This window comes from Peromyscus californicus, unplaced genomic scaffold (genome assembly GCF_007827085.1).
Source record: "Peromyscus californicus insignis strain IS unplaced genomic scaffold, ASM782708v3 Scaffold_10__1_contigs__length_136768540, whole genome shotgun sequence".
Classification (NCBI taxonomy): domain Eukaryota; kingdom Metazoa; phylum Chordata; class Mammalia; order Rodentia; family Cricetidae; genus Peromyscus; species Peromyscus californicus.
In genome coordinates, this window is record NW_026294391.1 from 115332676 (window position 1) to 115393623 (window position 60948).

At 42.1% G+C, this 60948-nt stretch overlaps 1 protein-coding gene across 4 annotated transcripts; it reads right to left on the reverse strand.

Annotated features, from left to right (window-relative positions):
• Window positions 1-33247: 33247 nt before the first annotated feature.
• Window positions 33248-58436, reverse strand: Pabir2 (PABIR family member 2). 4 transcript variants are annotated; one of them, XM_052739642.1, is made up of 9 exons: window positions 57467-58436; window positions 54684-54762; window positions 49499-49542; window positions 49367-49421; window positions 49022-49123; window positions 48650-48732; window positions 47521-47582; window positions 43707-43803; window positions 33248-35173 (listed from the first exon to the last, which is right to left on the reverse strand). In XM_052739642.1, exons 1-9 carry the CDS (start codon window positions 57562-57564, stop codon window positions 35104-35106), a joined length of 690 nt encoding a protein of 229 aa, XP_052595602.1. In that variant the 5' UTR covers window positions 57565-58436; the 3' UTR covers window positions 33248-35103. The 4 variants fall into 4 exon arrangements, with proteins under 4 accessions (XP_052595602.1, XP_052595585.1, XP_052595593.1 ...); XM_052739625.1 differs by having other exon boundaries at window positions 33248-36089; XM_052739633.1 differs by having other exon boundaries at window positions 48650-48735.
• Between the last annotated feature and the right edge of the window lie 2512 nt (window positions 58437-60948).

Sequence of the window (60948 nt, forward strand, 5' to 3'; positions counted from 1 at the left end):
TTGCTTGTTACATGTCCAGCACAAGGTCTGATCGGTAGCCTCACTTTTGTAGAATAAGTCTCTCGTCTTCCAAGACCTGTGTGGGTCCTAGGAAACCTGTTGGAGGTTCTTGCCCAGATGAACTAGAGTAAGCCAGGACAGCTGTGCCTGGTGTTTCCTGAGGAAAACAAGGAAGCCTGTGCCTGCCTCTGCCCTGTCTGCGAGAGCAACTTTCTGGTGGGAGCCCCCATTCCCAGGCCCTGCTCAGCCTCTCTGCTCCCACCCCACTTCCTCAGCCCTAGCTGGGACCCCATTCACATCAATTGAGTTGAAGGTTGAGAATAAATTGTGGAGGTGAGGTGGATTTTTTTTTTCTGTCCTTTGTTTTATTTTGTTCTTTGTTTTGCCCAGACTCCATCCTGGTGGCCTTTTCACACTTAGCCTATTGTCCACTGCCCATTGCCAACAGCCTGGGCCTGATCCCCAAAGCAAAGCCGGCTAACTTCTACATAACTGTGAGAGAGTGCTGGGAAAGCGTGGGACTCTGGGTGTCCCCAGAGCTCGGCAAGCCAGCTCGCTTTCTCTGTTCTTGGGGGCTGGCAGGAGTTAAAATGCAGGCCGAATCCCTCCACTCCACACCTGCAGAGGGGACAGTAAGCCTAATCTGCCCCCAGCGGCTGGCATACAGGGGCCTCATTCACAATTCACTGCCTTCTAAGGGGCACTGCCTCTCATGAACCGTTCTTTCAGGAGCCTTTCATCTAAGGAGCTGCTACTGCTAAGAGCTGAGCTGCCCTAATCTGGTGGCTAGGCCTCAGCTTCTCTCCCTCAGCACATTTTTAAGGAATGGTGTTTTTCCCCCCTCTTGCGTTTTTTTTTTTTTATCATCATCAAAATATATTCACAAAACACCCACATCTCTGTCCACACTATAAATCAGGGTGGGGAGCCTCTGGCCCACAGCCCAGATCTGGCCCTCAGCTTGATTCATCTGGCATGTGGGGGATACTGTATTGGCTGCCACAGCTGCAAGCTGGAGAATAATACCTCCCTCCCCACAGTTCCCCCCACCCCCGGCCCTGCTGGGGCCTTCCCACTCCAAATGGAGCCTCGAAAATAGCCAGGCTCCAGTGTGTGTGTGTGTGTGTGTGTGTGTGTGTGTGTGTGTGTGTGTGTGTGTGTGTGTGTGTAGGGGGACATCTCCTGCAACTCCTTCAGTTGCTATTAAACAGGAAATGGGATGACAAAGCCAATGAGGTGATTTTTGGGATGAGCAAAGACAATATTTTGTGACCACTTTGCTAGTTTTCAGGACTTGGCTAACATTTTCTCCTTTAACTCTTTTGCACTGAGACCTCATGATTCCCTTTGCAAGGGGAAGGGACTCCATGGCTAATGAGCAACATGGCTGGGAAGCAAGTTCCCACACAGCTTACAGCCCCATGAGCCAGCCTTGAAGGAGCTTGCCCTCGGGCTTTTTTTCTGTTATTTCTTTTGTTCCTTACTAATTTATTATCTAATCTATCTACTTATTTATTTCAGACAGAGTCTCATTATGTAGTGCCCTGCCTTGACTGGTACTTATGATGTTGTCTAAGCTAACCTCGAACTCCCAGCAATCCTCCTTCCTCAGCCTTCCATGTGTTGAGATGACAATCGTGGAACCACCACATCTGGCCTCTCATGGTTCTTGAGTCATAACCATGTGGTAATCCCGTAGTACCTAGAAGTCTGGCTTCAGTTAATTGATTCTGACAACCTGCTCTCTAAAGATTTGTTTCAAAAGAGAAGCACATGGCTAAAGGATGGAAATTGTTCATCAATTACTTAGAATTGGACTGAGACAAGGTCTTACCCTATTGCTCAGGCCAGCCTGAGACTCACCAGAAGACCAGACTGGCCTTGAACTTGCAGTGATCTTTCTGATTCTGCTTCCCAAGTACTGGGATTCCAGGCATATACCACTGTGCCTGGCAACAGACAAGTTCAAAGTTTAAAGAACAGTGAAAACTCTTCTGAAGTTCAAGTGCAGAGATCCCTCTTTCTTCTTTGTCTAGCTAGGTCCTTACTAATTGAGGGGAATGAGAAAGACAGAAAGAGAGACACACACAGAAACAGAGACATCATGGAAGCCCTCTGGTCCCACACACCAAGTGACCTCTTCCACTTTTTCCAGAGCACTTCATTGCCTCAGCTCCTGGGAAGATCAGGTTGGGATGGTGGCTCTGAGCAGGTCAGCTGAAACCCAGAAACTATATCCCAATAAAATAGAAATGTATCTGTTCAACCAAAAACGGTATGTGTCCAAGAGCACACAGAAACGGGATGATTAAAAACCAACAGGGGATGATAGTCATTTCGAATGCCAGATCATCTGTCTGCCTTTTAAAAAATAAAGGGGCTGTAATCTGAAGGCTACAAATCCTATCGGGTTCACAAATGCCCTTTGCTGATACTGCAACAGCCGACTGCTTGGGTTTAGGAAAAGTCAGGGGGAATTTTAGACTGATCCAGGAAAGAAAGGCAGCTGCTTGGCGACAGAGCCTAGGGGGCCCCCACATTCCTATTTCTGAAGGCCCAAGTGACTAGAAGTATAGAATAAAAGGAAGGTTTGCTTGGGCCCCTGACCCCACCACCAGGGGTGGTCTCTGAGTCCACCAGCTGGTACTAACAGTCCTGGCAGCAGGATACTCCAAATGAGAACATTGTGTCCTCCCAAGATCCTTGGAAACCGAGGATTTGCTATGCTCATTATGGGAAGGCTCTGGCACCCTTCAACCCATTTGTACCTCTTCATCTTCTCACTAAACATTTGTCGTCTGGCGGGCACAGCTGTGGGTACCTAAGAACTCATGGCCCTGGACCTGGGGAAGACCCCACTGAAAGGGACCAAGTGAAGGAGTGCCTTGGAGAGCCATCATTCCTAGAAGCCACTGGACTCTCCAAGGCCGGCCACAGAAACCCATGCCTCTGTCTTCACCACCTGCTCGCATCTTCCCCTGCATGGCACTCCAGAAGCCAGTATCTCAAAGGAGTTTGAGTCTCCCCAGAGGAAAGTGTGTAACGACTACAGGAGTGTAAGGAAGTAAATCAAAATAGCAGCGCATCTCGCAGCCTGGTGACCTATTTCCTGAATTGGATGCTGGAATCTCCTTCTCACAGAACAGCCAATCGTGATGTGTTAGTATTTTCATGCTGTGCAGCCCTCTGGCATAGAGGCGCTGCCCCATTCCTTCCCAAGGAAATTCCACGGCAGGCAATGTTATGATTAGTGGACTAATAACACTTGTCGTTGGAATACTCCAGACAAAGCTGCAGTGTGGACTGGCCTCCAAGTTCCTTAATCACCTATTTCATCATCTCGACACTGGAGCCCTGGCAGTGGGGATGGGCTTGTGGATCCCAATAATTAACCAAAGGGACAGCTGCTCCTTTGCATGGGGATCTCCCTTCCTTCCATTCATAATTTCAACCCAATCTGGGGTGTTAACTAGTGTGGTTACATTGGCCAATACTGGATGGCTGCTTGGGGGCTGGGGGGTGCTGCAGCCTAATTCTGAGGCAAGTCACCTGCTGGTTCACTCATGACATTCATGCACACACAATTTCCTTGTGATTAGCTTGCTAGCCTTCTGGACCAGGGCCAGCGGAGGAGCCAGGAAATGCATGAATGTGCCTGCGAACTGATTGGGAGCACTACTGATTCCCAACTACAATGGTGTGTTTCTTTATACTTCCCCTTGACGTTGCAAGGGGGATGTGGAGGAAGAGGTGCAGAAACTCCACACATACCAAAGTATTGAAGGAAGCAAGTTGGGTGTATGGGAAATCAAGGGGAGTAGGGAAAAGGAAAGACCAAGTTTTCCTTTTGGTCCCTTTAGATCGAGCTTCCCACCAAACGGGAGCTAATTAGTTGAAGGCACATGCTTACAGGCTCTGAAGGAACTACCTTACAAATGAGCACGGGTGAAAGGAGAAGGTGAGACCAGAGATGAGAAGAGGGGGGGAGCTGACATCCTCAATGGGGAAAGCAAGTGCCTTTGGGGACTTACTGTTTTTTCACAACTGCTGGTTATGGGCAGACCAAAGGATCTGACCTCGTCTGTAAGCCCGAGAGCCATCAGAGCTCTCTCTGGCCACATCTTTGAGGGAAGAAACAAACGTATAAAGAGAACACTGAAATGAAGAGAAAAGCACAGAGTGAGAACAAGACAGGATGTGAGAAAAGGAGAAAAACTGATAAAAAAAATGGAGAAAGGTCAATTATTGTTGGAAATGGGTTTCCTAATGGCCATGCCTGAGAGCCCTCAGCAGAAGCAGTGGAGCTTGGGAGCTGACTTCAGAGAGCAGCACTTCTCCATGCACAGAACTGGACTGTGTGAACCTCTTCGGCAGTCCTCTCGAAACCAACACACAAGGCACACAAGTCTCTGTGCTTCCCACAGATGTTCTGCTCCACCCCCAAGGTTCCTGACGGAAGTATACTGTTCAAGGGGTTCAAACAAGCTCTTTCCCAGGAAGAGATGGCTCCCCCCCTGGGGTCAACTGGGAAAGTCTTAGGTTTCCAGCCCCACTGGGCCCAGGTACCAAGAGAGAAGAGTTGCATCTGCTCCCTTCCCCACCCTCTCTGGGAAGGACAAATTGTGCGGCGACCAGACAGCTCCTGGAGCAAAGGCTCAAATATTCTCTGGGAAAGTCCCACCCCAATCCCGTTCCCACTGACCTTTCCAAAATTCATTTGGCTTTGTTTTAGGCTCCACAAGTTATGAAAGTTAGCTTCCAAGGGAGCCTGAAAGAGGCATTCCCAATGTGGGATTTAGAATTTTTCATTTCCACCCAAGTGCCAGAGTAGAGTTTAGGGCTGTTTCTCCCTCATATTTAGACAATGACACAAAACCTGTTGATTTGTTTAGATACAATTGTCCCTCAGCAGGACTGATGGTATCTGACAGAACGAACTAATTAGGAAATTTAAAGGAAATAATTATGTGAAAAATACGGTTGGAGTCAAGAAAGCCTAATAGTCTATATGAAGAATTCAGGTTAAAACTGTGCATAAAAATTTGTCATTATGGATTTATTGTCTTGTTATCCTAAAGCAAGATAACTCTATCAAGAAGACATGTTTTAGATTGTACTATTAAAGACAAACTTTAAAAAAAGATTTGTGGGAACAGTAACACAAAGTGTTCAATTTTTGTATTTCTTCCCAGGGAAAAAATTCTGTAAAGCAATGACTTCGTTACACCAAATCGTTTTTTAAGAAATAACACAGTAGGGTGTGGGCAAGCTATTTTATTAAATTACTTTATTGTTGTTGTTGTTATTTTTCAACTTTGAGTTGCTTTTGGCTCTTCCTAGCTCAGGGTCCAAAAGATTTTTTTTTCTTTTTCTTTTTTCTAAACAGACATTTCTTTAAATGAAGGCATTCAGAGTCTGGAGGTGTAGCCCAGTGATGGAAGCCTTGTCTACTATGTGTGAGGTCCCGGGTACCATTCCCAGAACCACATAAATAAAGAAACAAATAAATAAATGCTTCATGCATAATGCTCCTTTGCCCTCACAAGTGAGGGTGAGAGCTTGCCCGGGCCAATTGACTCCTCCGGCAAACAAGAGGCCTAACTGTAGGGAAGAAGTGATGAAGCCTGTCTTATACACTTGCTGACACAGCATGCTTCTTGCCCCACCCATGACCCATCACTGAGCTCTCTTTCAATTGCATGATCTGATAATGGCAATGCAGCCTGAGTTTGGCCCAGCACGTTGATGGAATACTTGGACCAGAATGACGATCTGTAATTCTTTGACATTATCTATCTAAGCTGAGTATACACACATCCTAGGAACCATGAAATTTCATTCCTAGGTAAACCCAATGGAAAAGCATGCTTGGGTTTCCAAGAAACAAATTCAGAAGTGTCCCTAACAGCATTAGTCATAAGAGCCAAGACTGAAAAAACACAAAAGTTGTATCAAGAACAGAAAGGGCAATAGTGATAAAAACAAACAAACAACAAACAAACCACAAAACATCCCGTGGAATACTATGCAGCAACAAGAAGAATGTCGATAGCTACAGATAATCTCATATTTTAACGTTACAAGCATGATGCTGATCAGGAAAAGCCATCCAACAAAAGAAAATATCTTACTATGATTCTGTGTGAACAAAGCTCAAGTTCAGAAAATCTCATCTGTTAGGAGCGAGGCCAATGGTGACATTTGAAGGGGGAATGGCTAGGAGGACAGATAAGGGATGTAGTAGATCGAATGGTGTCTCCAAGAAAGATATGTTCACATCTCAAATGTGAAGTTGACCTTGTTTGGGGAAGAATATTTTAAAGACAGAGTCCTAGGATTCTCTTAAACTCTATGTAGACCAGGCTGGTTTCTAACTCAGAGAGATCCACCTGCCTCTACTTCCTGAGTGCAATTAAAGATGAGAGCTACCATACCTGAGGAAAGGGTCTTGCAGATGTAACTAAGTTATGGATCTTAAGATGAGATCATCCTGGATAATCTAAGTAGGCCCTTGGCTCAAATGTTCAGTGTCCTTATGGGAGACAGAAGAAGGAAAGGCAGAACAGAGGGAGAAGACAGAGACAGATTTTTTAGAGTGATGTAGCCACAAGCCAAGGCATACTGAGAACCGTGAGAGCTGTGGAAAGTGTTTTCTCTAAAGTCCCAGGAGAAAGCAAAGTAAGTCTTGCTGTAAAGTTGATTTCAGATTTCTGGCCTCTAGAACTGTGGTAGGATAAGTTTCTTTCTTTCTTCCTTCCTTTCTTTCTTTTTTTCTTTTTTTCTTTCTTTCTTTCTTTCTTTCTTTCTTTCTTTCTTTCTTTCTTTCTTTCTTTCTTTCTTTCTTTCTTTCTTTCATTCTATCTGTCTCTCTTAGTGCGTGTGTGTGTGTGTGTGTGTGTGTGTGTGTGTGTGTGTGTGTGTGTGTGCGCGCGCGCGGCGCGCACTGGCATGCATGTGGAGGTCAGAGAACAACTTTCAAGGGTGAGTTCTTGCCAGATGGTGGTGGTGCACGCCTTTAATCCCAGCACTTAGGAGGCAGAGGCAGGCGGATCTCTGTGAGTTCGAGGCCAGCCTGGTCTACAGAGTTCCAGAACAGCCAGGAGTATTACACAGAGAAACTCCTGTCTCAAAAAACAAACAAACAAAAAAAGGGTCAGTTCTCCCTTTGTACTGTATGTTCCAAGGCTGGAACTCCTCAGGCTTTTCACCTCTGCATTGTCTACCCACCCCTTCTTTTTGCTTTGTTGCTATTTATTTATTTATTTATTTATTTTAAAGGGGTCACATATCGTTTAGACTAGCCTCAAACTCTAGATAGCTCAGCAGGCCTTGAACTCCTGATACCCTACCTTTGCCTCTCAAGTGCTGGAATTATAGGTGTGCACCACACACCCAACTTAATTTCTGTTGTTTCCAGCCACCAATTGATAGTCATTTTTGACAAAGCCACAGATGATTAATACAGGGAAGTTAATCCTGTGTCTTGTTCTGGTTACATGGGTACATTTATTTTCAAAATTCAGCATGTTAGGCAAAATCACATTAAGCAAAATAAGCCAGACTGAAAGAGACAAATGTTGCGTGTTTCCTCTAATATGTAGAATCTAGGTTAAAATATAAACATAAATAGGACATGAAGGTAGATGAGACTGCAAGAAGAGGAGGGAGAAATTGCAGGGAGGGAGAGTAAGCGTCATGGGAGAAAGAAAGACACAGTGGCATGTCTTCTCTCACAGGCAGAATCTAGACTTAGCTCTACAGACACGTGTTTGTGATGTGAAAGCAGGTGGGGACTGGTGGAGGGGAAGGTTGGGGCCATCAAGGGAGGCCGGCTCAGGCAGCATGGGCATGAATAAAAGCAACTTCCCATGATTATGCACGAAAATGCCATCATGAAACCCATTATTTTGTACACAAAGTTTTAAAAGGAATACAGCAAAAGGATCTTCCCATTTACAAACAGCCCTTCCAAAGATGAGCAGCCCATTTCAAAACAAGCCAGAGTAAAGCCCAGTGGTGAGGGCCTTCAGTGCCCGCTGCTTGGGAGGCTGGGCAGGGGGTATCTTGAGCCAGGAGATGGAAGCAAGTCTGGATAGCATAAGGACACTTCATCTAAAGCAAAGTTCAAGTTGTCCACTAATGATTCACGTTCCTTTCTCCATGAATACTACACTTCAGTCAAAATCTATTTTAAAAGTTGATGATTCTGTAATCTATTTTCCAAGTACTTTCAATAAACAGAGGCTGGCTTGACGAGTTTTTTTTTTATTTTTCCTTTGAATTATATGAGGTTTTGTTGTTTGTGTTTAAGCCTTGCTCTATACAATAGGAGGCATCCTCCCGCTATTTTTTTTTTAAAGACAGGATTTCATATAGCCTGGGGTGTGGGGGTCTTGAACTCACTATGTAGCCAAGTCTGGCCTTACATTCTTGATCCTTCTACTTTTAGGGATATATAGGCATGTGCTGCCATACTCCGGTTATGTGGTGCTGATAATTGAACCCAGCTTTTTGCATGCTAAGCAAATGATCTACCAACTGAGCTGCAGCCCCAGCCCCAGAAACTCCTTGTTATCAAATAAAAAATAGAGCATGCATGAGTCTCCCACTCCCTCTAAATCCATGTTCTCTTCTTGTTTATTGTTAAATTACACACACACACACACACACACACACACACACACACACACACACACACACACACCCCTTGGTCTAGGAACACGGCTCAGCAGTAGAGTGTTTGCTCAGCATGTATGAGGTCCTAGGTTCCATCTGAAGTCAGCCCTTCCACACCAAAGTGTACCCCTTAACAGTCTTTCCTCCCACTCGAGCGCAATGAAACCAAAATGCCAGAGGCAATGTGCAAACATCCAAATTACATGGATTTTTCTCTTGGCTGAAGTAGGTAGAATAGTGAAGAGACAAGTCTGAAAGTTTTGAGTTGTGAGCAGACATGTTCGACCATAGAGGACTGACAGAGTGGCCAGCACCTCACTTTTGCTCCAACAGGTCAGTTGTTACCCTCTTGTGATGAACAACAGTTGTTTCTGAACTCTACCTAACACCATCTTATCGGATAACTTTGCAGCAGGTTGGAGCAGAAGTCTTCCATATCATTTGTGTGTGGTTAAGAATGAGATTCAAAAGTCAGGAGGCACACGCCTTTAATCCCAGTACTCAGAAGGCAGAGGCAGGCGGATCTCTGTGAGTTTGAGGCCAGCCTGGTCTACAAAGTGAGTTACAGGACTGCTAGGGCTGTTAAACAGAGAAACCCTGTCGTGAGAAGAAAAAAAAAATGAGATTCAGAGACAATTTTCTCTATCTTGAGGAGGGGAAAAAAAAAAGAACACACTTGGCAGCCTACAAACAATAAAGCTGTAGAGGTTTCATATTTTTCCAAAAGAATGCAATGCCTCCAAACTGAACATGTTTTCCATTTCCACTCCCTCCGAGGCCAGGCAGATGATTTTGAATGTGCACTCTCCTCTCCCTGGCTTTGAAGAAGTTAGCACTTGCCAGAACTGTGGACTCAAGGCCAAAGCCAAGCGCAGCTGGAAGTGGCTGTGGAGAGCAGGCCCCAGTTCCCTCAGCAGGGATTACTGAGGAACAAAGCTGGCAGGGTGCAGATTTCAAACAGTCACAGGTGCAGAGAGGCCCAGGGTGGAAGCTTCGAGAAGGGGCTTTGGGAAAGGGTGTTTTCCCACCCTCGCTCAGGCAGCTCTCATGCATGTCTGTTTAAAGGGAGGTCATTGCTGCCTGAGTGCAATGATGAAATCTGTAAGTTCAAGGGGACATCATCGCTGAAGATGGACATACAGGCCTACTCTTACCTCCATGCGAGTATTGCACCCCCCCCATCCCACCCCCCACCACTGCCTGCTCTGGCACTGAGAACACAAGAGTGTGATCACACTGACCGGGACGTTGAAGAAAAATGAAAGAATACAGCTTTGGCTTTCTTTTCCAACTCTGAGAAGGCTTTGAAAGCCCAAAGTAGGAACAGGCCAGGTGCGGTGCTATATGACTGTAATCCCAGCACTCTGGAGGTGGAGGCAGGAGTATTACTGCCAGTTTGATGCCAACCCAGGCTACAGAGTGAAACCTTGCCTTAGAAAGCCAAACAAATAAGTAAATAAAAAATAAGATTAACATTTAAAAACTAAGAAAAATGACAAAGTAGGAGTAAGACAGCTTTTGGCAATGACTTAGGTGCTGACTTCCTTGAGAGGCTAAATTAGGTTCAAATAGATGGCTCCTCCGAGTCCCCTCCTACGCTGGACTCCCCAAATGTGTGTGTTGTGTTCGGTATGAACGTCCTGCCTTTCCCCCTCTGCGAGGACTGGGCCTCCAATTCTGTTGTCACCTTGGAGCTCTTGTCATCTCCCCCCAGCTGTTAATATTTACAAAAAAGACAGCAGGAAAACGAAGGGAAGTGAAGACAGACGTGAAGCGCCACATGTTCCAAATTAAGTCACTCTTGGATGGCCCAAACAACGACTTCTTCGGCAAGAGGAAAAGCTGTGCTAGAGGATGAGAGAGAGAGAGAGAGAGAGAGAGAGAGAGAGAGAGAGAGAGAGAGAGAGAGAGAGAGAGAGAGAGAGAGAGAAGAGGGTGGAATCAGAGTGCAAAGTGAAGAAAAGTCCTCCGTAGAAGGTAGGGAAAGAAAAGCAAGGCTTGTGAGAGCAGATAATAAGTAATCAACGTGACAAGAAGTCAGAGCGTTAGGTAATGTGAAATGCTCAGCCTGAAACCTTGACTCCAACATGTACTGCGTATTTTCCCCCTAATTCAGTTTGGTCTGCGTGGCATTCCAGCCAAATGTTCTAACTGAAAGCCCTTGAGGAAAGCCGGAACATGAGACAATGGTTCATAATTCAATTCTATCAGCATTCACTGAATGTGTACTATGTGCTCAACGTTCTGTTTGGTGTTGGGCAGAAAGTGTAGGAAGCAAAAAGCACAGTCAATACCTGCAAGGAGCTTACCATGTGGGGAGTGCAAAGAGCCCAACATAAAACGATGGAAACCGCTTGATGAGACACTTGAGACACAGGGCTGGTAAGATGGCGCAGTCGCCAAAGGCGCTTGCAGTCAAGCCTGATGACCTGAGTTCAACTCTCAGGACCCATATGGTGGAAGGAGATGTGTGCACGGACACATGAAAATACGCACACATGCGCACGCGCACACACACACACACAGACACACACACACAAACAAACAAACAAACAAACAAACAAATAAATAAATAAATAGTGTTTTAAAAGAAAAGAAAGACATTAGACCAGCAAGAAGACTCAGCAGATAAAGGTATCTGCATTCAAGCCTGATGAACTGAGTTCGATATCTGGAACCCACATGGTGGAAGGAGAAAATTGATCCCTACGAATTGTTCACTGACCTCTCCATGCGCGCGCGCGCTGCGCGCGCGCGCACACACACACACACACACACACACTCACACACACACCAAAAAAAAGTAATAAAAAATTTAAATAACTTTAAAAACAAAAATAAATAATAAATAATCAAGACAAGCATCATCTTCAGGCAATAGGCAATTCTGCATCAGAAAATACTGAAACCAGTGAGAAAAGGTCTAGAGAACACACATAAGGCAGATAATTAGAATGTCAGAAACAAGACCATCAATGCCAATCTTCAGAACTAATGTTAAAAAGCCTCAGTCATGACGGCTATAAGACAGAAAGAATGATAATCATTATTATATCTACCTCACGGTGTTGTGGCAAGGATCATTACCTAATACATGTGAGGAGCTTAATATGAGGCCACCACCCAGCAGCTGTTCAGTAATTTTGCCATTGCTTTTTTCAAAGCTATATTTATTTATTTATTATTTATTATTTTCATATGAGCGTGTGTGTGCCTGACTCAGTTTAGGTGCTCCACATAATGTTTATATAGGAGTCCTTGAAGGCCAGAAGAGGGTGCTGGATTCCCAGGAGCTGGAATTATAGGGGTTGTGAGTAGCCAGGTGGGTGCTGGGAACCGAACCCAAGTCTTCTGCAAGAGCAATAGCTTTTAACCACTGAGCCATCTCTCCAGCCCCTGCTGTTGTTTTTTCTTTTTTCTTTTCTTTTTTGTTTTTTGGTTTTTCGAGACAGGGTTTCTCTGTGTAGCTTTGCGCCTTTCCTGGAACTCACTTGGTAGCCCAGGCTGGCCTCGAACTCGCAGAGATCCGCCTGGCTCTGCCTCCCGAGTGCTGGGATTAAAGGCGTGCGCCACCACTGCCCGGCCTCTTTTTTGTTTTTTTGAGACACGGTTTCTCTGTGTAGTTTTGGTGTCTGTCCTGGAACTCACTCTGTAGACCAGGCTGGCCTCGAACTCACAGAGATCCACCTGCCTCTGCCTCCCGAGTGCTGGGATTAAAAGTGTGTGCCACCACTGCCCGGCTGTTGTTTTTTTCTAATCATCATAGTTTTCTGATTGCCACTAAGGTTTAGAGAAGTTTACAGTTATGAGTCTCTACTTAGGACTACCAACGTTCAACTAGATAGATAGTCAGTGCTCCGCTCTTTATTAGATATGTGTGCTAAACAGGGCTGTTCTTAGTATTTTATATTTTATATAATATTTATAACCTTAACGTTTTATAACATTTTAGATTTATTTATTTTATTTTTACATATATGATTGTTTTGGCTACATTTACATATGTGCAATGTGTGTGTGTCTGGTGCTGTGGAGACCAGAAAAGGATGTCAGGTCCCCTGGAACTGGAGTTACAGACAGTTATGTGCAGCCATGTGGGTTCTGGGAACTGAACCTGGGTCCTCTGGAAGAGCAAAAAGTGCTTTAAACCACTGAGACATATCTCCAATCCCTGTCCTCCTTTTATTTTTTAAAGACAGATTCTCAGTATGTAACCCAGGATGACCTGGAACTCTTGAACCTCCTGCTTCAGCCTCCCTAGAGTTGGGATTACAGACCTGTACTGCCATGTTCCTTCTTTTTTTTCCTTAAAAATTGTGTGTGTGTGTGTGTGTGTGTGTGTGTGTGTGTGTGTGTGTGTGTGTGTGTGTGTGCATGATGAAAGAACTTTCCTTAGAATTCCTTTAGCTTTCATGGCTATGCACTAGGAACCAGGTGTATCTGAAACATCCCAGGGGCATAAAATGATTAAGATCTGCTCAGGCCAATTAGACTCCATCTGCTGGAGCTGGAAGCCATAGCCAAACTGGATTTTGCTAAACAATGTTCAAGAGGTTAAATGGATGGTGAGCACACACACCACAACGGCCACCATCTTAAGCGTAGTATAGCTGAGCTCCTTAACGCTAGAGAGAATGAAAACTAGCCCTTGCTACAAGCACATGGCCTCTCCTTGAGAGCCAGCTGAAGTTAAGGTCTACCCCAGTGACCTCTTTGGAACTATAGTCATATCCGGAGTAACAGGAATGCTGCTGCCTGGAAAAACAGGCTCCTTTTCTAAAATGGGCTTTCCCTTCTGGCCAGACTGCTTGGTCCATAACTTCAGTTGATAGGATCTTTGGGAGAGGTTTCCTTGGCCTTTTGTTTGAATGTTGTGCCCCCTTTATGATTCTATACATGAATAGGAAACCAGCCCTTTCCAGCTATGTCAGGACCCTGATTAATGCCCAGTCGCAAGCACGACCTAAGCCATAGGGAGCTGGGTTCCTTCCTTTCCCAGAAGGAAACTAACTCGCTCTCCCTTTGTTTGAAGGTGCTGGGCTAAAAAACACCGGCATCAGTTTCAGAGGGAGGCTTGGGGGGGAGCAGGGGGGGATAGCTATAATCTGCTCCCTTCTCTGTTTTTCTGCTCTTTCTGTTAAGTTGAAAATGAATCAGACTTGAGAAGGGAAGATTCCTCCAAGACAAGGCTGAGGACAATGTATAGGCAAAGCTGCAAAAAACCGCAGCTGTAGGCAAGGCTGCAGAACGCAGTGTGACCCAAGGTTTTAGAGGGTGTATGACCAAAGAAAGGTCCGAACGGGGACCTTGGGGTGCAGCTCTCCTCATCTGTTTCTTCCTTGGGCTGTTTTTAAGTTTCCAAACTCCCACACCTCCCGTGGAATAGTTTCAGCTCCTTGTCTCACCTCTGCCTTGTCTCTCTGGGCAGGCTGACTTGGCCTTCCTCCCCTGGCCTGTCTGCCTAACTGCCTAGTCATCCCAAGAGACAGAAAGACACCCTTTCCATCTCTCTGTGTTGGCTCCGTTCTCGCTGCCTTTCTGGAGTTCACATCAACGACTTTGAAAACATCTTAGTAAAGGGAGATAGAGAAGTTAGATAGGATTGTGGTCACTTTGGCTCTCCTTTCTCTTGCTGCTTACAGAGGAGGAAAATTCAGTGCTGTTTTTGGATTTGACCCAATACCTTTTCTGTCCAGAATGCCAATAATTCACTCTCCAAGTGACTTGTTTGGCTCCACTGACCATATCACATACCATATATTACAGATAATTTATCACAGTCATTGGCAAAGCTGACCAATGCCCAAACTCCACTCATGGACCCCATCATCAGTACTGCCAGAGGTAAGCATACATGCACGTTAGGGAGACACGGTGGGCTGTTAAACCAATCTATGTGATTTGAGGCGAAGGAGTGAAGCAAAGAGACTCCCGAGGTTTTTGGATAAGTATCAGTACAATTGCTTTTGGACTGCAAATACTTCAAAAAATTGTATTTTCAACATGACTTGGAATTTGCTTTTCAAATCATGTGAATATTGTGTACAGAACATTTTGCTCAGTGTTGAAGGAGTTGGAGTAAGGGGGGTCTGTACCATAGATTCTGAAATGACTTTGAGCAAGCCAAGGCTGTGTGTGCTAAGTCAAAAGGAGTGGCAAGGAATAGACTAGACCACAGAAACAGAGGACGTTACATGGAGTTGACGTATGATGGCTTAAACTTATTTCTAAGCATTGCCCTTGGGCTTTTTCATTCAGGACAACGACATACTCTGGGAGAGTTGGGGTGGAATACCACTGACCATCTAGAGTTAAATGAAGCCTCTCATTAACCTATGGCTACTCTGTACCCAAAAGTTCAGTTACTGGCTTGCTGTGGCCAGAGTTGAGCTATCCAAGAAGCCAAAATAGCACAGACCCAGTGGTTTCGATGACAGCTTGCTTTCTGCTGGGAAGGAAAGATGAATGTGTACAGGGGTGGGGAGAATGTTGATCGGACCTCCCTGGGAAACACCCTGATATATTTCGAGCTGCCTGGCCACTGAGCTTAATGATTTTAAAAGAAGACGTTATTTTGTTTGGTGGCCTGTAACTGAAGTTTGCACTCTGCCAAAGAAGAGAAAATAAATGTCTGTGGAGTGGGAAAATAGTAGGGCCCTCCTTAAGAAAGTCTCTGTTGGTCACTCAGCTTATTAATTTTAAAAAGAGACATTATGGGGTCAAAAGAGAGCCCTGGCCTGAAAGTCAGGAAATTTACCATGGGTGGGCCCAAAATGTAGGGAGGACATTGACTTCTAGAAACCTACTGGTGACATTTATAATAACAATAATGACATAAATGTTTTGTGTAATGCCACTTAACTGTTTAAAGTTACTTCCACACTTTCCACCATAAAGCAATAGAATCCAAAGTGTGAGAGAGAACAGTATAAGTGTTCTAATAGTGTCAGGCAGTAGCACAGAGCTGTGACTGGCACTTGGGAAGCAGAGACAAGTCTGGGTGTGTGAAGAGACAATGTCTCATAAAAGAAGAAAGGGATGAAGGGGAAAAGGAAGGAGAGAGGGAAAACAGAAAGAGAAGAAATTAGCCAATGTAGTCTCTAGTCAATGCTGCTCTTCCAGAGGACCCAGGTTCAATTCTAGAACCTTCCAGGTAGCTCACAATCATCTGTAATTCCAGGTCCCAGGATCCAATGCACTCTTCTGGCCTCATTGGGCACTGCATGCACGTGGTGCACAGCCAACCATGGGAGGCACTTAAGACACATAAATAAATAAACCCTAAAAATATGGACTGAGAAGGTTGTAGTTGTGTATTTAGAATATATACATTTATACATACACATATGTGTATATAACAACAGTTAATGAAAAAGAGGTCACGATTTGAAAGAGAGCAGGGAGGGGTGTACAGGAGGGTTTGGAGGGAGGAAAGGGAAAGAAGGAAATAAATAACATTTAAAAAGAAGGAGTTTTAAAGATTTGTTTATATTGATTTTATATCTGGGTGTTTTGTCTGCATTTATGTCTGCATATCACATACATGCAGTGCCTACTGAGACCAGAAGAGCACTGGATCCTCAGAACTGAGGTTGCAGATGGTTGTGACCCACCCTGTTGGTACTGGCAATCGAATCTGGATCCTCTGAAAGAGCAGCCAGTGTTCTTAGTCACCGAGCTATCTCTCTATCCCCTTTCTCTCTTTAAAGATTTATTTTATTTTATTTTGATTTTTCTGTATGTGTGTGTGTGTAATGTGCACATGAGTGTAGTGCCTGTGGAGTCCAGAAGAGAGTGTAAGATTCGCTGGAGCTGAAGTTACAGGAAGTTAGTTGTGAGCTCCCTGATGCGGCTGCTTGGATTACAGATGTATGCCACCATGGGTAGCATGTTTAGTTTAAGCTCCCCCTTCTCTTTCTTTCCTTTTCTTTTGTCTTTATTTTTTGTTTTGTTTTCAAGATTTGTATTTTATTTATAGAATTTTTATTTTTTTTTTGGTTTTTCGAGATAGGGTTTCTCTGTGTAGCTTTGTGCCTTTCCTGGAACTCACTTGGTAGCCCAGGCTGGCCTCGAACTCACAGAGATCCGCCTGGCTCTGCCTCCCGAGTGCTGGGATTAAAGGCGTGCGCCACCACCGCCCGGCTTATTTATAGAAATTTTTAGGTGGACATTACTTTTTATTAAACAACAAAATGCATGAAATCAGTTGTTACTGTTTTTTGAGATGGGGGTCTCACTTTGTAGTCCAAGCTGGCCTTGAACTTTGTTTGTCATCCAGGCTAGCACTGAACTCATGATCCACCTGCCATTGTCTCTCTATGGGTGCTCCACCACACCTATCCTTATAGTTAAGAAACGCAGAAAGCCACCTGACGCTTTATTGTACATAAAGACAAACATTGCTTGTATCCAAAAGAACTAAATGGACCTGGACTTTTCCATACAAATTGTTTAACTGAAAGAGGAATTTATGTTTAAGGGTGGTTTTGCTGATAGAAAAAACAACAAACAAATCAAACACAGCATATGTCAGGCCATAATGATTCCCAAAGCTGCACTTTAGAATGAACTCTTGTACACATTGAGGCTCAAATTAAATGAAAATATTGAAAGCCCACTGATGTATTAAAGCAAAAAATGTTGTTCAAATGCAATACAGAGCTTCATGTTCTTTAAATCTGTTCCCAGAAGAGTAAACCAACTTCAAAGATTCAATCTCCCCTCCTCACGCCATTTGTCCCCCTTGCTGCTTTTATCGCTGTAGAACAATATAACCCCGTTTTCTGGCTCCGTTTCAAGCTAGTTACTACCTTAAAAAGCACACTTCTAAATATGGAGTTGCTTTAAGACTAAGTAAATAGTAACAAACAAATGTAACATTTTTCCTCATAAAAAGAATATGATATTCAAAGTTCTTTTCTTTTGTAAACTTGCTTCATATTGGTCTACACTGTCCGTTTTTTATAGGAAAGAGACTCCAAAGATATATCAAAGGATGGCGAGTGCCTGGGAACAACCGAAACAGCTTTGCTTTTTAGATGAGTTTTTCCCTATATCTGAGAAACATGCTGGGTTTTACTTTTAGAAATTTTTTTTTTTTTTTTTGGTTTTTCGAGACAGGGTTTCTCTGTGTAGCTTTGCGCCTTTCCTGGAACTCGCTTTGGAGACCAGGCTGGCCTCGAACTCACAGAGATCCGCCTGGCTCTGCCTCCCGAGTGCTGGGATTAAAGGCGTGCGCCACCACCGCCCGGCTACTTTTAGAAATTTTATCTTCAGTCTGCCTTAGTAATTCCAGTAACTACTTTTGTTGTCAGGGCTTAAACAGAGGAACCTTGATATTGTATAGCAGGTTGCATTTCTTCTCCTTTCAGAATTAATCTTATTCATTTTCTTATTTTGTGTGTGCATGTGAACACATGCTTATGTGTGTGTGTGAGTTACTTTTCTATTTCTGAAGGGACACCATGACACCAACACAACTTATAGAAGAAAGAGTTTATTGGGCTTATAGTTTCACAGCCACCCCATGGTGGGGAGCATGGCAACAGGCAGGCAGGCATAGAGCTGGAGCAGTAGCCGAGAGCTCCATCCTGATTGATAAGCATAGGCACAGAGAGAGTACTAACTAGGAATAGTGTGGGCTTTTGAAACTTCAATGCCCACCCCTAGTGACAGACCTCCTCCAAGGCCACACCTCCTAATCCTTCTTAAACAGTTCTACCAACTATGGACCAAGAATTCAAATATATGAGCCTATGAGGGCCATTGTCATTCAAACCAGCACAGTGTGTGTATGGACATGCAGGCATGCACGTGCACACAGCACATGCAGAGATTAGATTTTGAAGAGTGAGTTCATTCCTTCCACTGTGGGATCTGGGGTTTGAACTCAGGTCAAGTTGTCAAGCTTGCATGGCAAGCACTTTTACCAGTGGAGCTGTCCTGCTGCCCTGGACTGCTTTTCTTTATGGATAAAATGACTGGCAAGCAAGGAAATTACTTAGGTCTGATGTTGGCAAGTTGAGGAGCCAACATCTGTTTTATTTCCCTTAAAGCCTTGGCTGGAATGATAAAGAATGGAGAGGCCATGATGCTCTGTTCTGGCCACCAGGCTGTAATAAATGAGACACGTACTCAGTTTCAGTCTTCCATCAGAGGAAATGTTCTAATAAGGATTACTCATCATGGGCTTTTGACACAAATGAGCCACTTCCAAGAGTGTGTGGATGCGGTGAAGATGAGATGCAAAGCCTAGCAGGAAAGCCTAATTAAAGGGGGGTGTTTTTTCTCTGTATTTAAAAATAGGAAACTGAGACAGGCTTAGTGGGCATAGACATGTAATCCCAGATACTCAGGAGGGTGATGCAGGAGGATGGAAAGTGAACAAGAGTGAATTCAAGAAAAGTTTGACCGGTGTAGTGAGACTGTCTCAAGATCAGCAGTAAAAGAAGAGCTGGGGACATAGGCAGGGACAGAGCAGTTGCCTAGCATGTATGTGACATTAAGAAAGAAGAAAAAGCAAGAGAAAGACTGATGAGATGTTGCCATTTAAAAAAAAATCAAGATTTGAAAACTGCTGCATAATACCCAGGCTTTAAAAAGCACCCCCTTTAGTTCCTAATTCTTTGAAACATAACAGAAAAATCCTATTTGGTCAGTTTCTACTTGCTTATTTATTTCATTGTCTTCTCCACAAAAAGTATCCATATTGTAATAAGCTTCTCTTGACCCTGTCCCCCACGCCAAAAACATCTAGAAAGGGCATTTGTCAAATAGAAATGGATTTACACTACACTATGCTATAATACTATACCTTTTTATGTCTATAAGGAAGCCCCTGCCAGCCCTAATCCCATCACCAGAGAAAGTTTCGTGAATAAGAGATGAACAAGCAATGGAATTTGTCAGGATGCCTTACCCAAACACCACTAAGACAGGAGGGGCCCAACCTGTCTGGTGAGATTCCTTTAAAAAGAGTGTGTACTATCAAGGCCTATATTTACCAGAAAAAAAAAAGAATTAGCTAGGAAATGTTCAAATTATGAAACACAGCTCTTGGGATACACTTAGGCATATCTTTCTAAGGCTAAACTATATACTAGCTCTCCTCTAGATCCTTTAAGTTTCTTTCTTATTCCATAAGAAGCTTTCTCTGGAATGACACCCATTGACTTCATATAAATTTGACCCATGTTAGGACATTTAGATCGCCAGTTTATGCTGCCAACTTCACTTTTATTTCTACCACAGTTCTGTTGTTCTTTATGCATATTATATTTAGAATATTCTAATTTTCCTCCTCAACCCCCCCCCATCCTCTTCCTCACAACTTGACAATTAGATTGGTGAAAATTTGAAACTGTGGTTATAACACCCCCTAACTTCCTTAGCCATGAGAAATGTGAGGGCACATCTCATTGGGCGAAGACTTAATTTTTTTTTTAAATGTAATGTTTATGTGTGGGTGGGAGAAAACACATGTGTCATGATATGCATGTGGAGGTCAGAGGAAAATCTAATAGGGTTCATTCTATCTTTCTACCTTTACCAGGGATCGAACTCAGGTCATCAGACTTGCACAGCAAGCATTTTGCCCACTGAGCCATCTTGTTGTTCCCAGATGAAGATTTTTTTCCTGAATATCACTACCTCCCATTCTGTTCTAGAATTTCTCCCTTCCCACATTTTTACTTCCATGTTTATTCTTTCTCTCTAGATCTGCACTATCGTGTATGATAGTCAGTAACTATATGTGGCTATTTAAACGGAAGTAAATGGAAATGAAACCAATGTGAAAGTTCAGTTTTGTTATTGTGTTAGCTATGTTTCAAGTTTTCAATAACCCCAACTACTGAATGGGACATCATAAATGCAGCACACTATTATCATCACAGAAAATTCTACTGCACAGCCTTGTTTGGTACGTTCCTCTGATTTCTTTGTTGTATCATAGTCTACTTGATTTCTAGAAGACAGCTATATTTTTACCCAATAGCAGCAAGAACTATTGTACAGGGACTGTCCTACCCTCCTAGCAACCAGTTTTTAGGACACCACCAAAGTTTTAAAATAAGTGTCACTTTCCTTTCTTGCTCTTGTGGGATCTGTATAGTCACTGCAGAAATGAAGCTGACGAAGACTTTTGCAGTATCCTTCACCATTTTTCTTTCAGTCACCACCCTCTTAAAATGTTTCTTCCCTGGTCTAGTCCTGCCATTTTTATTCTCTCGTGCATGGCCAATGTTAAAGAAGTGCCAGGGCAATAAGACCAGTTACTCACTCATCTAGCAGCTTTCATCCTCCCCCTTCCCCATCTTCATCGCCCAGTCTGCTTTTCAGCCAGCCTTCCTCTCAGGAGCTAACTTTCTCTCATATGACTTTATCAATCTGCTCCATGGATATGGGTTATTGCTGCCCTACTCAGCAAAGGCAAGATATGAGACCAGCCTAGATATCCATGAACAGGCTAACAAAAATGTGGTACATGTATGCAATGACATTTTAAGCAGCCATAAAGAAAAGTAACACTATAATTTTTCCATCTCAGGGGATCTGATGTTTTCTTTTGACCCCTGCAGGTACCAGGCATACACATGGCGTGGTATACATACATACACACAGGCAAATACTCATATACATAAAAAAAATTCCAAAAATCTTTTCTGAGAATAAAAAAATTGACTGAATCTTTAAAAACAAACAAACAAAAATGAGTCTCAATCTTACCATTTAAGTGACTAATTCTCACCTATATGACTGACGTTACAGAAAAAGCACCAAGAATAAATGTTTATATTATCCATGAATGGCGCCAGTGATACAGAGAAGCCTGTCTCCATCCAGCTCGCTCTGCCCGCTGCGCCACCAGGGGGGACCGCTAACTCTGAGAAGTACTCTGTCCTTTTTTTGGAAGCTATGTGGAGAGTTGAGGCTATGGGGTGCAAACTAAAAGGTACAGGCCATCCCTGGTCAAAGGAACAGAGCTCTATTACAGTCCTTTCTTCACACTAGTCTCTCAGGACGGCATGGAAACTCTTTTCCCTCTTCATTGTTTCTCCCTTTTTGAGGGGACGAGAAGTGGGTTAACAGCCTCTGTGTTGCTTCTTCCTGGAGCCCCCGCAATTGCTGTAGATCATAACAAAACACCCGCCACTTACACCAGGGCAATAGCATGCCATAAGCCGGAAGCAAACTAGACGTGGTGTCATGTGAATGGAGCTGACAGGACAGAGTTTGTCCGCCTCTCAAAATGCATGCAGAAAGTCCACAGCAACCTTCAACAACATGGGATACCCTGAACCAACTGAGAGGGAAGGCACTGTTTTCTACCTTTGCCTCCCCAGCACGAATCGCTGTGCGGATTAGAAAGCTACGAACGTGAGTAGTTAGAAATCCATAACTCATTCGGCTTTCTGAAAATGAAAGAAATGCCGCCAACACGGGATACGATCCTTGATTTTTGTTACCTGTAACTGAAAGACCCATGGGCTCTGACAAATGTTCTGAAGTGCAAATTCAGTATTTCAAACCCATAAGCCACACTAAGAAGACCAGGAAAATAAAACACACACACACACAGGAGAAATTTACATTGGACAGATGTGGGATGTCCTGATATTTTGTGCCCTTTTACAGCTGCGAGGTCAAGGTCGTTTTTCACAGTGATTTGTATAGTTTGCTTATAAAAGACAAATAGATTTAAGAGAGCGTTCAGTTATGTACAAAATAATCAAAGCAATAAAAATAACTCCCCAAGTGAACCCTGACTGGACAATTTAGATGAAAATTATATAAAAGGCAGATTGTTTGGGCCGGTAGCATAGCCTTTTCGTACTGGAAGAAAATCGGTCGATGAGGAAATGTCTTTTACAAATATAAAAGAAAGAAAAAGAAGAGAAAGGAAAAGAGCCAGGCTTCGTGGTGCATGCTTGAAACCCCAGCTTTTAGGAGGCTGCAGGCAGGGTGATCATCATGAGTTCAAGGGCAGCCTGGACTACATAGGAGTTCAGTCCTAGACTACAGAGCGAGAAACTGTTTCGAAACTAACTAAATTATAAATCAAAATGCAGTCAAATGAAAGTAAATGGGGAAAGGGAAAATCAAAAAGTTGATTTTTAAAAAAGAAACTCTTCCAGAAAGACTTCCCTCTCTCAGCCTTCTGCCAAAATAGATTCTGTTGCTAGGTAAACATTAGCTACCAACAACTTAGATACACACACACACACACACACACACACACACACACACACACACACACATATATATATATATATATATATATATAAAATCTCTCTATATATAATTACAGTTGAGAGGAAGCTTGTGAGCTTATGAAGCAGATGGTAGAGTTGAGTCACGGCCTGGGAAGGAGTGGTGTTTTGACGTAATAAGCCAACACAAGTCTATCTGACAGTTTCGTAGCTGAATAAATGCTCTGGCTGTACATGTCTCAAAGATGGATGAAAAGGAGACTCCTGCAGAACAGAAAGGATGAGCCACAAGCAGCGGCAACACTGGTACTCTTTCACAGTGGCAATTATGAGTTTTCAGCTTTGTGCTTAAACATGTTTTAACAGTAAAAAATAGACCAACCCGGCTCATAATGCAACCTCGGAGCGGCCATCTGGTTTGAAGTCAAATTTAATAAACCCAAAGACATTAACTCCGCTTGTCTAGCACTACAACTAATCAAAGAAAGGCTGGTCAAAGCACCAGGGGTGGGAACAAGAGGGTCTAATCTGCAAACTGTGTAACTAGAGTTCCCATGCCTGTTTAAATTTTGACAGAGAGAGAGAGAGAGAGAGAGAGAGAGAGAGAGAGAGAGAGAGAGAGAGAGAGAGAGAGAGATTGATTGATTGATTTCAGGCGCACAAAGGCCCTCATAGCTCATATTTCTCATCCACAAGGAACTGGTGTTTGTTTAATAAGCAACTGGTTCACAACTGGGCTCAAGTGTCTGACCGCATCCTGGAACACGCTGTTGAATCACACTCAGACCCACACTGACATCTGCAGGTAATTGAAACAGGGCTTCTAGGACTGGATTCTAGACTCGGAATCCTCACTCAGCCTGTTCAGCTCATCACAGTAGCGTGTTCACCCATAAAACTTCGATATCCTGAATGGCAATGAGTTCCTTTCAAAAAAATATCTCCATTGTTTAAGTGTTTTCATAGAACAAATTAGCGCAGCATATAGAAAATGTGCTTGATTGAGAAGAAAACCCCACAGGCACAGCTGTCTCCACCTGGTGTAATTACGGCAACTTTTATTTTCACTTTAGACAGTTTTCCCTCCTTCTCACATATTCTCCAAATGGCATGCAGTACATTCTTGTTACCTTATGGAAAGATTATTCCCCAAAATTTAAACTTAAATCTGGAGTTATCCTAACTTAAACTCACATGCATCAAAGAGTTTAAACATACACACACATACACACACCATTTTACTGTAATAAATCTCTGCTAATCAGCATGCTTATTTATACAGTCCATCAAAACTCTAAACCACCTACAAAAATAGGAAGAAAACTGATTTTTTGCAGAATCGAGCTGCTCCGCTCTGTCTAACGCATGTGACTTTTCTAAAATGCCTTTTGACTGGGCAGAATGACAAAGTAATGTTTATTGGGTCAATTTATAATTACCGTATTAGCAACAATGGGATCTGTTACCAAGAGGCTCCTTTTACAACGACTGTCTTAGGAAAAGCCTGTTTTTCCAGGCTTGTGAAATCAAGTGACTCATTCAACTTCCGAGGCAAAAATCAACGTATAAAGAAGGCCTTATTCTACACATTGAAAACACATACTATGAAACTGCATCAAGAATTTCTAGTGGTAGAAAAACAAGAAAACAAGGATGACCGGATATGGTTGTGTACACCCGTAATCCCAGCAGTCAGGAGCTAGATGTAGGAGGATCGATCATGAGTACGAGGCTCGCCTGGGCTACATAAAAAGTCCTTACCTTAATACAACAAAACAAAGAGTTTTTTTTAAGGCTGGGCCTGGTAGTCCACAACTTTAATGCTAGCACTCAAGTGGCACAGATGGGCATTTATCTGTGAGCTTGAGGCCAGCCTGATGTACATAGTGAGTTCTAGGCCAGCCAGGATGACAGAGTGAGACCCTGTCTCCAAAACCATATTTTAAAAAGAAAGAAAAGAAGGAGAGGGAGAGGGAAGAAAAGAAATGAAAAAACACACACACACACACACACACACACACACACACACACACACACACACGGATAATTGCTAGCTTGAGGGCTCATTAATATATTCCATCAACAGGCACTCATAAATATGCAATTGCCCAATTCGGCAATGCATTCCATTTCAAATGTTTATTGATATATTTATTTCTGGTGCCCAGAATGCGTTTTCTTAAAGAAATGAAGTAATAGTGGTTAGAGTTGCAAGTGAGTTAGCAAAAGTAAAGATACTGTGTGTTTGCAATGGGATGGGGAAACAGTTGTAGCAGTAAGATGAAACATATGTTGGAATGATTTTCGCATTGGTTATTTCTCAGGGTTCTAGTTTTGCTCCATGAGGACATCATTACAGAAAGATAAGAAAGCAGGGCCTTTCAAAGCATTTTATATGCTAGTGTCTGATTTCTCTTGAGAATTTCCAACTTCTCTTACTTTTGATGAAGGCACATAGTTTATGCACACAGACACTGCTGAAGGTTTTTTTATTTAAGAAATGGAAACCTAAATTTTGGAGAAAAGATAGGGGGGAGAACTGGCATGGAAAGTGAGCAGGAATTGAAAGTGGGCAGAGACTAGAGAAAATCTGTATTTAGAGTCTACTCCTTGCCTCCATGTTGTCTGTTCTTTTCTATTTTCGGCTAGTGGGTGGCAGGCTGCATTGGTGACTATGAGGACCAAGTAGTTCCACTATTTATTCATTCAACAAATGCTGATTGAGTATTAACATAATGTAAAGAGTAAGTGATTCCAGGCTGAACAAGGTAGTCTTGGTCACTATCCTCACATATCTGGTTATCCAAGTGTGGAGACAGACATGGAAAAATAGTGTCATTCCAACTGACGACTTCAAATCTCTTCCTGGCTACATGGAGTCGGAGGACTGAAAAAACAACAAGGAAAAAGAAAACCAAGCAAATAAACAAAAGCTGACACCTGAAACTCCAGGTACGTGGGAGGTTGAGGCAGAAATGATCACCATAAAACAAATTAAAAGCCTGCATGGTCTATGCAGTGAGATTTAAACCGGCTAGGGTTACACAGTAAGAATCTGGTTTACAAAAGTGCTGAGCACCAGTCTGGGCTACAGAGCAAAACCACATCTTCAAAATAAAGAAAAAAAAATCGGGGTGGGGTGAACCAGGCATGGTAGCACAAGCCTGTATGGATCAGGAGTTCAAGCACAGCCTTGGCTACATAAGGTCTTGTCTAAACCACACACACAATTAAAGAAGAAAAAAGAGAAGAGTAAGTAAGGTAAGTGTCATAAAAGGGGAAGCCAGACCTCAGATTGCCAAGCCAGATCTCGGATTGCCTCGTGGCATCACCATGAGAAATAGCTTAGACTAGCCGTCTGGAGGCTAACAGACAGTGGAGGTAGGGCCTGATAACACCAGTTGGAGCCAGGACAGACCAACAGTTCTCCAACTGACTTAACTGATAAGTTAAGATCAGTTGTAATGGGCCCTGAACAAAAGAACCATCCTGCTTCCACACAGAGTAAGGGGAAAATGAACAATAGTTTTTTTTAAGTCTCTCCCACTTTGGGGGGGGGCAACGTAAGCTATATTATAATAGCCCATACAAGCTGTGCATGATGGTTCAGACCTGTAATCCCAGTCTTTTGGGAGGCTGAGACAACAGGGTTTTTTTTTTTAACGAATAATATTTTATTGTGCATCATTTTTAAAAGTTCATCTTCCACTATGACCACTTGAGAGTTGTTTTATTTTTGCTTCTTTTTTTCAACGTATTTTTATTGATTGTTTGGGAATTTCACATACTACACCTCAATCATACTCACTTTGCAGCCCTCCCAGGTCTGCTCCCCACCCCTCCGTGCTCGCCCCCCCAAAAGAAGAAAAAATATACCAATTCCAATTTGTGTTGCCTATATATTCACTGGGGCATGGTCAAACTCCCAGTGGCCAGCCGCTTAAAGATAACTGAGTCCTTCCCCACCCCCACCCTGCCAGAAGCCATATCACCCTGAATGGGCCTGATCTCCGAAGCCAAGCAGGGTTGGGCTTGGTTAATACTTGAATGGGAGACAAGAGGATTTTTTAGAGGCCAGCCTGAGCCACGTTGCAGGCTAGATGGGGCTACGGGAGTGAGATTCTTTTTCAAAAACAATGCCGCCGTCCCCCTCCCCCCTGCATGCCCAAATAAATATGCAACTCATTATGTAAAATTTTGGGGAGAAAAAAATATACGGACACATTTTTTGTACATGCAAACTTTCTCTGTAAGCATGCACAAGAAACAGAAAACAATTGCTTCTGGGAAGAAAGGAGCTATGGTAGATGGGGAAAGTGGCAGGGAATTCATTTAGAATTTTGAAGCATCTGAATTTATATCCAATGAATGAATGATATCTATTCTTTTTAATCAGGTCTTTCTAGAAACCTCGAATAATTTCTGGGGGAAAATAGGAACTCATAAACTGGTATGAGGTTTTGTAGGTTGGAGGCATGGTTTAAACAGTGCCTATAAAAATATGTAAATACATGTGCAATTCACAGACTATCCCTCTGAGAATCTGCCAGAAGCTGTTAGCGTTGGTTGCTTCTGAGGAAAGATATATTACACCCTTTTCCCAGTTTGATTTTAATTTTAAAATTTAAATATATGTTTTATTAATTCCTTCAGAATTTCATACATGCAAACAATGCATTTCGAGCACGTTCACCTCCAGTCTTCCCCTTAAACGCCTCTCAGGTCTACCTTTCTGCACCTCTGTGCCCTCTTCCTTCTCCCCTCTTCTCACCCACTGGCTCCAGTCTGTGCTGCTCACAGAGCTCTGAGTGTCGGCTGTCCACTAGGGTGCAGTCGACCTAGTAGGGGCCACACCCTTAAAGAAAATCGAGTCTCCCTCCCCCAGAAGCCATCAGTTGTCAACAGTACCTCGGCTAGGAGTGGGGACTCACAAGCCCCCCCCCACCCCAGCTGATGGAAAGTCACTGGTGTGTTGTGCAAGTTTTGTGCAGCCAAGTACAGGAATTTTTAAATATGCCCTGAACTTGTGTTACCTTTCCAAAAAGGAAAATGAGTGCAAATGCACACCTTTTGACCTAGCTATTTAGAATCTCTCCTAGACATGTTAGTACATAGTTGTAATCTCAGCTACTTGGGCTGAGGCAGGAGAATCAGAAGTTGGGGTCCAGCCTCTGAGACACAGTGAGAGTACATGCTCCCCCAAAAGTTTCAGAAAGAAATACAGAAACAAAGAAAAAGATATGATCCTTTAGTTATATACACTAATATTTTTTTAAAAAAACAAAACAAAACAAAAAACAAAAAACGTTTAATGGAGCGAGGGAGATGGCTCAGTGGGTAAGGACATTGCCACCAAGGCTGATGACCTCAGCAAATCCTCAAGAGCACATGGTGTAAGGAGAGAACTAAGTCCCTCAGGTTGTCCTTTGACCTCCATAGACACCCTGTGGCATTCTCAACCATGCACACACACACATGAAACATAGGAAATAAATACAAAAAATCTAAACGACTATCAATTCAGAATTTATTAAAAATGTGGAACGTTCATAAAAAGAGAGTACTACACAGATGTGGAAAATGAACCCATAATCCACCACCTTGCTCAACATAAAATATATGTTTGTTTTGCCCTGGCTGTTGTGGAACTCAATATGTAGACCAGGCTGGCCTGGAACTCACAAATATCCACCTGCCTCTGCCTCCAGAATGCTGGGAATAAAGGTGTGCACTACCACATCTGGCTAACACAGAACATTCTTGAACTCTCAATAAACACCCCTTCTAGTTATTCATTCTCTGGGAATGATTGCAAACTGAATAAATCTTCCTGCATCAGCTTTCCACGTGCTGGGATTACAAGTACATGCCACCATACACGGCAGAAATCCTAGAATTCTTCACCCTTTAGAACAAACACTTCAAAAAAAATTAAGCTAGGCATGGTGCTCAGCCCTGTAATTTCAGTACATAGGAATATGGAGCAGGAAGATTTTCAGTCTAAAGCCAGCCTGGGCTACACAGCAAGTTTGTGAGTAGCCTGGTCTATTTTCAAAAAATGATTTAAAATGTGCATGAGGAACCACCTCCAATGTGTTGATATATGTATAGAACAAAGAAATTATGTGCATAAATCAAACTATCCAACTGTTTGTAAAAGAATGTGAGTGGAGGGAAGCTTAGCTTCAACATTTTTAAGATTTGAACTTTTTCTCTTGAGTTATCTCCCCTGAATTTAAAAATGAATTAAAATGAATATAGAATAAAAGAATGTTTTGAGACAGAGTCTTGCTATATAAGCCAGACTGACCTTAAACCCCCAATCCTCCTGCCTCAGCTTTCCACGTGCTGGGATTACAAGTACATGCCACCACAAATGGCAGAAATCCTAGAATTCCTGATCCTTCACCAACAAACACAGTCCCCTGTCTTTTCAGAAATCCCCAGGTCCCAAAGGGAGACAAGTTCCTAGAGGGCAGGTTCACCCCACTTAGATTTCAGTGACCCTAGTCATCAGAGGAGTTGGGGTGAAAATTCTTTGGGCCCAGAGCATCAGGCAGGCCTCAGAAACTTGATCAGATTTGTTTCCTCTGAGGAATCCATTCTGACCTTAGCTCTCCTTTAATCAGAGAGATAAGCAAGCAAAGCCCCGAAGGGGTTTTCAGGCCCCTATCCCCTAAGCCTCATGCAAGTTCCCACTTGTCCTTGAAGACAAGATGGGGTTGTTTTCCAAGAAGTTAAAGGTGAGGCAACCAGACCTTTTTACCATGCTTTACAGAGGAAAGAGTAGAGTCCCCCAAGAAAATCCAAAGAAATTACCCCAAAAAGAGCATTCCACGGAGATTAAACAAACTCCTCACATTTCCACATAGCAACGTGATCCACTGTGTTCCTGTCTCAAAGTTCCTATGGATATCTATCCGTACGATTTGGGCCATATCTGAGTATCGCTTAGAACCATTGCTTCCCTAGCACGTTTCTTTAGATCAGCTTTTTCTCTGCTATTTATTTTTAAAACACAGGTCTTTAGAAATCTTATTTTCTACATTTATTTCAGTAGAAAACCATATCATTCACATAAATGGAAAATCAGTATCAGATACCAGAGAGAGAAAGAGAATATTCATAAATATTACCTAAGATGGAACTCCTTGACAAAGCCTCCTCGTGCAAGTTCTCCTCAGAGATGTCTGGAAGGCGGGCCACCAATGCTCCTCCTAGGGGTTATAAAGTCTGGGAAATACTTTCCAGGAGATTTTGTTTCAGCTTCTCCTATAGGTTAACATTCCCCTGTGATTTTCCTTAGCTCCGCCTATAAGTGAGAGTGACATTCTTTCAGCTCCCTCTATAGGTTAGAGTGTTATAGGTTAGCCAGCAGAGTTTTATTGAGTGACTATTCTTTTTCAGATACAGCGCTAACTGCTTGGGATACAGGAGAAAAGGGGAAATAAATTGTAATCGATCACAGATCGAGAAAGGTGAGATGGGTGCGATTAGAAGACATCCAACCCGGACTACCCACACAGTCTCCGTTTTCCGGGCCCATCTATTTAAACGATGACCAAAAGCACCCCGGCAGAAATGTCTCAGGGACTTCCAAATTATCAGATACAATGGGAAACGATCAGTCCAGATGCTAATTGACCGTGCTAGTCACTGCCCCTCTGCTTCACAGAAGCAGTGGGCTGCTGTGTTTTCTCCTGCCGCCCTGCCACCCTCTCTTTTCTTTAGCCAGACGCCGAAATGTTGATGATTGCCAGGATTTTTCACCCTGCCTTCTCCTCCTGACCTCCCCTGCTGAAGTCTGCGCACATAGATTGCATCTACACAGTAAGTTAGACTCCCAGATCCTAAACACACAAAGCTGCTCCCTCTCCAGTCTCATTTTCAGCATGATTTCAGCATTTTTTTCTATTTCTGTAATGGAGCTTTGTTCAGCCTGTGTCTAGCTCCATCTACCTGAGTCCTGTTTCTGTTCCAAGTTTGTTCCAAATTCAGTCTCAAGCCACCGAGATACGTCATTTGGGGAAGCAGTAGACTAAAGATTCAGCTGCAGCCTTCCGGGCACTGTCTCAGAAGCCTTCTGGAGCCACAGTCCTTGCTTTTTATGCCCCAACACATCTACTTGGTCTCTTTGCCTTATTTTTTTTTTATTTTTAATTAGATAAGGTCTATGTTTGGGCCTGGTAGCACAAACCTGTAATCCCAGCACCTGGGAGGCTGAGACAGGAGGAACTCAATTCTGAGCCAGCTTGGGCTCTGGCCAGAAAAAAAAAAATGCATCTCAAAAGAAACTAACAAACAACAGAAAGAAAATTTGAGCTGTAAACAGTCAGACATAAATTAAAAGGAACTTGCAGGTGTATGGGTTGATCACCAGAATTTAAAATGAATTGGGTTTTTTTTTCAGACCCTCTTCCCCTTTTCTTCCTTCTGCGGGGACACCAATGCAGGGAGCCACAAAGGGTTAGTCTAGGAGAGCACTCTTCCTGAAGAAGTTCAAGTGATGGTTGGCAAGGCAGGAAACTGCTTACATACAGTAGGAAGGAGTAAATTATTTGGGGGATAAAAGAATCACATGTCTAACTGCCGGAAAATGGAGTTAAGAGATGTTTAGTGGGGGCCTTGGAATGACTCTTGTGATGGTGAATTGGAATCAGAGGTACTAGTATGAACTCAGGATTTTTTTTTTCTTTTGAGACAGGTTCTAAAGAGCCTAGACTGGTCTGGAATTCAAAATCCTCTGCCTTAGTCCCTTGAAGTGTGCTCCACAACAGAACTCATGATTTTGAATAGACAGATATACATGTCTGTTTATGTGGCATACTTATGCATGTATTATGTATTCTCAGGCCCCTGAACAATTATGCCCTGGTGGCAACCATGATACCTAGTGTCCTTACCTTAGTTTTTAACATCATTCTCTAAATGAATCAGAGCTCCTTGGAGAAATAGCTGATCCCAGGGGCTAGGACAAAGAAAGTATGAATCTGGGATATCTTGTAACCAACAGTTAAAAACAGCAACAACACTCAATAACAGTGTATGACAAAAGGACACAGAAGGGGCTAGAGAGATGGCTGCATGCTTAAGAGTACTTGCTGTTCTTCCAAAGGACCCAAGTTTTGTTGCCAGCACCTACACTGGGCAGCTCACAACCACCTATAACTCCAGCTCCAGGGGATCCGATGTTTTCCTTTGGCCTCTGCAGGCACCCACACACATTTGGTGTACACACACACACACACACACACACACACACACACACACACACACACGTAATAAAATCTTTTTTTTTTAAAGGAACACAGGAACATGCTCAGAGTGTGTGCTCTGTCCAAATCAACAACCAAAGTAATGGTGATGGATGAAAGTACACCAAGTAAAACAGAAGCCAGTGAGTCCACACTGACACGAATAAACTGTGGATAGGGAAATTCTCCTTCATAGTGCAATACCAGCTAACAAATGTTGGCGGAATGACAGAACCAGAGTCACCCATAGGTAACCACTATGCCATCAGGCCAGAAAGAACATGGATACTCAAACAGGCAAAATTGGAACAGGTCCTCAGATTTAATGATCATTTTGATAGCTGTAAATTGGGAATGTTTTTATCTTTAGGAAAGTTCATTTAATGGTAATGGAGTATCATGTCTATAATTTATTCCTGCACAGCTCAGAAGTTAACATACAGAGAGAGAGAGAGAGAGAGAGAGAGAGAGAGAGAGAGAGAGAGAGAGAGAGAGAGAGAGAGAGAAAGAGAGAGAGACAGACAGACACAGACAGACAGACAGACAGACAGGGGGAGGATGAAGGGACATCCATTTAGAAAGAGTGGTAAATCAAGTGTGGTTCAACTGGGAACTGAGGTGAAGAGTATATGGAACATCTTTGGGTGTTCTTGCAATTTTTCTGGACTTAGGAAATTATTTCAAAATGTAAAGTCTTTTAAAAGTAAGTCATCTATCTCTTCAAAAATACTGAAACTAAAATTAAGTGTTTATAATATGAATCATGAACTAAAGTATTTTTGCCTGTTTATAGAAGTATATTAATAGGTTTTTTAAAAGATAAAATAAACTGAAAGCAAGCAAGAAATATGTAACTATGGCAAAAGCCATCTAAACAGTTAAATGTGACGAAATACTCTCGAGAAATAGACAGATCATGTGGAGAGGTTTCTTCTCTGCTGGGTCAGCCAGCTTGAACTTGACTATAGCTACATATTAGTTCTTCTGTGTGCAGAAAACCCTTTGACTGAAAACTTGGCCTACTCCCAGAAACAGAGAACAAGCTCCTGGGATATGGCAACAGAAAATAATTATCAACAGGAATAAGAGAGGCAGACTTGTAAAATATTGTCTTTTTATACATGTATCTATGCTTTATTAAATTCACATTCTTAAGAGATACACGAGGTCAACATTTCACAAAACTTTCTATTATTCCAAAAGCAGTTTCATAAAACAGTGATTTATAAGTCATTCAAGCAAAACCAGTATCTATAGGATTTTGTTATGGTTTCATTTCTTGTACTAGTTTTCAAATAGAAGCTTAAAATATATGATATAATATGAGAATAGGAAGAAAGAATTTTACTTTGTAACAATAACTACACTGCAAATATTAGACTTTATATAAAAATAAAGGGGCACTGTCAACAAAGCTCCTCTGTGAATTAGCAAATTACCTATCTCTTATTTCCAAACAATCTCTGCACAAATTTAGCTTTCTAGTCCATTTAAACAATATAGAGGTGACCAATAACAAAAGATTAGTTTACAAAGGAAAAGGCTGTGGAAAGGTGTTTGTAGGGAGAAGGGGGGTTGACAAGGAAGGGCGGGAGTGAGAGTAACCAGAACTGTATACATGTATGAAATGGACAAATTTAAAACATTTCATTAAGTTCATTAATAAAAGAGTTGGCTTGAAACAGGAAAGTAAATCCCCCTGCCTCTTTGATCTCATCATACCATTGGGAGAATTTCAATTTTCTGCTCCAGCTTTACCTTACCACTGAATTTTTAACATGTTGAAATATCATCACATTTCAAAGATTATTTCTTAATAGTCCTAAATTTGGACTCTAAATTTGAACTCAAAAGTGTCCCTTTAAGGAAATAAGACAGAAGAGGGAGGGCAGACAAATCTGAAAGACGAAGCCGTTTCTTATGATTATGAAGGCAAAAGCCTTTGGACATGGTTCATTAACAGAGTGGATATACCAAGTGCCATCAAAGAAACGTTTCTTTAAAATGGCACACGAGGGGACGATTCTTCTAACAGCACATTTATGTTAGGTTTGAAGGATTATGAGCTTTTCACAGGCTAAAGCAACAAGGGAACTAAAGCTTCCATTAACAGCCGGTATGGCAGTGATTACAATGTAAACTTAAGAGCAGAGCCAAGTCTAGAATGGAACCGCGGCGAGCTAAGTGATGCTCTTTAATGATTAGCAGAGAGGTTTGCTTCAAGCGAGCTAATCTCTTGTCTGTGAATGCCTTCAAACCACCTCCACGGATTTTAGATGTCAAAAGACTTACGTTTAATCATTTTCTGTTTGTTTCTTACATCCACTTAGGAATAGAATATCACAATTCTAGCAGGTACATGTGAATATTAAACAAATAGTCCACCCACTGTATTGAACATTAAGAGAAATCTAACAACACAGAGATCCTACGTAGTGTAATAAGTAATAATGTCACAATAGATCACACTTGGATTTCTTAACTATTTAATCAGGAGTTTCCTCCTGTGAAAACGAGAGCGTATGTTACGTCACACTGCATATACACTGCTTAGAGCTGGAAGCAGAGGGCACAGTAGCATTGACCCTTCCAGTGCCTCAAAGCTTCCTTACAGATACTCAACTGCCCTCTATAGGGCACCAAGAACAAGAACTGGGTTCTGACTCTAGCACAACACAGTAACCCAAAAAAAAAAAAAAAAAGAAAAAAAAAAGAAAGAAAAAAAAAAAAAAAGAAAAACCCCACCAGTCACCACAGGACAAAACAAACTGAATGACAAGAAGGAATCAGGGAAAAGTCAAACTAACACTCACATACAGAAAGCTTCCATTTCCACAAGACCTTATGATATACGTCCCCTACAGCACGGCAAGGTACCCCAAGGCACCTAAGGCCTCATAACACTAGCCGAGACCCTGACAGCTTCATGGACGCTTGCTTTGTACAGTGCTTTGTGCAAATAACTATTCGTTCATTTGGAGATGCTCCACACATCTGGTCAAGGCAGGAATTTCTTCTCCTTGGTAACACCACCTAGAAATATCAACAATATTTTATATATTCCTTAGGGCACCAGGGTTGGGGGGAGAAATAGCAACTGTGGTAGCAATAGTCCTAAGAATCTGAGGTGATTAATGCAGGCATCCTGTAAGTCCGTTTACATTCTCCACTCTACATCAGTCTTTACTGCATACATTCCAACAGCAAAGAAGCAATGAGGGAGTGATGGAAGCGACTATGAGTTTCTTCCCTCGGTGAGAAATGGCAAGGAAGCAGCTCAGACAGGGAAGGGAAACAAAATGATGTACTTTAAGCTGATGCAGAAAAACAAAAGTTTGATATAATCCAAAGCAATTTGAATATTACTGTGAAATAAAGAGATGGGAAAGTATGTAGTCAACAGAGAATTTTTATAAATCTCTCAAGCAAGAGAATTTCTGATCACCTCTAATATGTCACTGCTGGGGAAAGAACAATCAGAAGATACACATTAGTGCCCCCCTTAAATGCTTGAAAGTAGGTGCTCTTTGAGGCACTAAGAAAAAAAAAATCCCCCAAGCAATCAAAACTGTGTATTTGAGATTTAGTCATCAAACGCAAAATGAGATCAGCCCAAACAGATGTTAGTAAGGTGACTATGCTTGCAAATTGAACTTTAGAGGACAGAGATGCCCAGAAATAGGAGCATCGGAATGGTTGCAATCGGCCAAACTTTAATCCCCATCGTGGATCAAAGTTCTCTGCATTCCTCACTGAATGTTTTATGTGGGAAATAGTTAAAACACTGAATCAGAAATGGTTAAGTCACTTGGGTGAGAGATCATCCATCAAGATGAACGAAGAGCATGAATTGGAGCATGCTACTGGAGACTCTGCGGGAGCGCTGCCTGTAGCCAGTGAGTCTGAGGACAAGCCACTGCTGATACTACTGCCATCCAAAATATCTGAACTGAGGACAAAGCAAAAAGAATTATAAGCGAATGCATGTATCAGGGTCAACATAACATGCAATGACATGATTTCAAGGACGCACACATCAGTACAGCATTGGTAAATAATAAGAAGCATAAAGGCCACAGCAATGAAATGCATAATGGACTATGTTGTGGGACCTATGAAATTATAGAGTAAGACTTGCCGCAACATTCTGGATAACTTGATCATCCCCTTGGAGGCACCTGACTATGTAACATATGGTAAGTGTTCCTCTTGACATGCCATGGTTATTGGGATGGGGGGGGTGGTTCCTGACCTTCTGCCTAAAAGATTTCTGTCCTCATATTTATCTTCTTACTTTTCCAGAGCCTTCGAGCAAGAATAACTGAGGTTTATCAAGGTATCGTTTCTTAAACTAGCTTAAGTGTGTCTTCAGACATATTATTCCTACTCTTGAGGACAGTCTTTCAACTGCCCTAAAACTGACCATTTTGTTTGCCCACTCCCAAGAGGCTTCAGTGCAAATATTAAAATAATTTCCTCCTCTAATTACATGCCTTTCCTATTCTTCTCAGTTTATGAAATCTTAATACTGTTTCCTTTCAGATCCAAAGGTCTCCCTGCTATCTGTAAGACTCCTTTTCTCACATCCTTCAGTTATTCCCCAGTTAAGCTTCTAAAACGCTCTCTCCTCATGGTCCCCACCACGTCTCTTTAATCCAAACAACTGGCCTCTGTTCTCATCCTCCCACTTAAACTGACTTGGATACCGAGCACCTCTATTAAGCCAGCCCAGAGATACATTTTCCAACCAGCTCAGATGCTCAGTGTTCCCAGAAATCAATCTGGCCTGCCTCAAAAGCCTGGCTTCTTCATACTTTACATGGAACCGAGAATCTCTGCTTGACATCAAGCCACCTTTCTTGCTTCAGTTCCCAGGGGTCATGGACCTATGCTCTATATTTGCCTTGAATTTACTCATTCACTTATTCTAATATTTACTAAGTGTCTGCCAAGTATAGAAACTATGTAGCTATTTGAAGGACAATGGTCCCCAGCCTCACTTAATATACAGGATAGTGGAGGAGACAGAGATTTAAATAATCAGGCTCATAAAACAATAATTAAACTTGGTGATGTGAGCAATAAAGGGAAGGAATTGGGGGGGGGGGGGCGCTATGAGAGGCTGACACATGGGTAACCTGATCTAACCTGGAGGAACTGTGAAAGGATTCTCAGAGGTGAGATTTGATTTTGATGGGAAAGGTCAGTAGGCATGAACTCGGGAAGGTGTAGGAAGAAGCAAGGACACTTCTGGGAATTCAAAGCAGAGAAGTACAGAGACAGTATAGAGTCCAGAAAACATAGTAAGAGCCAAACTGCAGGAGTAGTCCGGCAGTTTAAGTTTACACAGACACGTTTTTATTTTTGGAAACGGAAGAAAAACATAGAATTAGAGAAGGAATTATGACTCAAGGAAATACAGGTTCTAGTCTGTCACTAGCTCCTTTGCAAAGCCCCATTTTGTTCTAATGCAGGCAATCGAAATGCTATGTTAATAAAATATAATATTATTTCTGTAAGTTTCCGAGCTGATGGGTTTCCACTGAGAGCACTTTACAGTATATTTGTAAGTCTCAGGCCTCCACCGCCCCTCTGAAGAGCATCTTTTCCTCTCCCACCTTTCTACTCCTATTTTGTTTAAAAAATGCCATTTAGGGATGGGACCCAGGCCCTCACACACGGCTGGGCAAGCATGTTACCACTGGAGCTACACCACAGTCCCTCTGTCATCTCTTTCTATTGCCTGTAGGTTGTTTTTAGGTGGAGACAGATTACAAATAGGTTTTGGAAAAGCAAAAATGAAAAATGGAAACAGTATATTCCACATTACTTCTACACTATGCACACTGCCGTCAAATGCATCATTAATAATACCACTTTTAAGGAAGAAGTCTGGAAAACTTAGTTGGCTCTGATATTTGTTCAACCACATGGCAAATGGTCCAAAAATATGAATTATTCAACAACTGAAAAAAAAGTTACACAGATAATCCAAGACACTGGAAAATCAAAAGGACCTTTCTATTTGCTTTTGGAACATACATGAATTTTCCTCTGCAGCTTTTTGCCTAGACTAATATTAAAATGAATTGACTTTCCTAAAGCACATATTGGCTGGGCAGCACAGGGGCATGCTCTAGGCCGTTTGGCAGGAAGAAAGAGACTTAGATTACCATTTGGCCACCATGCAGATAATCTGAAGATAAATAAAGAATTCTTTATTGTAAGCACCAGAATGACAGGGAGCCCAGGATTAGAAGATTTCATCTGTAACAAGACCTGCTTGCTTAGGTGACTCTTGAAGTCATTCCAAAACACAAAGTAAGACTGTGCAGTGAAATGTTTTTCTAAACATTATTGATTACTTAAGAGAAAAAAGATGACATAGACATTACCAATTAGAAAAAAAACCAAAAAGGAACATTTCAAAATGTCTTCTTCAGCATTACACAGAGGTCACATGTCATATCACCCCATCTATGTGGAACGGGATTTGTGTAACTGTATAATCCACAGAGGGCACATGTCATATCACCCCATCTATGTAGAACAGGATTTGTGTAACTGTATAATCCCCATCTATGTAGAACGGGATTTGTGTAACTGTATAATCCCCATCTATGTAGAACGGGATTTGTGTAACTGTATAATCCACAGAGATCACTGTGTGAAAGTGATTTTTATTGATCACCATCACATCTTATACCAGAGCTTCTAAAAGCAACAGAGTCTGGTCCAATTTGAGTTCTTATTTTCTTGTATAACATCTGATGAGAGTGCTAATGATAACTAGAGGCCAGAAGCCAGACAATCAAAGGAAAGCAAAGATAACTGAGACCAGACACAGGACTAGCTGAATTGAAAGTTAAATGATCCTCACATGCCACTATTCTATGCATATATATTAAAAATAAGCTAGGGGGACTGCTGAGACGGCTCAGTGGGTAAGGGCGCTTGCTGCCAAGCCTGATGACCTGAGTTCAATGCCCAGAACCAACTCCTGAAAGTTGTCCTCTGATCTCCACATGTGCATGCCCTCACACAAATAAATAAACAATTACAGAAAATCCTCTAGGCATGGTGACACATGCCTGTGATCTCAGAATTTCAGAGGCAGAAGCAGGAGCATCAGGAGTTCAAGGTCATCCTTGGCTACATCATGAGTTTAAGGCTAGCTTTGGATACAGAATAAAAATTCTGCCTCAAAAAGCAAAAGAAAAACATTAAAAATAATAATGATAGCTAAAGTGTGATAGCACATGTCTGTAGACCCAGAAGTCATGAGGCTACACTGAGATACATACTGAATTTTAGGCCAGTCTGGACTATATAATGAGAAGACGCAAACTATAAATCTAAGTCAAACTATTAAAATTAACCATCACATTAAACACTGATGCACTTTTACAGGCAAACAGGTATTCACTTCATCTTCACTCTAGGCTAGGGACCCTGAAAGTATCTTTGTTTGCTTTGCAGTGCTGCAGACACGTACAGTCCTATCCCAGCCGGATAAGGAACAGAAGGGCAGCATCCCACAGCACAGAAGGGAAGTTCTTACTATGAAAAACAAAAACCAACCAACCAAAGAACTGAAGTACTGACTAAGGCAGACTTCTGAATTACACTCAAACTCTTGATGTTCACACATACTAAATGTAAAATGATCTAATTCCAGCTTTTAGTGGCAATGGTCCCCACATTCTGTTGACAGTGATTTCAGGATTTTTTTTAAGGGGAAAAAGGAAATAAAATGTGTGCTCAAATGGACACAAACCCTAAATGGGTTCACAGTGTTCTAACTTAATTTATACTTCAAAGATGTCAGATTTGAAAGATTATTAGCTAGCACATAAACTTTAAGGACTATAAAATGTTTCTTTTCCTTCTCTTCGTGGGATGGGACAGGGAAAAAGAAAAGTTTAAAAAGATGAGATCCTATCTGCTAGTTATCAGATCTTTGAGCCACTCTCTACCAGGTATCAAAAGAAAGTTTGCTTCCTTTCCACTTTCAGCAACAGAAATCAGGGCGCAGGTGGTTCCTATTTCTGGCCCTACTTCTAAGAATATGGATGGATGATTTTGACCAATGGAACTGCATTAAGAGACAGAAGTGTCTGTAAAAGCAGAATCCAGATTCATTATTAAGAGTAACTCACAAAAATTCTTCCCTGCAAACATAAGTGTCAGCATCCTTAGTATATAATGTGTCCTGCAGATCTTAACACAATTTCAAGCTTTAAGATCCTTTGAGATGCCACAAATTCATCTAAAAATGTTACTTGAAAGTTGAATAACTTTTTTTTTTTTTTCCGAGACAGGGTTTGTCCACGTAGTTTTCGTGCCTGTCCTGGATCTCACTCTGTAGACCAGGCTGGCTTTGAACTCACAGAGATCCGCCTGGCTCTGCCTCCCGAGTGCTGGGATTAAAGGCGTGTGCCACCACTGCCCCCCACCCCCGCTAATTAACTACCTTTTGAAAGGCTTGTGTGTGTAGTGCATGCATGTGTGTGCATATGAATATTCATGTCTGTCATTGCTCATGTAGAGACCAGAGGAGGCCAGAGGAGGATGTTGGGTCTCTCTTGGCCTTCTCTTTTGAGACAGGCTCTCTCACTGAACCTAGAGCTTCCAGTTTTCTTAGCTATGCCAGCTCATCGGTAAGCTCCAGTGAGGCACCCGTTTCTTCCCTCAACCCCCAGTACTGAAGTTATAGGCGTGTGTGGCCATGCCTGGCTTTTCTGTAGGTGCTGCAGATCTGAACTTGGGTCCTCATGTTTGCACAGCAAGTGCCACTGTCCCAGTTATTGGTTTTGTTCTCTCTGGGGGAAAGGGTCTCACGCTGTAGCTCAGACTGACCCCTAACTCCTAGACACTTTGATCCTTTCAACTCAGCATCCATTCAGTTTGAGGTTCATTTAGCATTAATGTCTGTGGCTCCAGGGCTCTCACAGCAACTACAGGTTCACTCCTGGTTTGTAAGAGCAACTCAAGTTCCACTACAGCACTCATAGCTAGCTAAGGCTGTGCTGGTAAAAGATGAGTGCCAGACAAGAAAAGGGGACCACACAAAAATACTGTGCTGATTCCTTTTGTTCTTCTTTTGTTTTGGTTTGGATTTTGGCATTGCTGTGGATAAAACCCAGGGCCACGAGCATGCTAGAAAAGTGCTCTATCACTGGGCTGGACCTCCTTCTGGTTTTCTTTTGCTTGATACAGCGTCACTATATAGTTCAGGCCAACCTGTTTCACTATGTAGCCTAGGCTGGCCTCCACCACGGCAATCTGCCTCAGGCTTCATTGTGCTAGGATTACAGGAATGTGCTACCACAACCTGCTCCCTATCCTTGCTTTCTAATTTGCATGAATGTCTTTTGGTATTTTGGGGCAATGTAAAAAGAAAAAGACAAAAAATATAAATATATATATAAATCTCACCATGCATTTTTTTTTTGCCATGCTGGAGGTGGAACACAGAGCCTTGTACAAGCTAAACATGCTCTCTACCACTGAGCTACACACCCAGCTCCTCATTCTCCTTGTTTTCTGCTTGGAAAAATGTTGTGAACTTTTTCCTCATTGGATCACTTGATAAATAACTGGGTAAGCAAATCTATTTATAGTCATGTGCCTATATTCACACTTTACCAAAAGAGCCACATGCAGTGTGCACGAGGTATATAGTTTCATCCACTAGTCCTCTTGACAAGCTTCATGAATTACTCTTTGCAATCTCTACATACCTGGGGAGACACACTGTACCAAAATTAGCAATTGAGCTACCAAGGACACAGAGACAGTGGAAGATACAAATAGGACCAATCTACAAGGTTCCCAACAGTACCAGTCAGCAAGCCTCATGAATGACGATAAGCTAGGACTTGCTCACCTAGAAGTGCAAGTTATCTTAAACAAAATGATACACATGCAATTTGGGAAGAAGAAATTGTCAACCCTTAGAGCAGTGAGTGGCTTTTATATTTTTTTCCATTTAGTGGGTTCCATTTTATTCTATTTTTAAAGTGAATGCCCTTGTGAGTTTTTTATAAAAGGACTCTCAGCTATAAAACCCAGGGATCGAAAAGTTCTGCAAACTACTACACAATTGTATATAGAATAGGGGTACTCAGCAAGTTGACGGGAATATCCTGAAAGATTTCAAAATATTATCTAGGAACTGCTACTATGCCTTCCTCCCAGATGTCGGTTGTCATCCAATTGCTCAACTTCAAGAATAGGAAAAGAAGTCAATTCGCTCATAAAACACTGAAAACCCTTACGTTACAGACCTAAACTAGAATGAGAAAGATTATCAGTCATGTGACGTGGATCGTAAGAATTAGTAACTACTACTATTAAAAAACCTGCACATTTAAGCTGGGATTGATGGTACATGCCCATGGTTCCAGTGCTCAGGAGGCTTAAGCAGGAGGGGTGTAAGTTCTAGGTCAGCCTGGATTACATAGTGAGCTTGAGGTGAGCCTGCACTATATAGTAAGGTTATGTTTCATAATGCAATGAGAAACTGCAATCCTTTTTTTTTTGGTTTTTCGAGACAGGGTTTCCCTGTGTAGCTTTGCGCCTTTCCTGGAACTCACTTGGTAGCCCAGGCTGGCCTCGAACTCACAGAGATCCGCCGGCCTCTGCCTCCCGAGTGCTGGGATTAAAGGCGTGCGCCACCACTGCCCAGCTCGAGAAACTGCAATCTTAATTAGCATTGTGATTGACTACTATAAATTTTCTGAAAAGATTTTCTCACAATAGATCACATTACCTAGCAAATACCTCAGGTATAATGCTTTGAATATGAAATGTCCCCTACCAGCTCATGCTTGAAGGCTTGGTTGCCTGGGTAGTGGCACTATTTGGGTGGTGGCAGAAACTTTAGGAGGAGGAACCCACCTGAAGCAAGGAAGGTACTGGGAGCACGAACATGAAAGTCATACTTATTCCTAGTCCCTTCTTTTCTCTCTGCTTCCTGGTTTCCATGAGGGCAGTAGCCCCTGACAGATATTCCCACTGCCATCATGACCTGCATCAGCACAGGCCCAGAATCAAGAGAGCCTGAGAACTACAGACTGGACCTTCTGAAACCATGAGCTGAATGAAATCCTCCTCCCCTTGCTCATGCCAAGGATTTTGTCCTAGTGATACACATAGCTAAGAGAATGTAGCCATCTCTCAGAAGTCAAAAGCATGGAACATGAAATGCAATCAGAGCAGTGATAATTACTATGCATTTTCTCCACAGCAACCCACAGGCTTTCTCCCACCAGTCAGCTGATGACACTACACAATACTATCCCATCCCTATCTATTGAGAAAGTCTGACCTAACAGGCTGAGAAAAAAATAAATGTGCAAAAAGGATACACATACTTCCAAAGAAGTACTTGGGGCTTTCAGAGGACCTGGTCATTCAAAACCATCTCCACCTCTGTGAAGACTTGCCCTATGTGAGCGTGCATTACATTTTATATTATCTCAATATTCTTTCAATGTGGTTCTTTTTAACGTGAGTCATACCCTAATAGTTTTGTTTTTTTTTTTTTTCATTTCATTTTTACCATGAACTGAGATCAGACAGTTGCGGAGCATCTGCAGACAGCATGCTGGTGGTGCCTTGGAAGATTCTCTTGGGCTGGCTTTCTGTCTCCATCTCCCCTACAACACAAGAAACGTAGCTACATAAAACAGTTTTACAAACACAGGAGCACTGCTGAAATGAGGGGACATTTGTTTAGCCAAAGCTCAGAGTATTCCAAGCTCTTACATAAAAGTGCCCACATGTGCCAGGAGTCTAGAGCTCCAGAAGGCAGGAAGAACAAGAGTTCAAGCCTGGGCTACACAGCTACTTCCAGGTCAGCCTACACTATGTAAGAGTTTCTCTCAAAATACCTCCCCCTTAAAACAGTGACCTTCTTATGTGCTTGAATAAAAAGAAATACGCTTTTTTATACCTTGACCAAAAAAGTAATAGCTTTAAATTTTTCATGCATTATGTTTAGCATGTTACTCTCTCTCTCTCTCTCTTTCTCTCTCTCTCATAAAAGAGAACACTGATTTTATCAGACAGCCTGAATCAAAGCTTACCAAATGTGGAAATAAAGCAGGTATTCCCAAAAAGTTAAAGCTCACAGTGGCTATTTTATGGCTAGCAAAGATACTTATATATTATAAGTATTATATATCTTTTAATATCTTAACACATCTTGAGACAGCAACAAAATGTATTTTCTGATAGTGTGGAGATAGAAGGTTGAGTTAGATGATATACTAAATATAAAAATATAGCTGAAAGTACACCCGAAAGCAGGAACAGTAACTCGGTGCACGAACTTGGAACTGTACTGGTTTACTCAACCCTGTAGATTTTCACTGAACTTGTAATCGTAAAACATGGCACCAATGGGAATCATGCTTCACATTTTACCACTCACTAGTATGGGTTGTTTGTCTCTTCTCCCCTGCCCTGAGCTCTGTTTTTATTTTAAATGTGCATATTCCTTGGAGCTGATGGTCTTTATCTGAGCTCGAAAATAGAATGGAAAAGACAATTTAAGATAAATGTGGTGAACATGTCTGCAATCCCAGCATTTGTGAGGTAAAGGCAGGAACATAACCCCCAGGCTTGAGACCAACTGGGCTCCCCAGAATGCTACAGCAGCCTGTACTACAGAGTGAAACCCTGTCTCAAACAAGCAAAGAAGCTAGCAAAAAACAAACCTATTGAATTCAGGAGCCTAGCTATAACTCAGTAGAACCATGGAACTGAACTTAAAATTGTATGAACTACTTATGACAGAAAAAGATACAACAAGAACACATGTAAACTTCCTTTTCCCTACTATGAATTAAGTAATATTACTTTTTCTTCTGGAGCTGTTGTGAAAGTTATTGAAACTCACCAAAGTTACATTTCTCATCTACTTTGTTCAGTGAAGCTTTGAAACTGTGTAGGGTTTTCAACTCTAGCAAGGAATTCCTCCACCTACTGGTAGATTTTGGAATAGCTACTAGACAAACACTAAATTCCATTAAGTTTCTGAACAGATTTTACTTTAATAATAACAATAATAATAACTTTAGTTTAAAGTGTACTTTCATCTAATACTCTTGAGAACATTCCTAAGGTTATAAATGATTCTTTGAAAGATTAAATAAAGGGACTTGATTTACTAAATATGAATATTATTACTATATCAGGATCTACTTTCCAAAGCATATCATCTTTAATATTTTTTTATAATTTCATATATGTAAACAATTAAATTGATCATATTCATCATCAATTCCCCCCTCCTATACTCCCTGGGTCCTCTACCCACCATGTCCCCACTCCAACTTCGTATCTTCCTGATTTGGTTTATAACCTACTAAGTCCAGTTAGTGTAGTTCATATGTGCACGAGTTTGGGGCTATCCACTGGAGTATGGGCAAACTACCAGTGGCTACAACTCTGGGCAGTCCTGGGTAGTTTAGAATTCATTGTGTAACCCAGCCTGGCTCCAAACTTATAGTGATCCTCCTGCCTCTGACTTCTGGTTTTGAACTCCCCAAGTAGCAGAGAATGACCTTGATCCCTCCTGATCCCCCTGCCTCTACCTGCCAAGTACAATGATTACAGGCATTCACCACCAAACTGTTTATGCCCCAGTAGAGCAAACTGAGGGCTTCATACATGTCAGGCAAGTACTCTCCCACTCGTGTGACATGCTCAGTCCTGCTGGATACTTTTGAACAGCCTGCTGAAGCTGAACTGACTCGTCCTGCTATCTCCACTACCCAAGTGTTGTGATTGCCCAGTTGTGTGTCACCATATCTAGCTATCCTTAAGTCTAAGTTGTATCAAATATAACACCTCTGATTTTGTGTGTGAGGCTAGGGCTAGAAAGATTTCACCAAAGCCATTTTCCTAGTATTAGTTTCTTGGCCCTGAAGGTGATCTGAATTGCTTTATTTGGTTTTGTGGGTTTTTAAAAAAAGATTTACTTACTTTTATGTGTATTAGTGTTTTGATTACATATATACATGTGCACCCATGCATGCCTGGTGCCTGCAAAGGCCAGAAGAAGGTATCAGATCCCCCGGAAACGTGCCTGCTTGGAACTGAACCCAGGTCCTCTCCAAGAGCAGTATTTGGTCCCAATCACTTAGCCATCTCTTTAGCCCCCTATTTATTTATTTGTTTGTCTATTTATTTATTTATTTATTTATTTATTTGCTTACTTATTTACTCACTCATTTATCTATCTATCTCTCTATTTATCTATCTGTCTATCTATCTATCTATCTATCTATCTATCTATCTATCTATCTATCTATCTATCTATCTATCTATTTCTGTTTCTTGAGACAGTTTCACTCTATACTACAGGCTGGCCCTGGTAGTTCTATGGTCTTAGCCTTCCAAGTGCTAGGATTACAGTCATAAACCATCACCCTTAGCGGAACTGCTCTTTTTTTAGTTTTCAAAGATTTATTTTTATCATTTTTAGTTGTGAGTGTGTTTGCATTTCTGTTGGTATGTGCATATGAGTGGAGGAGCCTTTGGGAAGCCAGAGGCGTCAGATTCCCTGGACACGGAGTTGCAAGTGGCTATAGGCCACCTAATGTGGGTGCTGGGTACAGAACTCAGGTCCTTTATAATAAATAGCATTGTGCTCCCTTAACCACTGAACCATCTGTCCAGACCCTGCATTGCTTTTTTCTTAAGACAATTGTTAAAACTCTTCTTTAAAATGACATCTGCTTATGCCTGTAGCTTAAAGTGTTTTCCTTTAGCAATTCTAGTGTTTCAGGTTTTATACTAAGGTCTTTGATCAACTTCAAATTGCCTTTTTTTTTTGTTTTTTTTGAGACAGGGTTTCTCTATGTAACAGCCCTGGCTGTCCTGAAACTCACTTTGTAGACCAGGCTGGCCTCAAACTCACGGAGATCCCCCTGCCTCTTCAGATCATTGAAAGGCAATTATTTGGGGAATATATATTTATAATATGAATATAAGCATATGATTCAGATATGAATTATAAAAATATAGACAACATAAAATAGTTAATTTATGTAACTTAGAACCTGTAGAGCATGTGCTGAAAATGTTTAACATTTCTTTAGAAAAAAAAAAAAGTAATTCTGTGAATTCATTTTGGACAAAAATTCTAATTTAGGCTTGGCTAAACTCAGTATTTCCCCCAATATTATTAAAATGAAGGTATACATATTTAGTAAGGTATACAATGTCATGATCTGGTATATATGCAAATACATTTATTACCATGCCTACTTATCTCTTTTCTGGTGTGTTGCAAGAACATTTAAAATGTACTCTCTTAGTAGGTTTAAGGATGTAGCACAGTACTGTCAGCCATAGCTACCACATACCTTTTCTCTTAAGAGGACCAAGAACACTGGGCTTGATGCACTTGCCTGGACTCTGACGACTCCTGCTTTGACAAATAAACAAATAGAATGAGATGAAGTGCTTCCAAGATGAAAGACTAACAGCATTGCAGCCCACCAAATAAGTAACATGGACAGTCATACAGTCAGAAATACAAAGTGCTTACATGGTAGGGTGATTTGAGTCAGCATATGGTGATATGAAAAAACATGGCATTTTAAGCCTTTTAAAAAGTACTAAGGCAAAATACCCACAATTGCTTAAAGAAAAGTGTCTTACTAAAAATGTATTTGGATTTTGATCTATAACCTCTTTTATCTTTAAAAAGGGTATTAGTATGCTAGTGTGTGTGTGTGTGTGTGTGTGTGTGTGTGTGTGTGTGTGTGTGTGTGCGCGCGCACGCGCATTTTCTCTGAATATAAATCAACACTAAGGCACTGGGGATGTAGCTTAGTGATAGTGTTTGTCTAGCATTCAGGAGGCTCTTGGATCAAGCCTCAGTATCACACTCAATCCATCAATCAACATTAAATCTCAAACACAGAATCTTGCAAAATATTAATGCCTCAATATAAGTGATGAGCATATGGTTGTTCATTATGAAGTTCTAACTATTTTGATGTATGTCTGAAAAATTCCATAATAAAATTAATTTGAGGAAAAAAGTAATGAATAATACTCCAGACACTCCTCTCTCTCTCTCTCTCTCTCTCTCTCTCTCTCTCTCTCTCTCTCTCTCACTCACTCTCTCTCTTTCTGTGTGTGTGTGTGTGTGTGTCTATGTTATGCGTGTATGTGCACATGCATGTGCAAGTTCATGTGCCTGTTTATGTGCCTGTGTGGTAACATTCTTGGAGTCCAAAGAAGGATGGTCTATCACAGTCCACCTTATTCCTGTGAGACAAGGTCTCTCACTAAATCTGTAGCTAGGCTAAGCAAGCCTGAGCTATCCTCCTGTCTCAACGTCTCAGTGAGGTTACAGGTGTGAATGGCCATGATGAGCTTTACACATGGGTTCAGGGGTCTAATTTCAGATCCTCATGCTTGCAAGCACTTTTCCCCACCCAGCCGTCTTTCCAGTCCCCACATTCAACACTGCAATTCACTTACACTGAAAAGTGTCTTGGATTCAGAAGAGGACTTGATGGCATGTCACTGCTACTCATAAACATTTGCGAGGATGGTGAAAGGCACTGCTAGGGAAAGTAGATGTTCCATTAAAACAGTTACAGCACTCCAGGTTTCCAAAGGTGCTCTTTGGTTCTGATTTTTGTTTTTCAAAAGGTTCTATTGAAATACGACAGAGACAGCGTAGCTCTGCAAGTGCCTCCTCCTACATACGACATTTCCCAGTTTGCTACCATAGCTTTGCATTGCTTCTTCAAGTCCGGGGAGAATTTAAAGTTGAACTGTGTATATATATTTTAGAATAAACAGTTTGCTGTGGAAAAGACAGTTAACATCTTGTTGACAATATCCTACCTTTTCAAATCCTCTGGTTGGGGAAGGTGCCGGAGAAACTGGAGTAAAGTCAATTCTCTTTGGAGAATATAATTTCTCTGGCTTGTCAAAATCACTATCACTCTGTAAACATAAAATATTACCCTCATTCAGCATATCGCAGTACTACTACAGTAACTACTACAGTATATTCTGAAGAGTAGAAATGGACACATTCAAACATTCGGCTGGTAAAGCAGAGATCAAAACTAAGAGTCACTCTGGAAGCAGGAAGGCTATCGGTCTATGAAAGAAACTACCAAGTCAGTTGACGGACACAGAGATTTCCGGGAAGTTATAAAATCAGCACACATGGGAACACTTTACCAGGCTCAAGCTCTCATCCCATGACTGGCTTATCTGCATTCCTCCTTGGACTTCCCTAAAACAGAAACAAAAGCCATCAGAGTTTATAAACAAGACAGAGTAGGCGAGGCCCTGCCCTTGCTAACCACTAACCTTTCATGTGAAGCTTCTCTGTTCATCATGTCCAGGCCTTCTTCCTACAAGGATAAGCACATGTGCTAAATCATAGTTTTCAGCCACGTGTCTATTTCAAAGAACACTGAAATAATCCCAGAGGATCAGAACTACCCTTCTTAGACCGGCAGCCATGCCTTACCAGTATTTCACGGCAGACTCAGAAGAAGGATAATGCTTCCAGCTAACCGGAGTGGCACCCTCCAGCTAACCGGAGTGGCACCCTCACTAATTTTTAAGATTTTAGTCTTAAATTTCTGACCTGAGCTAGTAAGTTAAGTGTAAACACCTAGTACTCTGTGCATCACAAAGCATCAGTTGCTGTCAGTATTAGTGTACAACCTCTTCCTACATAATTCTTCATATTCTTAGAAACTCAGCTCTTCAAACCCTTAAACATTAATACACCAGAGGCAATGCAAGCAGTCTTTAGAAAGCATACCAGGTGTCCAACCTCAAAGCACCATCTGTCGCCAGACAGGCCCTGACTTTAGCACTTTTCCCAAATGAATGGAAAACTGTATAAATCTAAGGGAAAAAAGATTGGGCCTTGGAAGTAGTCATTATTTCACTAATCTAAAATAAGAAGCTATGTGAAATGGGAAAGAAAAAATGCCAATGATATCAATTTTTATTACTGATGCACTAATGAGTAAAGATAGGCTAACAAACCCAACATAACATTTTGTATATGATTAATGTTCTCAAAAATACTTTAAAATGGCAATAAGAACATTTTGCTTCCATGCTGTAAATCATCTCCAAGGTTTGATTTCTAATGCTATCACCACAAACCATAACAGTTAAAGGAAGACCAGCTTCAGGGAGAGAGTGTTTGCCTTGCATGCACACCGCCCACCCTAGCGAGGATCAATGAAAGAAGGCAAGGTTAACCTTCAAAATAATTGCTGTTTTCCTTACATCATCTTTTCTTCTCCTTTAGACAGGATTTCATATAGCCCAGGCTGACTTTGAACTCACTGCTTAGCTAGCTGATGATGACCTTGCATTTCTGATCCTCCTGTCTCCACCTCTTGACTATCTTGAATATCTTGTATATGGAGTGCTGGGGATGAACCCAGGGCTTCACGCATGCCAGGCAAGGACTCAATCAATGGTCTCAAGCCCTCATCTTTTAATATCACAAAACTGAAATGATTTGGAGGCCAAATTATGTTCCTTCGAAAATAATCACAATCTTGTCACAGAAGGTAAGATATAATTCAAACCAGTGGATCTTACAAAATTGTAACATTTGTAATGTAAATAATTATTATTTTCTAAGAAATACAAATGAACTTGCAAGTGTATCAAATCAAACAAGACAATTATTCTGCTTAAGAAGCTTTATGCTATTACAACAACAACAACAAAAACCAATTCTAATGTGAGCAGTAGAACAATGGGCTTTTTAGGCAAAAGCTAATTCAAGTAAAATTATCCACTGAGACATGATTTTCCCTTAAAAGGCACACCTCCATTACCTACCCCTTCTGTATTTTTCTCTTCTAAGCTTTGAAACAAGAAAAGCTGTACAAGTAAAATCCTTTGTAAAGTCATTTTTTTTTGTATTATGAAAGCAACACGTTTACCACTGAACTTTTAATGAGTTTGTTGAAAAATTATCTTCCAGGTAAGGAAATAAGACAGGGTTACTTTAACAGGCTGATGTGGGAAGCACCCGTGTGTCGTCTAGAGAACTAATGCATACCAAAAGGTAGTGAGTGACCTCATGAGGAGAGCCCCAGTGAGGAAGAAGTCAGAAATTTCAACGTAACACTGATTAAACATACAACTTCTCCATCTTAGACAAAACTATAAAGTGGCTCTGAAACAGAGAGAGAGAGAGAGAAAAACAGAACTATGTCTAGAACCAGAAACAAGAATAATTTATCAGCTGAAAAAAAAAAACCTTCTAGGAGCTTTAGGGAGATGCTGGGTAAATGGTGTTAAGGAAAGCAAAGAGCTCAAGTGGGATAAGAAATGAGCCCCCTGACACAGACAATTAAGTGGGCATTAGTGACATTTTCAAGGACAGCCTTTAATGGAGTTGTGGTAGAAGCAGCAAGATTACCAACTAGCAGGAAATTAGGAGACAAGGCGCCAGATACAGTCACGGCTAGATCATTCTTTGAAAAAGGCCAGGGAAGAGAACGGGAGGAAGGACAGACAGACCTACAGGAAAAAAGGTCAATGTCCCATAGAACATGTGTGAGGAAAAGGTGGGAGTCAAAGACTTAGAGAGGAGGAGACTGAGGGGTAAGAGAGGAGACAACAGCTACACCAAGTGCCAGGGGCATCAGAAAACATCTTGACCACCAGGGAGCAGCACCACATGTGAAGACAAAGGCAGTTTAAGGAGAAGAACACCGGTATTATAAAAGACAGGCGTCAGGGCTGGAGAGATAGCTCAGTGGTTAAGAGCTACTGCTCTTGCAGAGGACCTGGGGTTCAGTTCCCAGAAGTCACATGGCAGGTCACGTCTGTCTGTGACTCCAATTCCAGGAGATCTAACACCCTCTTCTGGCTCCCAAGGGCTCCTGAATGCACATGGTGCACATATATTCATGCAGGCTCAAACACATATTAAAAAAAAATAAATCATTAAAAAATTCAAAGATAAGGGGTCTGTTTTAGCTGTGAAATGAGAAGTGTCTTTGGCTGGAAGTGAACAGTGGTAAATCAGGAAGTTAACAGAGACCAAAGAACAAAAAAGCTTTACAATATGGCGTTGGAGAACAGCATGGAATCAGTGGTACCTCAGCCCCCTGAGAGAAATCATCTTTCCTTTCAACCTTCCCATCTTTTCAACTTCTCTCCTTGTAATCAAAGCAACACCACTCCCCTGGTCACAATGAGACACAATTTCAGTCAGTTGGAGTCCTCCTTCTCCCAGAATTGTTATTTTAAAAAGTTGTAATAGCATAAGGCTGCTTAAGCAGAATAATTGTCATGTTTGGTTTTATACTATTACACATTCATTTGTATTTCTTATGGAAAATAGTAATTATTTACATTATGACTGTTACAATCCTGTAAAATCCATCTGTTTGAATTCTATCTTACATTGTGACAGGACTATGATTATTTTGAAGGAATGTAATTTGGCCTCCAAATCAACTGCTAGCAACTACTAGCAGACCTTTAACCCACACATACCCCTTCTGATTTGCTGCCTCTAACACACCACTGAGTTGGAAGCTTACTATAATTGTGTATAAATTTTAGATGATTCACATATATCTAATCAGTCGGCAGATTATGGAGGTCCTACGTCCTCTCTGCTTGTCTTTTTACCATCTCATCCTTTCCATTTCATTTGCCAGCGTTTTACTCTTTGCCTGTTACTATGGGACACGGAAGAGCACATTAAGATTTATACAGTGTGCTGTAATATTAGTATAGAGTGTCATTAATATCATGATGGTGTGGGAACATGTACAAAGGAGATATAAGGATTAAAGTAGGTTTTGAAGGAGCAAAAACGCGAGAAAGGAGGAGGATGGGGTTGATGGGCAGCATAAGGATCAGTGAATTACCATGGCCCTTTAGAAAATGAGGCAGCCAGAGCAAAGGATGGGGAGTAAGGACAGATGAGCCTAGACCAGAGTGGATAAGAATCTTCACCTCTTATAAAAGAGCTAAGTGAAGTGTAGAGAGGCCAATTCGTTTTCCCCATCTTTGCTATGCTTCTCTTATCAGGAGCACAGCTGTATAACACGTAAGAACATTTTTCATATACCCAACAAAAATAAGTAGCTATATTTTCAAGTGCCGTCAGGGAAGTAGGTGAAGCGAATCAAACCTCTAGATAGCTAGCATCCCCTCTCTAAGTATTTTTAGCCAGTTCAGTGGAAATCTTTCTAAATGTGTTAGAATGCCCCCTTTCTCAGACTGGTTAAACCAAACAGAACGGCACTGGAAGATCTCTAGTCTAGTGTCAGCCCAGTCACTTACTGCTGTGTGACCTAAGCAAGTCACTTGGGTTGGAGTCAGCCGCTGCTGCTCATAGCTGAGACAAACCCCTCATGCCTCGTCTCTTCTCCACTTTGTGGAGACTGTTACATGAACTAAACGAGTGAAAGGACTTTGTACCATGGAAAATACAATCCAAGTGGACATGTTACTGGAAATTCAGAGAAGGTTAATGACCAGGGATCCTCTAGAATATGGCCATATGCTTCCAGACTAGTGACACCCTCGGGACTATCAACAGGCTCTTAGCCCTTGTGCCAAACCACAAACTATTGGGAGGGGAAAATCCTGCCTGCTGTTCTGCTTTTCCCTCTCCTCTCTGCTGGCAAGTATTAGCAGACCTTTAACCCACATGTACCTCTTCTGATTTGCTGCCTCTAACACACCACTGAGTTGGAAGCTTATTATAATTGTGTATAAATTTTAGATGATTCAGGGGTCAGAGAGGCTGTCCTATAAATAAATGGATGAACCTTTGTGCACAGACTATGGAAATCTAGTTCAGCCATTTAGAGGTCCGTGTGCTTACATCTCAGATGTCTAAAGCTGCCGAGTGAGTGAGCTCTGCATGTGAAGTGCTACTATATAAAAACCTCTTCATAATTTCCCCAGAGCAGACATCTAATACAGTGATTCCCAACAGCTCTGGCTACAGAGAAGATACACACTCATCCACTCTTCTGGGAATATAAACATGTAGTTTCCAGGGGTCTTTATTTTAGACAACCAGTGTTAGCTGACAGATGAGTGTCAGAAACACTCTGCCACCATTTAAGTGATTTTTTTTATATCCTAACACAAATAAAGACCATGGTTCTCAGCTATATTTGGAAGTTACTCCTGATTTACCTCACAACTGTGACGCAAGTAGAAATAAATAACAAGGGATGATTTTCACAAATACAAAGTCCTACAGCAAGGAAGGCAATTTTTAAGTCCCCTCAACCCTGTGTGTGTGCGTGTATGCATGTGTGTATGTGTGTGTGTGTGTGTGTGTGTGTGTGTGTGTGTGTGTGTGTGTGTGTGTGTACCAAAAGCTGAATGGCCATGGCAAAACCAGTAGACAAGATGGGTAAAATAAGTCTTTTTTTAAAAAAATTATGCACAGCACATAATTTCCCAGAAAGAGCTATATTTGAAAGTATCTCCTCCAATCTAAATCACTGCAGATACTTACTCTGATACTTACCAAGCTATGATGGCTCATAATTGTCGCACTGTTCCTCCGAGTTCTAAGTGGATACGGCTCAAAAACCTGTGAAAGGTCACTGAAAAGTAAAAAATAAAAGGATTAATGTCTTCTAAAGGAAGCTATCTGTCAACTGAGCTCAACGGCCTCCAATCTGTAATTAACAATGAACTCTTCAATGGCTCATCATTTTCTACAGACGAGGACCTCCTTACCGTCCGTCCTCTTGGCAGGGCCAGGCTGGAGTGCTTCGGCCTCTGCTTTTGCTAGACACTTATCTCCTCAGTGGTTGGGGGACAGCTCTGAGAGGGTTAGGGCGGAGCTCCAGACTGGTTCATTCCAGCTGCTTCAGGTCAGAACTACACCCCCAAACCAGTTCCTGTCAGATGTGAGCAGCTCAGCTCTTTACCCCAGAGAACCATGAGGTTACAAAGCTTACTGCTTTGCATGTGTCACCTACCTCCTGAGAGGAGCTAGGGAGCGCGGTCTTAAGACTGAAAGAAGTCTTATCAACACGTCTGCCCCAAGCACCCGTTCTCCTGTTCTACCGCTGAATCCTGATGTCCAAGTGAACAGATATAACTGAAGAGATTTGCATTTTTTTCTCTTTGTTCATGTTTCCCCTTTGACCTCACACGCCCTACCATCATCTGTCAAAATCCTTCCTCTCCTTCCACACCTATCTCAAAAGCCTTGCTTCCGTGAAGGCACAGCACGGAATTCTCCTCATTCCACAAACATAATGTAACTATCCTCTACTTCAAACTCAAAGAAACTGGGAGATACAAGCTTTCTGAGACAGCGCCTTGCTTTTTTTTTTTTGGTTTGGTTTTTCGAGACAGGGTTTCTCCGTGTAGCTTTGTGCCTTTCCTGGAACTCACCCTGTAGCCCAGGCTGGCCTCGAACTCACAGAGATCCACCTGCCTCTGCCTCCCGAGTGCGTGTCTTGCTTTTAAAAGACATGTGTTGCTATGTTGTTCATGCTGGTTTTGAACTCCTGGGTTCAAGCATATACCACCACAGTTGGGTAAACTTTCTTTTTATTTTTGTTTGAAGAGCTAGAGATGGAATCAAGAACCTTGCATATCCCCATCAAAAGCTCTACCCTGAGCCACACTACCATACCAGTACATTTGTATGTCTGTATGTTCCTGTGGATGAAGTCATAGCCTCGTACATGTTAACAAACAGGCACTGCTAAACAGCTACATACAGAGCTCACATTTTACCTTCTATGAAAAAAGAGGTTCCCCAGCATCACAAAAAAAGCAGAAAAGCGAAAAGGAATGAAATAGAAAATAAGTGTAAATGGTTATTAAGTCTCTCCGGAGAGACGCTTTATTGGTCTTTGCATGATATCCCTGAAGTGCCTAGCAGTCTGCTCTGCCTGTGATAGGAATACAAGGATTTTCAAACCTGAACTGTTCTGGGCTCTAAGAGACCACTGACAATACCTGTTTCAGCCATCCCCGTTTTTAAATGAGAAAGCAGACATGAAAAGGTTAAATAACTCACTCAGTTCAGCTAGCTGGTGACAATTGAAACCAGGCCTGGACTCTTCGCCCCTTGTCTGTCACATCATGCTATCTTTCAAGTAATTACTTAAACTGTGGTTCACAAAACAGCGGCACTTTTTTCTTGAATTGTCTAAATGCAGGTCAGTGGGACAGCCCAAGGCCCCAGCAATTGCTTGCTTACCAGACTTTTACAAGACAAGGAGAGAGAAGGTAGGGTGGAGGATGAGACAAAGAGACAATTTCCTCTTAAATATCCAAAAATTACTTGGTAATGCCAAGGACAACATCAGAAATGCAACATTCACTTCATCATTCCCCCAGTTTCAAAATCATACTTAAATCTAGGGAAAAAATACTTGCCCCTCCGCAAAATACAGATGTTATAATCAGTTCAATTGGTGGCAAAGCATTATCAAGCCTTCGGCTGTGCTTGAAAAAAAATGTTTTGGGCTAATATTACTCCTCTGTACTATATTAATGCCCTCTGTGCGGGGGTCTCAAAATTTTCTTCAGATGAATCGTCTACTTACAAAAGGGAAATGTGATAGCCTCATTAGGTGCGCCAACCAGCCCTCATTACCACAAGATTTTACTTTAAACTTCTTAGTGTCTTGTTTACTGAAAAGACAACATCCTGCCACTAAAATTAAAGGAGTGATTTTTTTTTCCCCATTATTTTCTCAAACCTGTGGTTTACTGACCTAAGTTACAAACCATCTCTCTTTTTTTTTCTTTTAGTCACTGGAACACATTTCAGGCAGCTTAAAAAACTGAAAACACTGTAATAAATCCAAATCACTTAATAAGATATGAGCGCCCCATGTAATCCCAAGTTATTAGATAAACTATGATTTCTTAAAGCAAACCTCTGTTAATGCCAGGGTTCCTAAACTCGGCATAGAAACAGCAGCTCTTAGAGACAGGTGTCAAGTTACAAGCCTAATTCAGGGGGTTCAGCTTGACTTGCCCTGATGGAAATTAGCCAGGAAAAGCAACCTGTCAGCAGAGCCAGAAGGTTTCTACATTCTTTTTCAGAACTGGACAACACGGCCCCCAGGTAGAGAGGGCTCTTTTCTCAGACGTAGCCAGAGTGTGAGGTCAAACTTTCCCTCCATCTAGGGAGCCAAGTCACTGTAAAGAGAATAAGACCTCAACCCCTCAGTTCGGAGTCCAGATGAACTCGAACTGGCACTTTCGGGAAGGAAGACTTCTTGCCCAGGGACAAACCTCTGAACCCCACACTCCGTCCTCCCCAGTCCAGCTCACCTGAGCACATGGATCAGGGGAGCACTGTTGGACCGTCTCAGGGTGCCCCCATCGGATGTGTCAGCCTCAAAATCCAGCTCCATTTTCTCCTGAGCCATTCGGAGACTTGCTAGCAGGCACAGCCAGCAGTGCTCACCTCTTGGTGCTTTGCTATGGACTCACTGCAGGACTGAGCTGCTGGGGACTGGCAGCTGGGGGCGGGGGCTAATGGGCGGAGGCTTGGGCGCGAGGGCGGAGAAAAGTGGGAGAGGAGGATGCAGATGAGGCAGGATGTGGGGGTGGGTGGGTGGCGGAGGAGGATGGAGAGCTTGTGTTGGGAGGGGGACAGGATGAAAAAAAAAGGATGGAGGAAAGACAAAGGCGGGAGAAGGAAAAAGGCACAGAGGTTGATAAAGGATAGATGGAAATGCAGGGCATAGGATAAATGGAAGAGGACAGAAGTGGGAAAAGAGGACAAAGGTCAGGGGAAGAGGAGCACAGGGATGGGAAAGGAGGAGGAGGGGATGTGTGGAAGAGGGAAGCACAGAAGGAAAAGAAAAGGGAGGAAACTAGGCAGTGGCAGAACTCATGCTGTCATTTTTCCCGCCTAAGACCGCAAGCGCGGCTCGGCTACAGTTGCTGTGGCTGCCTTTGCAGCGCTAGCAATAAGGACTTGACAGCTGGCCAGGCGGCCTCGGCAGCTCCACCTCCACATGCTCAGGGTCTCGGTCCAGTCCGCCATGCTCCGGGACCCGGCCCCCAGGGCCCCTCAGCGCAGGGATGGCGCCTTTTCGCTCCCTGGCCCCCGCCCGCCCGCAAGACTCGGAAAAGAGGTCGGCTCTCTGCGCCACCGCAGCGCAGCTTCTCCCTCTTATTGGTTCTAATAACCTGCGGACCCGCTGGAGCTCAAACTGAATTCTACAATCTGCCGCCTCTTTTGCCTCCCACGCTTCAGAAATGGGAGCCTCCACGGGGCCAGTTCTTCCGCATCTTGTCGCCCATTGGGCGTTGCGCATGCGTCTGGCAGCTGCTCCAATGGGCCTGCGGGTAAGGCACATGCGTAAGAGCCTCGCCCGGCAACCCGCCTTCAAAAGGGAGGGGCGTTTCCAGGGGGGCCCGAAATCTTCCTGCGTGGCATTGGTCCGGGAACCCTGGCGCCGTATTTCGAAAAGAGCCAATCGTTTGGAGACTGAAGTATCAGTTTTTAGAGTAATATTCAAGAAAAAGGGATTTTCACATTATTTCACTCCAAATTTGTACTCTGACCTCTGTGATCCCCAGTCATTTCTCTAATATGCATGTGCATGCCTGCATGCACTCCCGAGGAGGTCAGAGAGGGCGCTGGATCCCCTGGAGCTGCAGTAGAAGGTGATTGTGAGCTGCTGGGTTTGGAACTCTGGTTCTCTGTAACAGCAGCAAGACCCTTAACTTCTGAGCCATCTCTTAAGCCTCCCTTACTCGTTTATTAAATCCCTCGGTTTTGTTGGTTTTCTGTCTACCAAGGTCTGATTTCTTTCTCAGATCACCTGTTTTAACTGCACCAGGCAAAAATAAAAGATTCGTTTTCTTCCCAAGGCTTATGGAGATTCTAACAATCATAATATGATGCATATGAGAGCTGGAATTGTTTAAAAAACACCTATATGGCACTAACTACATGCTATGCGGCATTATAACAGCTGCAAAAATATTAAATCATCTCATTTTCAGCACTGAAAATCCCTTCTAAGATACTGCATCATTTCAACCATCCAATGCTACAAAGTATGGGAAATATAATAATTATGAATTAATTTGAAAATACAGCAAAATAGAGCTAGAGAGATGGCTGAGCATCCATCTCAAGCAGCTTCACCACATCCTTTAACTCCAGCTCCAGAGTACTCCACACCCTCATCTCATGGGGAATCCACAGGGATGTGGCATAGACACACATACACACAATTAAAAATAAGTACTTTTATTTTAGGAAAAATAGAAGCTGAAGAAATGGCTTAGTGATTAAGAGCATTCGCTGCTCTTGCAAAGAGCAGGAGTTCAGTTTCCACCAACCAAGTCTGGTGGCTCACTTACCTGTAACTTCAGCTCCATGAAGTCCAATGTCCTCTTGGCACATGCACACACTCATACAAGCTCGCTCTCTCTCTCTCTCTCTCTCTCTCTCTCTCTCTCTCTCTCTCTCACATCACACACACACACACACACACACAAATACATAAAATAAAACTTTTTTTAAATTTGGCAAAAATAATTTCCTTGTCTCCTCAGTTCAGTTGCTTCATATTAAAGTTACCACACACAACTGTCATTTTCACCTCAGCATTTATGCTTTCTGATTATGATATGAGAGTTCATGTATTTATTTGTTTGTTTTGTGTATATGTGTGCCATGGCCCACATTGGATACTAAGAAGCTAGCTGGAGGGTGTCAATCCACTCTTTTCACCATGTGGGTCACAGGGGTTAAACTCAAATTGTCAGGCTTAGCAGCAAGCTCCCTTACCCCCATGATCCATCTTGCTGGCCCTAAAATGAAGACTTACAAAGAACTTTTGGATAGTTTCTTTATTATTTTGTTGGTAAAATTATTTAATAGTATTTACTCTTTAGTCAAGCTTATTGAAATGTTAAAGATGTTAGGCAAATTAAATTTAGTGGAGCTTATTTAACCAAAGAAATGACTCATGGGTTGTGCAAAACCCTGAACTGGTGAAGGTTCAGAGATCCTCTCTCCCCCAGCCTCACCCTGCCCCTACCAGCCACTTCATTTAATCTGCCAGCTACATTAAAAACATGACCTCAGCAATAGAAGCCAAGGCAGCAGGAGGAGTGTGAGTTCAGGCCCGCCTGAGTTACATTTAGAGACAACCTGAACTCTCTTAAATAAAACAACACACACAAACCAAGAAAAAAAAAATCAGATCTCTAACATTACACGCTATTGCTCCTTATTACCCTCTAAAACTTGATGGTAAGATTCTATTGCTGAAGGTGCCAGACACCACAGTCATAGAACACAGAGCAAATTTTGTATCTATTTATATCTCAAGGTCTGAAAAATGCCCATTGTTGCTAAATAAATAATAGTTTTCTTCCCAATACCTACCAAGAAAGACATCCTTTGTTGAGTACATTCACTATCTCTAGCTGTGAGAAGTTAAACAATCTAGTTGACTCTTGGACTGTTAAAATGGTCTCTGAAACTATAGTCTTAATTTAGTTGAATCTCTAAAGAAATAATTTATTTATTTTTACTTTATGTGCATTGGTATTTTGCCTGCATTTATGTCTGTGTGAGGCTGTCAGGGCCCCTGGAACTGGAGTTACAGGGCTGCCATGTGGATGCTGGGCATTGAATCCAGGTCCTCTGGGAGAGCAGCCAGTGCTCTTTAACCACTGAGCCATCTCTCCAACTCCAAATCTCTAACTTTTAAGAGCATAACAGTTTAGGAAAAGTTTAAGTATGTGTGAGAAAAAGGGTGCTATGTTGGTCATCACTTCCA

Excerpts from the sequence above, each read along its gene's own strand:
- Pabir2 (XM_052739614.1), bottom strand. The coding sequence starts at position 57,564 with ATGGCTCAGGAGAAAATGGAGCTGGATTTTGAGGCTGACACATCCGAT. Across the intron at positions 49,124-49,366 it reads GGGATGAGAGCTTGAGCCTG|AGTGATAGTGATTTTGACAA; the intron begins GTAAAGTGTTCC and ends TTATGTTTACAG. Across the intron at positions 47,583-48,649 it reads AATCCAAGACACTTTTCAGT|GAGTCGTCAGAGTCCAGGCA; the intron begins GTAAGTGAATTG and ends TTGTCAAAGCAG.